At 37.5% G+C, this 72,089-nt stretch overlaps 3 protein-coding genes and 1 pseudogene across 5 annotated transcripts; 2 read left to right on the top strand and 2 right to left on the bottom strand.

Moving 5' to 3' along the window:
* Positions 5,778 to 6,446, bottom strand: LOC109946670. The gene has a single exon (XM_020555190.1). It carries the CDS (start codon positions 6,444 to 6,446, stop codon positions 5,778 to 5,780), a length of 669 nt encoding a protein of 222 aa, XP_020410779.1.
* LOC109946668 lies at positions 28,533 to 31,561 on the top strand (annotated as a pseudogene).
* Positions 33,607 to 41,642, top strand: LOC18790556. 3 transcript variants are annotated; one of them, XM_007225775.2, is made up of 13 exons: positions 33,607 to 33,863; positions 34,141 to 34,331; positions 34,427 to 34,487; positions 34,649 to 34,728; positions 35,151 to 35,263; positions 37,740 to 37,794; positions 37,871 to 37,958; positions 38,925 to 39,043; positions 39,244 to 39,369; positions 39,731 to 39,824; positions 40,598 to 40,752; positions 41,018 to 41,081; positions 41,236 to 41,642. In XM_007225775.2, exons 1-12 carry the CDS (start codon positions 33,662 to 33,664, stop codon positions 41,075 to 41,077), a joined length of 1,344 nt encoding a protein of 447 aa, XP_007225837.2. In that variant the 5' UTR covers positions 33,607 to 33,661; the 3' UTR covers positions 41,078 to 41,081; positions 41,236 to 41,642. The 3 variants fall into 3 exon arrangements, with proteins under 3 accessions (XP_007225837.2, XP_020413443.1, XP_020413514.1); XM_020557854.1 differs by having other exon boundaries at positions 41,018 to 41,642; XM_020557925.1 differs by lacking the exon at positions 35,151 to 35,263 and having other exon boundaries at positions 34,649 to 34,697; positions 41,018 to 41,642.
* On the bottom strand, positions 52,776 to 53,692 carry LOC109946667. Its single transcript, XM_020555174.1, has 3 exons — positions 53,573 to 53,692; positions 53,244 to 53,477; positions 52,776 to 53,144 (listed from the first exon to the last, which is right to left on the bottom strand). The coding sequence occupies exons 1-3, from the start codon at positions 53,690 to 53,692 to the stop codon at positions 52,776 to 52,778; spliced, it is 723 nt and encodes a 240-aa protein (XP_020410763.1).

Raw genomic sequence — 72,089 nt, 5'->3', positions numbered from 1 at the left:
CCTTCGATCTTTCTTCTCTCTCTTCCTCGATTCATGTAAAAAACACCAGAGTAAATAGACCACGCCCGGGGGGTGTTGGCCAAAGGCCCTCCGATGTCTAAGTTAGTTCGAGTGTTTGTAGGAAAATAATAGCTAAGCAAAGGGTACGGAGTTGTATGTATAGTGTGAACCGGGTGGCTGGAGCCGTGTGGAGAAAATATGGAGAGTGGAGAGAGAGAGAGAGAGAGAGAGAGAGAGAGAGCTTCGGGTATGTTTATCGGGTTTAGGAGTAGGTTCAGATGTCCTTTGAATGATGAATGAAGTCATCTATTTATAGGAGTCTCGGGGCTAGGTTTTGTAGAGAATAAACTCTTATTATAATGAGTTTATTCTTTACCCAAATTCATAGGGATCGAGTCGGACTTGATTATATCTCTTTATTGAGATAATATATGAATTAATGATATTATCTTCTCTTTATTAGGATAAAATCTGAATTAATGATATTATCCTCTCTTTATTAGGATAATATCTAAATTAATGATATTATCTTATTAAATATTAATTCAGATATTATCCCTATTGATTAATTGGCCAAATAAATTGGTTCAATTTATTAATTTAAGAGATAATCTTCTTTTCTACATGGCGTGCCTTGATTGTCGACGAAAATATTTGCTCCCATAAATGCCCCCCAGCTTCTGCATGGCGCTTGTATGGCATGTAGGAGATTAAATTATTTTTTTGGCTCTCCAACTGTGTCTGTGCTTTATTCTATGAGTTGGACTCCTTTTGCAAATCGGATTCCCAGTTGGTGTAGGCTTCTGACTGTTCTTGGAGTTGGATTCCCAGTAGGAATGAGCTTGCAATTCCTCATTCACCGGGTTGTCCAACTTGTATAAATACAAGGCTTCTCTTCACTCTTTCTCACTTCGCAAACTTAACTTCTCTACTTTCTAGCTTGAGAAAGATCTTGGAGAATTTGTACTGCTTGTTGAAGAGAGGAGTTGCCGTGCATCCAAAGTAAGTTGAGCTCGTAAATATATATATATATATATACATACATACATATATATATATATATATATTTTCGATTTTTGTCAGCAAAGGGGTGGTCCAGCATGAGTTGCAAGTTCGTTAGTCTATGGACAAAGATTTGGAATGGAGTTGGCAGGGCCAGCATGCGCCAAAGAACTAGAGCTGGGCTTGCGTGCGCTAGGCTTGAATGGAAAGCATGTAAGAGCAGAGCCCAAGGCAGAAGGATGGAGGCACTGGGCTTTGGAGCAAAGGCTTGGAGACGGGCTGGGCCTTGCCCGCGACGTGGGCCTGGGCTAGGCAAGCGGGCCTTGCGTGCTTGAGCTGGAGAACGGGCCAGGCTGAGATGTGCGCTCAGCTTGGAGGTGCTAGCTGGGCTTCGATGGAACTGGGCCAGGATGCGTGCTAGAGCATACGCTGGTCTGCGCAATGTGGGCCTTCATGCTGGGCTAGAGGATGGGGTGCACGCGTTGGGCTGTTCATACTGGGCTGTTTCTTTCTTTTTTCCAACCCTTTCTTTTTTTCTACTACTGCCCTTTTTTTTTTTTTTTTGTATTCTAACTTCTAGAATTTTCTTCTCTTCGTGCAGTTGTCCGTTGACCATGTCTTTTGAAGATGGTATCTGAGTTGAAGAGTTCCCTTGCTGAGAAGGATTCCGAGCTTAACTCTTCTGCTGTTGACTTGGCAAGTATAAAAGATCCTTACTTCCGTGTAGATTTCTCATAGCTATGACAAGCTTTTGGCTAGATTTCGCACCTATCATAAGTCTGTTGAAGAATCCAAGTCTGAAGCTGCCATGGATGCGTACAAGTTGGGCTACTTGGACTGTACAAATGGAAATGATCCCTTCTATGCCATTAGGGATAAAGACATCAAGATGCTCTATCCTGACTTGCTCCCTGTGCAAAGTGAGCAGCTTAACGCTGTGAACATGAAATGAGCTGAAGAGGCGGCAACTGGAAAGGGTGAAGCAGAGGAGGATGTAGCTGATGAGGTAATGGCAGACGTCATAGATCAGGCATGTGGAGCTGCTGAGAGCGTGGTTGATCAGGTGGACGCTGAAGAGGCTGCAGATCAGGGATCTTTTGCTCGTATTTCGGAGTAGAAGAAGACTCTTTTATTTCTTTTTAGCTTTTGTAGTTTGCTTTTTGTTTAGAATAATTGATTTTGTTTGACCATCTTTTTTTTGTTTGAACTTGGCCAGTTGGTCACTTTGCTATGGAAATTTCAGTCTTTATTTTTCAACTTCAATTTGCATATTGTCTTGTGAACTGCTTAAGTAACCGACTAGTGTCTTGCCTGTACATTTCCCTTAGGATTTTGGCAAAAGCCAGGGTCCTCCTTGAGGGACTCCTGGCGTGTTCTGCATTTTCCAGAAAACACTTAGGACCCTTCTGGTCGCTGCCCTGCATCTCCCTTAGGACACTGCTTATGGACAAATGTATGACTATCCTGCTCCCCTTAGAAAACGGATAGGAACCTGAATACCTTCTTTAGAAAATTTCAAGCGCACCTTGCGGCTCCTTTAGGACGCTGCTTTGTGGGATGCATCTCCCGAAGGATGTTTCTGGTCGTCGTCTTGCGTCTCTCCCTTAGGACTCTTTTTATGGGCAACTGTTTAACTATCCTAACCCCCCTTAGGAAACAAATAGCAACCTGGATACTTCTCGCAGGAAGCATGGTAATCTCCTTTTAAGAAATTTCTGGCACACCCTGCGTTTTCCTTAGTACGCTGCTTTGCGGGCTACGTCTCCTAAAGGACGCTTCTAGTCATCGCCCTAGGTCTTCCTTAGGATGTTTTTTATGGTCAATTGTATGACTATCCTGCCCCCTTAGGAAACGAATAGGAACCTGGATACTTTCCTTAGGAATTTCCTGGTGCACCCTGCGTCTCCCTTAAGACGCTTCTTTACGGGCTGCGTCTCCCGAAGGATGCTTTTGATTATAGCCCTGCGTCTCCCGAAGGATGTTGCTTATGGACAACTGTATTTTTTTTGTTTTTGTTTTTTGTTTTGGACACTCTGGGGTGAGAAACTGAACTTTTATTGATGTTCATGAGATTACATCACTTTATTCGAAATGGAAATAACTTAATAAAAAAATCAAAAATTGCAGCAGTTGCTTCTCTTCTTTAGAGATGTGCAGTGCTCAGTCATTTGTTGGGGAGTGAGCAGGTAGGAGGAAGCGTCATGGATAGTATCTTTGGAGGTTCCAGGCATTCCATTGTCGCGGAATCTCCTTCCCTTCCATGGTGTCAAGCGTATAGCTTCCTCTAGCCCTAGATCGGCTGATCACGTAACCGCCTTCCCAATTGGGTTTCATCTTTTTAGACCCTTGTCTTTGTGCAGTGATGAAGGTCTTTCTTAGCACAAGGTCGCCCGGTTGAAACTGTCTGATCTTGGCTCTTTTGTCATAGTAAGACTTCAACCGCTGTTGATAGGAGGCGACTCGGACAATGGGTTTCTCGTGCTCGCCTTTAGGTAAGTCAAGGTTGAGCCTCATCTGGTTGGAGTTCTGCTCAATGCTACCCACTTCAATGCCTATAGAGGGCACAGTGACGTGAGGAGGAATGATTACTTTAATTCCATAGGCAAGGGAAAATGGAATTTCGCCAATTGATCTTCGCTTGGTGCGATAAGCCCATAGTATTCCAGGGAGCTCATCAATCCATTTTCCTTTGGCTCCTTTTAATCTCTTCTTGAAAAAATCCAAAATTGTTTTGTTGGATGCCTCGGCCTGGCCGTTGCCTTGAGAATATCTCGGGGTACTTAGATGCTGCTTGATCCCATACTTTTTGAAGAATGTGGTGATCTTCTTACCGATGAATTGTGAGCCATTGTCGGTAACTAGTGATTGTGGGCAACCAAACCGGCATATAATGTTTCTCCAGATAAATCGTTCCAAATCGGCTTCTTTAGTAGAGGATAGAGCATCGGCCTCGATCTATTTAGTAAAGTAATCAGTGGCGACGATCATCATTTCTTTCTTGGCAAGTGCCATTAGCATGGGGCCTACTAAGTCGATGGCCCATTGCATGAAAGGCCATGGGCTGTTCTGCGGATGGTAGATTTCGGCAGGCAGGTTAGGAACTGCCATATGTCGTTAGGTAGGTTCGAATCAGTGGGGGAGGTGTCGTCTGCTTTTTCCTTACTTTTCATGACCAGCTTCTCTTCTTCGACTGTATGAGTAAACTCTACAACAAATTCTGCTAAATCTTGAACTTTTATAGCAGTCTTCGGCCGGTAGAGGAGGTCGTATTAACTGAGTTCAATAGCTCATTTCATGAGTCGCTGAGAAGCGTCGGGGTTGTGGAGGATCGATCTCAAAGGAAATTCCGTCATGACAATTATCTGGTGTGCTTGATAGTAAGGCCTTAGTTTTCTTGCGAAAACCACAAGCAAAAAAATGTGGTTCTTCATTTTCGAATAGCGAGTTTCTGCATTGAGGAGAGCTTTTGAAGTGTAAAATACTGAACGTTATGCCCCTAGCTCTTCTCAGATAAAAGCTGAGCTGATAGCTGAGTCGGACACCGCCATTTAGATGTACAAGTCTTCACCCAGATATCTGTTTTGAGAGTAAGAGAGGTGAAGTGAGGTAGGTTGAGAGCTGCCGCTCTACCTGTTACACTTTGTATCTCCTTTGTTGTGGCAGGTGACTTCATATTGAGTATGGCCTTGATTTGATTTGGATGTGCCTCAATTCCTCTTTGGGTGACTAAGTATCCAGGAATCGGCTAGACTAGACTCGGCAAGGTATGTTGAATGCCTCGGCAAGGTTCTTGATGTGGTCTGCTCGCTCGGGAGCTTTGACTAACATGTCGTCTACTAGACCTCCATAGTCTTGCCTATTTGCTCCTTGAAAATTTTGTTCACCAGCCTTTGGTAGGTTACTCCAGCATTCTTTAACCCAAAGGGCATGACTTTATAGCAGTATGTTCCTCTTTCGATGATGAAAGACGTCTTTGCCTTGTCGTCTTCATGTATCATGATTTCATTGTAGCCTGAGTAGGCATCCATGAAGCTTAGCAATTGATTGCCGGAAGTTGAATCGACGATCTGATCAATTCTTGGCAGTGGAAAGTTGTCTTTATGGCATGCTTTGTTGAGGTTGGTGTAGTCGACGCACACTCTCCACAGGGCTTTATCTTTTTTTGCTACTAGAACAACGTTTGCCAGCCATTCTGCATAAGAGACTTCTTCAATGAAACCAGCAGCTAGAAGCTTGTCGATCCCGACTTCAATGATGACAACCCGCTCGGGGGTGAAGTTGTCGCTCTTTTTGCGCTACAGGCTTGATAGCTGGGTTGACGTGTAGGCGATGGTAGATAATCTGGGGATCGATGCCTGGAGAAGGCTGCAAGCTCTGCCTTTTTCTCTTGGCTTAGGAGCAAGCCGATCCGTGCTTTTCTCTCTGGCTTGTCAGGATCATGGGCTACTAGCTCAACATCCTCTTCAGGCTTCCATCCTTCTTCAGGAGAGACCTACGGATGGATTCCCTCGACTTAGCCCTGATTCTTTGATTGCTATTGGGGAGTAGTTATTCCATTTTCTTTTTGGTATACTCGGTCGTCAAGAACAGGATCTTCTTTCTCCTCTGCTGGTTCTACTCCCTTTAGATATGCTTGATTCATAGGGAAGAACTGTGTTTGCTTGCTTCTCTTCAGCCCTTGAGCTGAGCATTTCCTCGCCATTGCTTGATGGCTATTGATTTGGCAGATACCGCCCCTAGGGATTGGGTAACGGATCTTCTTCGAGGTGCACTTTTCAAGCAAAGCAATTATTCGTATTATGCCCGTGTGTCCCATGGAAAGCACAATACTTTCTGGTATCCCTCTTACTCGGATCTCCTTTCAAGGGTGGCAGCCTTTTTACCCAAGGTTTGTCCTTCACTTGGGCTAAAATTTGATGTATATGGATGGAGAACTTGGTGTAGTTCTCCTTTGTCGTGGCTTCGCCTTGTGGGCGCGATGTGCGTTTGTCTTTGTCCTTGCTGCCAAGCTTGTCACTTCTTTCATATGCTCGCTTGGTCATCAGATCTTCCTGCTCAGTGGACTTCTTCGAGGCGATTCGATCATCATCCCAGAGCGCGTAGCGTTCCGCGGTAGTGAAAACCTCTGCCAGAGTCTGGCTGGAAGTCATAGTCAACTCATGGCATAAGTTGTGTTCTGCTGGAAGACCTTCCTTGATTGCAGAGGATGCGATTCGGTCATCACACCCTACGATGTTGGCCTTTTTGGCTTTGAATCTCTTGATGTAAGCTCGAAGGGATTCGTCAGGCTTCTTGCCTAGGTTGTACAAGTGGTCAAGGTTCTTTTTCATCATTTGGTAAGAAGTGTACTCTTTGGTAAAAACATAAGCAAGCTTCTTGAAGTTGCTGATTAACCCTGATAGCAGGGTATGGAACCAATCCTGAGCTGCTCCTCGCAAAGTCATTGTAAACACTTTTCACATTAACGCGTCTTCAGTTTTGTAGAGGATCATAAGGCTCTTGAAATACTTCAAATGGCTTTCTGGATCGGAATCCTCTTTGAAGCATGTGAAAGTGGGCGTTGACAATCGTTTCGGAGGAGCAGCTTGCTCGATTTTGGCGGTGAAAGGTGAGGAGTTTGCTCGATCTACCTCCATGTAGTGCATCTTCGAAATTTACGCCAATCCTAAAGTCTCGCAGTCGGTTACTTACAAGCTTCTCAAGTCTTCCACACATATGGTTGGTCGGTCACGTTGATGACCTTTAGGATTTGGGCGAGGCTGGTTAACTTCCTCATTAGTTTGCACGGGTCAACTTTCTTGGTTGCGCTGCATAAGGGGCATGTTGGAGGACTGCACTTGCGAGGGATTTTCTGTAGCTTGGTGACTAGAATTGGTTCTTCGAGAACGAGCAGCGGAGCACCTTTCTTCACGATCCTCGTTGCAATGGCCGTCAGGTTGACCTCCCTGGAAGCCTAGCCTTTTGTGAATATTTCTCTGCGAGTGGGCATCGGAGCGCCTTTCTTCACAATCCTCAATGCGATGGTTGTGAGTTTGACGTCCTTGGGAGCCTAGCCTTTCATGAACATTTCCCTGCGGACCTAAGCGAGCATGGATGTCAAGTCTTGGGCCCAGCCTATCGCGCACGTTCGTCCTTAAATTCAATCTGGATGGGAGACTTCGTCTGCTCTGAGTGTGGCTTGCAGATGCTTGGGACATGTTGGCAAGCTGATTACGTTGTTGGGCATCTCATTGTCTGCTTACTACTGCTCCACCTGCTTGGTATCCATCGAACTGCCTATTGGCGCATTCGTCCATCCTTCTCTCTTTGCCCTATTGTCCAAGGCCAAGGTTTTGAGCCAAGTTTACTTGGTTGAGGAGCTGCCTCATCAAATTGTTTTAGTCGTCCATTCTCTGAGTTAGCTGGTCAACTCTCATATTAAGGTCTACTCGACTTCGTGGATAGGGAAGAGAAAAGTGTGTAGAGCCCAATTGCACACGGGCTAGGGTTTCATTGGAGGTATACGCGGGAGCATGGAGACAATGGAAGGAATGTTTGAAGTTGCTCCAAGATTGGACCAAATTCGGTGGTGGTAATGAGCCCACCCTGATGCGAGGTTCCACCATGCTCAGTTGTGGTGCCATGAAGGTGGCTAGATCCAGCCACGGGGCCTTCAGATGGCACGACAATGGCAGAGGCCGGTGCAGTGGTCCCAGCTGCTGGTCCGGCAGGTGGCACAGTGGTTCCAGCCGAGAGGCCTTGCTGTTGTAGTGCGGCGGCTTATCAAGATGGTGTTCCCGGTCGCAGGATTGAGAGGAGGAGGAGCGATGACTGCCGCGGTGCCATAAGGGCATGCCACGGTCTCGGCCGTGGTGTTGGATTGTCTCAAAGCCACGGCATCCTGGTGGTCCGAGCGTGTCGTGGATTGAGCCATCACAGCAGCCTTGCCTCTTGTTTTCTTGCTTCTAACCATGGTTGTTTGGAAGGCTTCGGTGGATTGGAAAATAGGAGGAACGAATTCCCTGAGCACGCTTTGAGTGTAACTCGTGCTCTCAATGAAAGCACCAAATATTTGTGCAAATAATCTCATGGGAGAATATTCGCTTTTAGATCCTTCAACCTTCGATCTTTCTTCTTTCTCTTCCTCGATTCCTGTAAAAAAGACCGGAGTAAATAGACCACACCTGAGGGGTGTTGCCCAAAGACTCTCATATGCCTAAGTCAGTTCGAGTGTTTGCAGGAAAATAATAGCTAAGCAAAGGGTATGGAGTTGTATGTATGGTGTGAATCGAATGGCCGGAGCCGTGTGGAGAAAATATGGAGAGTCAAGAGAGAGAGAGAGAGAGAGAGAGAGAGAGAGAGAGAGAGAGAAAGAGAGAGAGAGCTTCTGGTATTTTTCTCAAGTTTAGGAGTAGGTTTAGATGTACCTTGAATGATGAATGACGAATGACGTCATCTATTTATAGGAGCCTCGGGGCAAGAGTTTCGTAGAGAATAAACTCTTATTATAATGAGTTTATTCTTTACCCAAATTCGTAGGGATCAAGTCGGACTTGATTATATCTCTTTATTGAGATAATATCTGAATTAATGATATTATCTTCTCTTTATTAGGATAATATTTGAATTAATGATATTATCTTATTAAATATTAATTCATATATTATCCCTATTAATTAATTGGCCAAATAAATTAGTTCAATTAATTAATTTAAGAGACAATATTCTTTTTCATGTGGAGTGCCGTGATTGGAGACGAAAATATTTGCTCCCACAGGACTCATGGGTGGGAGGTACTATTTGAATTCCTAGAGAACTAGCCCATCAAGATATGTTTTTTACCTATTGTATCCTTAAAATTTCAAATTTGTAATCCACTTTAATTTAACAACAATGACATTTTAGTAATCAAATTGGTTTCAATTCCGATTCATGGGAATTTAGTAAACAACTTAAGGAATCGGTATCATTCTTACCCCGATTCCAAATAATTTAGTAAACAGCTTCAATGGAAATATAGATTTTGACTCCTCAACTCAATTCCTTCTCACCTGATTATGAATTAATAAACATGTCATTAATTTTTCGTGTGCCTTGCCTATAGATGCACTGCAATAAATGTTGCTTATTCATCTTTCACTAATACATCGAGTATCCACATTTATATTACAATATTAGAAATTTAGAAATTTAGTAAAAAATCCCCAAAAGAAACAAGCTCCTCTCAAACACACCCAAAATATTTTCAAAATGGCGGAAAAGCCCCTTATCTTAAACATCAACGACATGCAAGTCCTAGGCCTCTCTCCTCCACAAAAGACCAAAGTAACATGTGAAGTTCCTCTCTTTTTCCAACGACAGCACAGTAATAGTGGCACCAACACAGTAACAGTGTCAGCAGCAGCAACAGTGCAGTAGCCCAAATTTTAAAAGCTTTGTTTGTTTATGCATGTGAATACATCTGAAATAGGCATGTGAATTCGTTGGATTGTATAGTGTGTGCATGTGAAGTGCATATATAAATTCAAAAGTATGTAGAGTGCTCAGAGAGATAGAGAGATAGAGAGGAGAGCTCCTCTTCTTATCCTTAGCGAAGTCGGTGAAAATGGTGTATATAGTTTGTAACTCCGAAGAGAGAATAACAATAATACCAGAGAAGAAAAAATCTCAGTACTTCCTCCTTCAGTTTTCAATTAATAAAACTCCCTTTGTTCATACACTTTCTTTTATTCTCTTATTATACTCCCTTAATCCGACCACTGTTAATACCCAATCATAATAGTTCCAACAACAAAAGCAATTAAGTATTTCTTTTTCTCTTTTATTTTTGGTTTTCTTAGTAGACTTCTTGTCCAAAACAAGGAAACACTTTTCATAATTATGTAATTATCTTGCTAAACTAACGATCAATACTTTGTTTGAGCACTTGGTCATGTTTTATATTTGCCATAACAATAATTGGATGTCTGTCAGGGAACCTCTGAGTTCAGAGGACCTTTGAGTTCTGCTCCATAGCCCTTTAAGTTGGCGTCTTTGCAGTTCCATGTTCTAGGCATGGTGTCTGGTTATTATTTTTGCCTCTAGAAACCCTGCGAAAATAATTGTATAAGAGCTTTAGTTTAGCACCTTAACATTTACTTTAGCACCCTAATAATATAATTATAACAGTAAAGTATCTTGAGGACAGAAGTCAATCAACACAACTGATAAAAACCAATGTTTTATAACCTGTTAAAATTTTGTTAGTTACCAGAATCACCAGTTAAGAATAGTAAACCCTTTGCATGTTTGGCCCTTGGTAGGCACCTATTAGAATAAAAGAAAGGTTACAAGAATTAAAGAGACAGAAAGCTAAATACCAAATAGAAATTAGGAATCTATAAGAACTGATAAAATCACCAAAAGTAAATAATTATCCAAGAAAAAAATTAGAAGTACAGAATAGCATAATAAGAAACTGGTATCATTTAGGAGTTTGTAAAGAATTTGTAGAAGCATTTCAAGAGTATTTAGGCATCTTAAAAGAAAAAGGTAGGCTTAGATAAATTTTAATTATATGATAGAGTACCTTAATAGATAATAATACATTAGTTTGTTATTTTTCATAAAAAAAACACAAACAGCTATTACATAGCAGTAATAGTCCTTTAGAAAATAGTATTATTGACCTTTTAATTAGTCAATGAGTGTAAAATTTGAACACAATAAACATAATAGAATAATTCAACAGTTATTAGAATATTTTCAGAAAAAATTCGTAAAAATAATTAGACAAAACTTAGACTATATAACATCTCAATTAGAAGATAATAATAAGAATATTCAAAGATTTCATAGTAAGAAAGAAATTAAAGATATAGATTTTATAGATAACAAGCCAAAACAAGCAGAACTCCAATCATTAGAAATTATTGGGCAATTAAAAATAGAAGTTCAAAAAATACAATTAGTGTTATATAACTAAGGGAATTTGTAAAGAGAAATGAAGAGTAGAGGAAGACAATAGAAATTGTTCAATCAACTTGTATATCTCATCCATTCATCTATGGTAGAGCCATATATTTATAGGCTTATAAGATAGGAGATTAAGTACTACATTTACAACATATGAATAAGTTACAACCATTAACTACAAATATTTAATACATAAGTTACATACAATTAAAAATGGTGGAATGCTGATAGGTATGATGGTTATCCACCAACTCATGCATTTACAACGATTAGTACAAAAAACATTAACTGAACAAGTAGAAAAGTTACATAATAAAATAGACAGACTTTTAGTTTAATGACATATTCTAAAATTAATAATAAATATATCAATGCACTAGAAGAAGTTGGTAAACTAGATAATGAGTAGTAATATCCCTATAACACAAAATAATTTAATTATCCAACTAATTTTAAATCTAGCTAAAAAAGTAGATCAATTAGAAGAACAAATAACAAAAATTAATCAAGTAGTGCACGATACTACTTCTACACTACCCAATAGTTGATAAATTAGAAAATTTAGGGAAATAATCCTCATAGAAGAAAAAGTTGAATAAATCCATTTGATAATAGCAAATGGAACTCTTTAGGAGAAAAGGAAAGAAATAGTTAGAACATAAGATATATACCCTAGTGAATAAGAAACAAAAGAATTTCTTAGAAAAACTTTTGAAAAATCTCAGAAAAAATAAATATAATTTATATCAATTAGGAATATTTGAAAATAAACATAATATTGTAAGTAGCATTAGTCAACATGAAGTAAGCTGTATAAATAAAGAAGTAACTCTTAATTTTCTTAGTAACACAACAATAGAACATCTTAAAAATTCACACTATCAACAAATTCATATAGGAACAATTATGATAGGAATAGCTGAACTCACAAGAGCACAAGTAGGAACTAAAACATTAGTATACATATATGATGATAGATGAGATAACCATCAGCAACAGCTATTGCCACAACAAAAGTAGATCTTAGCACAAACCTGGTTGTCATGGGATGTATGTCATGAATATTAGAGAATTTAATAAACATATTGAAATTAGCATAAGAACAAAAAATTATAATATGAACGGAGAATACAAACATTTAAGTATTAGTCTTAAGAAAAATTTCAAATAACTATAACTATAAATTTAATGTAGAATTTCAAAATTTAGTATAAACTTTTGGTAATAAACATGTTAATATGATAGAGGCAAAACCAGTAGATAATAACTTTTAGAATGAACAGAATGGATTTTACCCAATTTACAAGTAGCAAAAAATAAACAACTTGATAAAGCACAAATTTTTGAAAATCATATAGGTGAAGCTATTGTAAGATTTACTAATTATAAATCAATAAATGATATAGAAGACTTAGAAAGTAAATTAGATGAAGAAATACACGTGACATGTGATAATTTAGAAATAAATATGATTAAGCATAATTTTGATAATATAGTTGATAAACTCATAGATGACATAGATAATTTGAATGAAGAAAAATATATTGAAAAATATAAAACTTATGATTTAGGATTACATAGATTATCAAATAAAGAAATGAAAGTTTTAATTTTAAATATAGGATTAGAACATATTTTAGGAGAAAAGAATATCAAAATATGTTAATTGAAGTAGAATGCATGCCAGTAGAAGACCAGTATAGTTCAACTGGACTATCTGTAGCTCCTGCAAGTAGAATAGGCCAACAAAATCTTAGGCAAACAAATGAACCATATAGAGAAAATAATGAAGCAACCTTTAGGAGTGCTTTTCAACAAGAAACATTTGGACTAAGAAAAAATAAGATCCCTTAGAAAGGAATTGAACAAATTAGTTTAGCAAGAAATATACTAAAACTAGATCATATAGACCCACAAGCCTAGGAAAAAACAACAAAAAGATGGGAAAAAAAGGATGTGTACACGCAGCATTAATGTTAGATTTTAGCAATAATAAGATATATTAAATTACTTTGAGTATACTTTAGATGGAATGGTTTTTTATTACTTCCAAGCATGGAAAACTAAAAATCCAAGAGAACATCAAGCAGCAAAAGAAATGTTTAATATAGATGCATTTGTTAAATTAATTAAATATGAATTTTTAGATCATAACAGATTAGATGGTAGAAATGAACAAAAACAAATTAGAGCCATAAGAAATTTAGAACAACTACAAATTTGTGATTTACAATATATTAGTGAATATACTTCACATTTTTTCAAGTATTTAGGTAGAACAGACAGAATTGATAATCTTAATTTATTAGATACTTATATGACAAAAATTAAAGGACCAATAGGGAAAGAATTTGAAATGAATGGTAAAAACACCATAGGAAACTAGATGTATTCATAGGAGCAAGAATACAACATATATATATGATATATTATGATCAAAATGTAGTCAAATAAAAGCAAAAGGACAAATTAAAAAACAGTTTTACATGAGTTGTAAAAATATAGATTTACCTAAACAACATGGATGTCATAAAAAAATTTAAGAAGAAAAAGCCATATAAAAAGAGTTATAGAAAATATAGACCTTATAAACAACAATATAGAAATTTTAGAATTCAACATTCAAAAACTTGTAGAAGAAGAAAATATATCCCTAAACAATTTAGGAAAAGAACAAATAAACCATGAATTAGAAAATATAAAGTACCCAATAAAAGTACATGTAAATGTTATCTTTATGGTGAAGTAGGACATATTAGATCTAAGTGTCCTAAATTAGGAAAGCAACCTAGAGAAAAAAATACAATTAATTGAACAATTTCAATTAGAAGATAATGAAGAATTAGAATCAATTTATAGTCGTGACGATAATTTAAGTGATAATGAAAGTAGTATTAATGCTTTAAACTCATAATCATAATTAGATTATTCCAGTAATTTCGGTAGTGAATTAGATGAATATATGTATATGTTTGAAGAACAAAAAGAACATGAGGAATTTAAATATGTTAATTTAAAATGGCCTCAAGAATGTAACGTAAGAAAATAGTGTAGAAAATTATTACACTAAGACAACAGTTGAAATAATATATAATAATAATCAAAATAATAATAGCCCTAGTATAGAGAAACAAAAGACAAGTTCATTGCAAAGGACCCATTAGTGTAGTGGTTTAGAATATTTACTCCCTCAGACAAGGTCTTGGGTTCAAATCTTAGCATCCGTGTTATGTGTATGAGTTTAATATACTATCACCACTTTCAATAGGAAAGGTCCTCAAAAAAAAAAAAAAAACAAGTTCATTAATAACAATTAATTGTGAGTTAGAATTGTCAAAACAACAGCTATAATTGATACAAGACCTGTATATTTAACACAATGTATTAATAAAATACCAATTAGGATAGAAAAATAGCAGTTTAATTTTCCCTTAACCTTTATATCCCTAGTAGGATCATATCACTTTATCTTAGAATTAAATTTCTTAAAAAGTTTACAAAAAGGATTTTTATATACACTTCCAGACATTACATTTTTTTAAGAAAGGTATAACCACAACTGATCAAAGTAATATATTAGAATCTTACAATAGTATTAACATAAAATAAAAAAATTAAATATTATAATACGGAATAATTAGAATAAATAAATAAAGAAAAGAAAAATAATTTAGAATATAATGATATAATATTTGACCATGAGTATCCAATTATTGGAGAAATAGAGCCGTTAGAAATTCTGCAAATAGATAGACCAAAGAATTTAGAAGAATTGTTACATTGGAATAGATCCCCAATTAGAATTATAAGAGAAGATTTTCAATTACATTGGAATAAGAATAAGATATTAGCAAAATTAGATATTATCAATCTAGACTTAACAATTAAAATAATAGATATGCCCTGTAACTCGTTAGATAAGCAAGAGTTTGAACAATAAATAAAAGAACTTTTAAACTTAAAAGAAATTAGACTTTCAAAATCTAGGCATAGATCAGCAGCCTTTATAGTTAGAAAACACTCAGAACTTAAGAGAGGTAAAGCTAGAAAGTGTATAATTATAGGAGATTAAATGATAATACTTATGAAGATAGTTATAAATTACCAAATAAAGATGAATTATGAATAAAATTCAAGAAAGTAAATACTTTAGGAAATTTGATTGTAAATTAGGATTTTGGCAAATTAAATTAGCAGAAGAATCAATCCAATGGACAACATTTACTTGTCCAGAAGGACATTTCGAATGGCTTGTTATGCCATTTGGATTAAAAAATGCACCACCGATCTTTCAAAGAAAGATGGACCAAACTTTTAAGAAGTATGATAATTTTTGTAGTGTATATCAAGGATTAATATATCAGCCGTGCGGATAATATCGGGGGATATATCGTTATCGTTTTAGGTATCAGGAAAAAACCAACAAAAATAACATATACAAGCATTGAAACACATAATTTTGATGTAAAATTTTCATAGATGTTATGTACATTATCAATGAATGTATTGAACAAATAAAACTCAAAATTTACTAATAATAAGATATACATATGATGAAATATAAGTGGTATGTAATGCGCGTTAATGAAAAGTTTGAAAATAAAATGTTGATTAGAATGAATAAACTATGCATAAATCCATAGTTTATTTAAACATTGGATTACAATTTAGATAAGTGTCCAACTACATAAATAAAGAGCTCCCTCTAAGGTTCAAAAAATGAGGAAAAACCATCTAGATTCATACAATAGTCATACCAAGTCATGTAACCCGAGTAGTTGGTAAGCCATGTTTGAACATGGTGCACATATGTCTCTCTCGAGCTCCCTACTATCCTCTCATATATGAAATAGTTAGGATTAAACCAACTAGTAGGTCCATAATCTGTTTCATCATCTTGAGCTCCATAACTAGTTCCACTATAATCAGACATGACATAACTATAGCCATCATAAGATTCATTTGAGTTAGTACTAGGTCTAGTTCCTATGGTCATAGATCCAAAACTGATCGCCATGTCCTGTTCAGATGGATTGATTGGTTGGCTTCTTTTCTTTGAGTATTGCTTCCCAGTTATGCCAATGCCTGGTCTAGCTTCTCTGCATCCATGATCCTCATCTTGGGTGGCATGAGTAAAAACCACACTCGACAATAAATGGGCTATATTGTCTTCCTTATTCATTACCTCCTGATCCAGCATTACTTCCTCCATCATTATCTAACGAATTGGATAAACTTTCCTTTCTATTAGCACTGGCATTGTCTCTCAAGGGACGTCTTTGACCTTGCCGAGGTCCAAGCATATCCCTTTCAAATGATGAAGTATCTCCACTCCTAACATCTTCGGATATGACTCTATCAACATCAACTCCTTCTTGGGCAGCATGTTGTGCTATAACGGTATCAGGGTTGCCTTGTTCATCATCCAAGTGAGCTGTCATAATCCATTGTTGAATTGGATTATTATCATCATCAGATGGTTGCCCTGCAATGTCAAGAAGGTCTATGTAGTCATTTTCTGCAACCTTGTTCATTTCGGCCTCTTCATCACGTAGCTTAAGTTTCATATTAAAATAGCAAAAGACAATATTTTCCAGCCTAGTATATGCGAGACGGTTCCTTTGTTTCGTGTGAATAAGAGCAAATATACTCCAATTTCACTCACGTGCCAATGATGATGTTGTTTGTGACAATATATGCATAGTAATTTTTTGTAAGTTCGGGGCAGAATCACCATGAAGATTCCACCATTCTACTGGGGGGATCGATTTTCTTGATTTGACGGCCATCTCAGTACGAAATGTCTTTCTATAGTCTCTAAAATTTATCTCCTGGATTCACAATGTTTTGTGTTCAAGATGCATAAAACTAAATTTAATGAGGAACACATTGTTTTATGTTCACTTACCTCGGCCCCAAATGCTTGCAAACCTCATCCCCAGTTGGGTTCAACCTTTCAAATACGTGTTGGAGTCCTAAAAGTAACTCTTTATTGTGGTCAACCCCTGTTTCATATTGATATCTAGGATTCAAGTAGTGGGCTACAAATATGAAGATTAGTTAATACCCCTTGTATAAATTTAAAAATTGATGCACATTTTTACTGAAAGATTAAAACATACCAACTTGATGTAATGGACGAGATAATATGACATCCCATTTGTGATTGATGATTTTGAGAAGCCATTTTTTTCCCTTCAACTTAGAAATCTTCTCTTTCATTATGTGAAACATATCATATAAGATAGGCATGGTAGGAACTACCTCTGTGTCAACAATTAGCAGGGTGCTATACAAAGGCTCATAGATGGATTGCACTCATTCCATGGCATCCCAGAATCTATGATCAAGGACTCCACTTTCAATTCTCTTCCTCTCTTCTGATTCACTGAATCGACTATTATACCATTCCTCACTTGTAAAAAGTTGCCTCAACCCAGCTCTCTTATTTAAGATGCTATTGATGGTGATGTAGTTTGTCGCAAACCGAGTTGCACTTGGTCAGACCAATTCTCCTTGACAGAAGATCCTCATCTGAGCCAACAGCCAACCATGATTGCAAATGTAGTTGGTTAATTTCCTAGCCTTATTTATGACATTAGCCACCGACTCTTGCTTTCTAATATCTTCAAATATTAGATTAATACAATGTGCAGCACAAGGAGTCCAATAAATAGGGTACCACTCCATCATCATCTCTCCAGCCTTAACAAAGGCTGAACCATTGTCAATGACAATATGAACAACATTCGACGACCCAACTTCTTTTATTACATCCTTCAACAATTTGGCGATAATTTCAAAAAAATTGTTTTCCCATTTGAGTAGACCATGAAATTTATTATGGACAACCTCATCGAGCCAGTCCATCCATCACTCATGATGGTGCATCCATACACGCCCCAATCTTCCTTTACCTTTTCCACATAGGCTTGCATGTATGTGTATTCCATATCTAAGTACTTATGCTTTATTTCATACGACGATGGTGTGGCTAAGCCTTGACCTAATATAATCCAACTCATATTAGTAATTGGTGTGTTTAGAATATTTAAGTTCAAGAAAGGAAAGTCATAAGGAATAAAACAAAACTTGCTTGTTGGGCTGTAGCAATCATGTTCTTGAAATGAGGGGAACTTGCATTTTGAGGGGCCACATTCTCAAGTATGAAGAATTTGCTGCAGTATCTTCCAAGTACCTCTACTGAGTTTTTAATCATGCCTTTGATTGTTCTCTGTTTTGCTGTAGTGTTCTTGTGTGGCATTGGTACGAGAGGAGATCGGAGTGGGTCTTGAAGGCTTTGAGTGCGACGGTATTGCGGTTGACTACTACCACTTGCTCCCCCTGCAAATCGTTTGCTTCCCATTCCGTAAACTCCTCCTTGTCTAAACCGTTCTTCTTACTTCGACGCTCAAATGGTAGCAAGGTAATCTTCTTTCTCCGCAAGGTGCATGTCTGGAGGATATGCATATCCATCCTCATCCTCATCATCATCATCATCATAAGGATTGCTACTTGTATTGCCCATATATCCCCTCTTGCTGTAGATCTTATGTTTTCTTCAACAAATTTCTTATGTTATTTGCTAGACTCTTTATCCTTTATCCATGCAATTACCTCCTTCTTAATATATTGTGGTACTTCTTTGCACTTCTTTACACTCTTATGTGGATCAAATCCGGCCAAATGATATTTTACACGTGTAATTCCACCACTTTTAAATTTGGATTCACAAAATGTGCACATGGTGCCATGCTTATTGCCTTCTATTGGACAAGCATATTTCCATGCCACATCAAGACCACCAGGCACACTAGCTCCACTCGGTACACTACTACTTGCCATTTTTAATCTATCATAAAATATATTAAATTAACTTACAATATCAAATCTATCACAAAAATAATACAGACCATGAGAGAGAGCCACATACCTGAAATAGCAGTCAAAGAGAACTTCAAATAAGGAAAGAAGCTCACAGACTAAATAAAAATTGAAAAGCTCACAGAAAAAGAAGAGAAGTGAAGATTTGGTGCCCCAAAAACAAACAAAATACCCTTTGATGTAAAGAGGGCTTCTCTCGTGATAATAGTGGGTAGTTTTGGGGGTTGGGGGACAACGGTATATGGGCTTTGCAGACTTTATTTTATGGATTCCAGTTGGATGATTCTCTGACTTTGATGGAACTAAAGGTAGTCAGATTTTTTGGAGGTATGTTGGCAATAAATTGCATATTGCCAATTGCATGACTTTGAAAACTGAAAAAGAACAGCCAAAAAACGAAACAAATATTAAATAATAAAGAGTTCCACAAGAAGCTCAGACTTTGAGTGGAAGATAGCATTTCTAGTTAATTTACCTGAAGGGCCGAACTTAGATAAAAGCTTTCAACAGTTTAAAGGCCGAACAATGAGCCGAAAAAGATAACCCCAAAGCTCAAAATAGTCTTCCAAGTACAAAATAAAGAATCAATTCTTCTTCCAACTTCTTCTTTTCATGGCTCAAAAAACAGTCACTCACATTCTTTACATTATTAATTATTATTATACTAATATTTTGTCTATCATATAATCTACAAATTTACAAATATAGTGGCTATGATTAATACACATCAGACCAAAAGATGGGAAACAGTCACTCACATTCTTTACATTATTAATTATTATTATACTAATATTTTGTCTATCATATAATCTACAAATTTACAAACATAGTGGCTATGATTAATACACGTCAGACCAAAAGATGGGAAGCCAAGTCAATGGCAAATAAGCTTGAGATAAGACACGTATGTCCCCTCAATTGACTGTGCATAGATTCTTCATAGTAATAATTAATGGATACTCCAAAAAATCTTTTGAATTGGATATTGCCAAAAGCCTTCACACATATCTAATCACTGCCCACATACCTCCAAAAACTCTTTTGGGTTTCAATTTGCTTCAAAAATTTTGAATTTTTTTTAGTTTTGTTATGGGTATCTGGAAATATCGAGGGTATCACACTTATCGGGGATATATCGTTGATATAGGGGAAGATATGGCCTTACCCCCCCAGTATCGGTGTCAACAGTTGAAAATATCGATATATCGGTGTATTGGCCGATATTTCAATCCTTGGTGTATATGTAGATGATATACTTATTCATAGTAAAAATAAAAATGAACATAGAAAACATTTAGAAATTATTCTTAAAAAATTTATCGATAATGGTATTATCATAAGTAGGAATAAAGTAGAACTTGAAAAACAAGATATAGAATTTTTAGGCATGTATATTAAGTCAAGAACTATACAATTACAAGAGTACATAGCTAAAAAAAGTGTTAGAATTTCCAGATAAACTAGAGGATAAAAAGCAATTGCAAGCACTTTTAGGTTTATTAAATTATGCTAGAAGTTTTATCCCTGATTTAGGAAGAAAAATTGCAGCATTGCATAGTAAAACTACTAAAATATGTAAAAAAATATTTTAATAGTTCAAAGCATCAAACAAGATATAACTCAACTTAAACCTTTAGCATTACCATTAGATAATAATTACAAGATAGTTGAGACAGACGCATCATCAATAAGATGGGCAGGAATTTTATATCAAAAGAAATATAAGGAAGAACCAAAATCTGAAGAAAAAAAAGAGTTTGTAGATATGCATTAGGAAAATTTAGTGATATACAGGCTAGACTTCCAGCTACTGACTTAGAAATTTTGGGAGTCATTAACTCCTTGAAGCATTTTCACTGTTTTTACGTAATGAAATATTTACTAGTTTCTCATTATAATAAAATTGCTACTAATAAATAAGCAGCCCAAAGATGTGTCAATTTTGTTGATTCTATTATAGGAAATGGATTTAGACCAATATTTGAGTATATTAAAGGTATGGACAATACTTTATTAGATATCTTATCCCATATTATTCATTAACATGTATGCAATATTTTGGACCATCTTCCTTTGGAAGCAAAAATAATGGTACACCATCACAAGGTGGTAATCCATTAAGCATGATTGGTCAAGCAAGACCAATAGTGAATACTTATTTTTATAACGGAATTCCAGTACAAGAAGTTAGAAATTCTGCTTTAAAATATCGTACTCAAGCATCATTAGCAGATAAACAAAAAGTTCTTTTGGACAACTTTTGGAACATTAGAACTAACACTGAAAGCATGAGAAGAGGGCATGAAAAACTTATTAAAGCCCTTGAGCAAGAGTTTTTAGCATATAATTATGATTACAAAAAATGCAAAACAACAACTTTCTTTTTTGCAGGAAAAACATGAAGAACAAAAGAAGGAGTATGATACAATAGTAAGAAATTTTAGAATCACTATTTTAAGATGTCAAAATTTAAGTATGATTTTACAAGAAAAAAAGAGGCTAATGAGCCCAACTTACTTGAGCATAATAGAGAATTTTCCCTTAAGCAAAAAACTAAAAATTCATATTTTCTTCAAACTCTAGCTAGAAAAATATATAGATTTTTACCGCAAGATGTTAAGAGTCATATGATTAGATTAGAGTATGAGCAAAATACATCTCTTCAACTATATATTCAAGCTTTTCTTTTCAACTTAAAAAATAATCCACATCCTGGTATAAAAATTATTACCAAAAACTATTCTCATTATACTATTTACTTAGCTAGTATTAACATGGTTGAATATAGAACACTGCATGTAGAGCATAAACAAAAAACTATCACAGTTACTCCAGCATTTTTAGCGTAATATGGTTATTTAGGTCAACTTTATATTGAAAATAATGATCATTTAGATTCATTTTGTGACACCCCGACCCAATTTTAATCGTTTATTTAATTTATTTAATTGTGAAATTACAATTTTGCCCTCAAGATAAGGTCACATTAGTCATTTTTTGATTTGTAAGGATTTTTGGGATTTGAGTGACACCGTTGCATAGAACTTGTCGATACAAGTTCGTAAACACGTAGTGGGCTCAAATCGAAGTTTTAACAAAGAAGTTAAGGTCAACGGAGGTGCAGTGGCACAATCATAAATTTTTCAAAGTCAGATTTTAAAAACCAGGTATGTTCTCTCTCTCCCCCCACGCGACTTTCTCTCTCCCCCGACCCTCTCTCTCTTTGTGTCGCGCCAGGCAGTTTTTTCGGCTTCAATTCCGGCTTTGTCCGGCCACCGTTTCCTATGAAACAAATTGCAAAATCTTCCTCTCCTCCTCCTCAACCTGACCCACCCAATTTATCTGATCAAAAACCAGTGTAGCGCTGGCGAGAGCTCCAGAAAGCTCCAGTTTTTCTTCAAAAATTCTGTCGTCCTTTCCAACGATTCCGGCCACCATTTTTGTCAATCCAAGTATGCATCTCCACCTACTAAATGTGATCTAGCTAACGGTTTGGTTGGTTAGGATCGATTTTGAAGTTTTGAAGCTTAATCTAGAACCTAAGTTTTGACCCCTTTTTTAATGCGTTTTTCGGCCACTTCCCGACCAAATTGGGGGTGGGCCCAAGACCAAAAATTGCTTCCCTAGTTGTCCCGATTACGTAGGTATGGATATTGTTGGGTGTTTCGAGAATTTTTTGGTCGCCAGAATTTTCTCAAGACACCCATGCTCTGCCCGCACGTGGGCCATGGTGTGGTGGCCTATTTTGTCCTAAAATATTTCCCATGTCGTCCCGAGCATGACGGTATGCTTGAATTCGAATTTGGTTGTCATTTGGCGGTCGAACGGATTTACGCATATTAGGCGATATTTGGGTTCGATATGTTTGGACCATTGGATTGGCTCCATTTTCAAGTATGTTGATCTATGTACCTCTAGGATCTTGTAGGAACTCATAGATCGAGAATCGGAGTCCCAAACACTCCGAATCAATAATTCAAAGATTACATAAAACGATGACCATCTGATCGAGAGCGATCTGACTGTTCGATCGAGGCCAAAACTTGCAGAATGGGTTTGGTAGGCTTGGTTGAACTCATAGGAACATTCGGATCAAAAATATAAGGTCGTGGGCCCCGTGGGCCTGGTTGACCAAAAATGAGAAGTTTAACCAACTGTTGACCACGGGTCTTGTGAGACCGTCTCAGCCTTTGGGAAGGTACTAGAATGGCTTTAGGACCTTTCCAAAATTGTGTGTACACGTTAAGTTTCTGGGAATTATGGTTTTGGGTGTATGTTTTGATTGTGGCCTTACAGTACCAGATAGTATAACTAGAAATGTTCAACAATGATAAATACGTGGAATTTTGAATGGTGATTATGGCTTATTGTTGAAAACTTGGATTTGTTTTGATGTTGTGATATTGGGTGTAGTAATGATATTGGTGGGAAATTGATTTGTTTGGTAATGGGTATTTTGGTTAATGAGGTTATGAAAGTGGGCTATCGATTCGGTTTCGGCATTTACCATGTGACACGAGACTTTCCGTTTATGTATTGTTATTATTATTATTATCATTTTATTTTAATGATTGTTATTATAATTCACTTGTGGCTTGATAGAGGGGTTTGGTGTCAATAAGGATCTAATTAAATGTTGATTATATGTTTACACTCAAATATATGTCTATGTTTGGGTTATGGGTACATTGGAATTTTGCATCAGGATATGTACCTTTCTTGGTTACTATACCCACACGTGGCATTGGATTTTCCGGCGTGTGGGTTGTAACACCCCAACCTTATTTTTATTGTCCATTTAAAATTAATTAATTAACTTAATTATGAAATTATAATTTTGCCCTCGGGGATAGGGTTATTTTGGTCACTTTTTAATCCGGTAGGATTTTAGGGAATTGAATGACACCATGATGTAGATCGCGTCGATATGAGTTCGCAAACACGTAGTGGGCTTAAATTGGAGTTGTAACGGAGAAGTTAAGATCCACGGAAGCCTAGTGGAACAATCGTAAATATTTCAAAAAGTCAGATTTTTAAGTGACCAATCAAACCTCTCTCTTCTCTCTCACGCGTCACCCCTTTTTCTCTCTCCACCTCCCCCGATTCTTCTCCCTCTCGCTACAGAAAATAGCTGGCCATTTTGGTCAGCAAACTCCCTCATTCTGCAACCAAATCAAGTGTCACCACCACCAAAATTTCTGTCTCTCTTCTCTATTCAAAGCCTAATAACTTTTGCAGATCAAAACCATCGAGATTGAGCTCGATTTCAAGCCAAACCTGAGCTCAAAAAGGGCTGTTTCAAAACCGTGGCTGTCGACTATTTTTTCGGCCAACTGCGGCCACCATCAACCACCAATTGGGTTCCAAAACCCTCCCCTACCTTCCCTCTGTATTTTCCCCCAAAAATCCAAAGCCAAAACTTTCTAAATTTTTCGAATACAGAAAACCGTTCGTTCGAGGGCTTTAAAGGCTGAATTGATCTTCGAGCAAAGGTATTTGCTTGATCTGTTGGAATGATAATTGGTGGCGGTTTGGAGTTTTCCGATCTTTGGAAAATTACTCTAGACACTAGGAGGTGGTGGCCGAGCATTGGCGGGTTGTCAAAGTTGGATTTCTGAGCTAGAATGTTCCCCATGTCGTCTCGAGCATGACAGTATACTCGGATTTGAATTTGGCTACCTTGTGACTGTCGATCGAATTTACGCATATTAGGCGTTATCCTGGTTTGATATGTTCGGACCGTTGGATCAATTCCATTTCAAAATATGTTGATCTAGATACCTCTAAGATTTTTTCGATTCTAACCAAACATGCAAGACATGTATAATAAACCTTGTTGATCCCAAAGGAACCTTCGGATCAGAAATCGGAGGTCATGGGCTTGGTTGACCAAATTTGGGAAGTTTGACCACTCGATTGACCGAGCGTCTTCCGAGGCTAGTTCACCATTCGAAACACGTTGTTGGACCTTAGGAACATCTTGTTCATCGAACACACACTTTGAATCCCAGGAAACTAGGAACTTATTTTAAAGTTATCGTCCGAAGTATTTAAATTATGTATTCTTAAATAGGTACCCAGGCACCTCGTACTCAGCAAGTCGGACCCTATCAGGGTCACGTAGCATCGGACTTCTTGTGAGTGGACTTTGTTTTGAAATAACATTATTTTTATCAATTAAATTACCATGCATCTAATATGAATTTTTATGACTATGGATATATATGAAGTTTATTATTATTTGGAATATGGATTATTTATGTTGAGAAATTGCAATTTACTTTTTTATCAAACAAACGGGCACGAGATTAATATGAGTTAGGGTACTATGTGGATTGTTATGTGAACATGTGATTACACCATGTTAAGTACCCTCCCCTAGTTACTGTATCCACACGTGGCGTTAGATTATCCGGTGTGTGGGCACATTTGGTTATGTTGTACTTTATCACACTTGGCGTTGGATTATCCAACGTGTGATAAAGCTGTCTACGGGTAGGACTTAGTGGTTGGGTTTGGCCACACGTGGCGTTGGAATTTCTAGCATGTGTGTTGTAGAGTGTTAGTCCCTCGGTCCCTAGATGCAGGGTAGAAAGTTGAAACCCTGCAGGCTAGTCAAACAATCTCCCTGTTGGATTGTTTCCCCAATACTCGAATTGTTGTGATACTATCTTATATATAATATGTATATCATAGTATTCATATACTTATGGAATTTGGAGTATATACTTATATAGTATGAGTCATCGTAGCCTATATATAACTATATATATTCATGTGTGTGTGTGTGTCTATATATATATATATATACACACACGTGTATAAGTTGATTATTTTAAAGTCATTCTTACATATTTCGTTTTATAAGTCTATGTTCCAGGAACGGTTCGGTTGGAGTCAAAGGATTTGATTTGGATATTATTATATGATATCAGGGACGTGAGAATACTTTGATTTCACAATGATTATGTAGGAATAGTATCGATTGCATGTTTTAGCATTATTTTCCAAACTGTGGGGTTAATATGTTGTTTACAAATATAACACAACTTTGTTTTTGTCCACTCACACGTTTTCTGTTTTGCGCCCTTAGGCAGTAAATAGACTCGTACTGAGCGGCCGAGCCTAGATCCTAACTTCCGAGCTGAATCTCTTGTAGGATGACTGTTCTTCATTTTATTTTTGTCGAACTTTATGTTTCACTTGTAAACTGAGTTTTACTAGATATGCTATATTATCGCCCATGTTAGGGTTCATTGTAAGGCCGGAGGCCTATAATGTAAACTGCATGTTATTATCTTATGCATGCTGCCAGTTGAGAATTATAATTGTGTTTGAACATTTTGAAAATTTTGGAAATGCCCGTTTTTCAGTGGAGACTTTGCCGAAATTTCGACAGAAAGTCTTGGCCCTTTTTGGTAAGTGGGCCCGACATCAGTTTGATGTCAGAAATACCATAGATTTGTCACAAATTTTGAGGAATTCGGGCGGGTCCTATCATGGGCTCCCTTGGATTTGGGTACTTTATCACACATGACGTTGGATTTTTCGGCATGTGATAAAGAAGTCCACGCATGTAAGACATGGTTTGGTTTAGCCACATGTGGCATTAGATTTTCCGGCGTGCGTGCTCACTTGGATACTAGTTACTTTACCACACGTGGCGTTGGATTTTTCCGGCATGTGGTAAAGGATCCAACCACTTTGGTTACTGGGAGAGGGAAAATGGATTATTATACTATGTCGGGAGAAAGATTAACGTTTAAAAGAATTATGTTTAGCATATGTGATTTGTCATAGGGAAAGGGTTGTTGAGTTATGAGTCTTAAGAACGGAGTGAGTAAAGAAAAATGGGTTTGTGTTCATGGGCTGAGATATTGTGATTATACTTAAAGGGAAAAGATGATTCTAGAATTAACTTGTTCGTATTATTGAAAATAATTGTATATTTTTTGGTTCGTGATTATTGATGTAAGAACTACGTGTGGCTTGATCCCTCATCAAAGGGTACGTAGGTAGCTTGGGGTTTCACCTAGGTGCAGCCATGAATTAAACTATTACTTCCATTGAGTTGGTTTTGAATATGTCGGTGGGTTGGAAGCCAGTCGAGAGGAGATTAAATGCCTGTTTATATTTCAATTTTACTGAATGGTTGTGGTTAAAAGGTGTTTGTGGTTATGACGGGTCTGAAACCCGCTTGGATCGATGAATGATTTTGGCTTGTTCTGTAAACTGGGTACTTTTACTTTGTGTGTGCTGCTGGTTGGAATTTTATTATTATGTGTTTAAACATGTTGAAATTTTGGGAAAAGTCCGTTTTTCAGGGGAGACTCTGCCGAAATTTCGGCAAAGAGTCTCGACCCTCTCTTCCTGTGTTTTTATAAAAGAGGATATTGTTAGTAAGTAGGCCCGTCATCGAATAGATGTCGAAAAAACCACATGGTTTGTCATGGATTCTGAGCAATTCGGGGTAGGTCTTGTCACATTTTTCTCAAAATTAAAAGAAGTTATAAGTTTTTATATCCCTCTCTGAAAAATCGTAAAATTAGATTTCATTAGCATACCCCCAGGACATTCAGAAACAGGGATCCCTACCAAGCAGAACATTCAAAAATATAGAGGAGCAATTATAGTTGAGCAATAATTATTCAATGATGATTTTCTGAACCTCCTTGACCAATCCAATTTTATCAAGATTTATTCAGAGTCTACATCTAGGAGACTAGATGACACATATGAATTCAGGATACGCACAATAGGAGCAAAAGTCTTTGATGAAACCTATAGCTACATAGTAGCACAAATTAAAGCAGAAGACAATGACAACTCATACTGGAATAGCTTAGGAGAAGAAGAGCTACACAATATAGACAACATGATGGAAGCATGAAAAAACCATAGCAGCAATAAACACAAGAAGACCATGTGAAGCCAAGCATCATCAACCTCATTTTCACGTGAGGAGATCATCCCAGCAACATAGTAGCAAATGCAACATCAGTGCAAAAACTATCAAAGCAAGTTTTTAGCTCCTTTGGCATCATTTGAAAAGCAGAAAAAAGATTCATTAGACAATTCAAAAATAAATAAGGGCATTATTGTCCAAATACTTTAATTTTGTCATTCCTTATAAATACTTCACCCATTTTTTATTTATTTATAAGTTCCCTTTATAATTTTCTCAATTGAAAAAACAAAGTTAAGAGTTTTTTTTTTTTTGAATTCCGAAATCTTTTTATATTTGCCTTAATCCGCGAGAGTACATACAATCCATGTCATTGACAAGAGCATATGATTGAGAGGGCTCTTCAATTGGTTATTGGCTCTACCCCTAGCCCCTTCATATTCTGCATGTTCAAGGCCCAACCCGTTGGATTGATCATGCTAGACCTCTTAGCCTACATGTCCAGATTCGTTGTACAGTAGTAGGTAGACTATGGTTGGTGGCAATAGTTGGTAGATGCCGGTAGGTGACATTGTATCTTAGCCACCTACCATGATGGTAGGTGGGATAGGGAATGTATATTAGGAGGATATCACATTGTGAATCTTCAGCTCACAACTTGTAAAGCATTTGAGTAGCAATACAAGCATATATTCTCCCAAACTTTCTTAAGCGTTCTTATTGTGTTCTTGCTCTTGTGATTGTTATTTGCTTGGTTCAATCTTGTGTTGTAGGAAGGAGGCTGACTTAGCTTGTTCGAGAGGCGATGATGGAGAAGCGACTTTCTAAGATGGAGATTGCCGTGGTCGAGTTCGATCAGCGACTCGAGGAGGACGTCCTTACGAAGACGGGCTTCGAAGCTGTGGTGGAAGAGCTTCAAGGCCAATTCCAGGGAGCCCTCAACTCCGCGCTAGATGACATCAAGCTAGATGTTCAAGCCAAGCTGGATCACTTCTTAGCGGAGCTTACTTCGCTTCGTGATGAGGTGAAGGATGTGAAGGGAGATCGGGCTTTGTGCAAGGAAGCTGTCTTGAACAAGACCCAGACTCCGAAAGAACTCAAGGTGTTAGATTCTTTCAATCCCAAATCCTATAATGGGAAGAGGGAGGCGAAGGAGCTGAACACTTTCTTGTGGAATATTGAAAGGTATTTCAAGTATCTAAAGCTCGAGAATGATAAGCCCAAGATCAATACGGCAACGTTGTTTCTCGCCGACAATGCTCTCATGTGGTGGCGTCGTCGATCCATGGAGATCGAAAAAGGTACGTTTACACTTGAGACTTGGGATGATTTTAAGAAGGTTATTATGTTGCATTTCTATCCAAAGAATGCCAAGTATGAGGCAAAGGAGAAGCTGAGATGGCTAAAGCAAACTGGGAGCGTGAAGGACTATGTCGCCACGTTCACCAACCTGTTGTTCGAGGTGCCTAGCATGACAGATGAAGACAATCTCATGTACTTCATGAGTGGCCTACAGAATTGGGCCAAGCTGGAGTTACAAAGGAGACACGTCCAAACCTTGTCAAAGGCAATTGCTGCAGCTGAGTCTCTTGTTGAGTTCAAGAGGAGTGATCAAGGCCACTCCAAGTTCAAAGGAAAGAAAGGTGGTAGTGGATCCGGTAGGGGAGACAACAAGCGAAAAAAGGGCAGCAAGTCAGGAGACAAGTCTGACGGTCACAAGTCATCTTGGAAGAAGAATGACAAAGGTGACAAGGGGAAGGACAAGTCGAAGCTAGTTTCCTACTTGTGCGATGTAGCTCTGAATGCTATGAACCAAGAGAAGGAAGAGGAGGCCGAGAGGGAAGCAGGAATGGGGGCCATTCACCGCTTCAATGCCTTGCAGGCCAAAGGAGCTCAACCACAGGTTCAAGTTAAAGGAGTGATGTTCGTCAACGCCATGGTGAATGGCAAGACAACCCGTTGCTTGGTGGATATAGGTGCTTCGCACAACTTTATGTTCGTGCAGGAAGCAAAGAGACTTGGGTGTCGAGTCTCGAAGGAAACATGCAATATGAAGACGGTGAATTCAACCGCCAAGCCCATTGATGGAGTAGCTCGTGGTGTGGAGCTATACATTGCCACTTGGAAAGGAGTAGCTGACTTCTCCGTGATCTCGATGGATGACTACGATGTCGTGCTAGGAATGGAGTTCATGGACAAGGTAAAGGCATTTCCCATTCCATTTTACAATACTATGTGCATTGCACAAGGTGGAACAATGTCATGCATGGTGCTAGTAGTGAGGCAACAAAGCGAGACAAAGCTTTTATCAGCTATGCAATTTTCCAAGTCTTGGAAGAAGGACGAACCGACGTTCCTTACAACTATGAAGATAGATGTAGTTGAGAAGGAAGTCCAACCAGTCCCGAAAGCTGTGGAGGTAATCCTTAAGGAGTTTGCAGATGTCATGCCCAAGGAGCTGCCTGAAACCTTACCACCTAGGAGAGAGGTGGATCATACTATTGAGTTGGAACCGGGTGCCAAACCCCCTGCCAAAGCGCCATGCCGGATGGCACCTCCTGAGTTGGAGGAATTGAGGAAGCAGTTGAAGCAGTTGTTGGACGCTGGGTACATCCAACCATCCAAGGCCCCTTATGGTGCCCCAGTTCTTTTCCAGAAGAAGAAGGAGGGAACACTGAGGTTGTGCATCGACTACAGGGCGCTAAACAAGGTGACCAAAAAAAACAACTATCCAATCCCTTTGATTGCAGATTTGTTTGATCAGTTGGGAAGAGCAAAGTACTTCACCAAGTTGGACTTGCACTCGGGATACTATAAAGTAAGGATCGCACCGGGAGATGAACCAAAGACCTCATGTGAGACGAGATATGGGTCTTACGAGTTCCTTGTCATGCCGTTCGGCTTGACTAACACCCCTGCAACATTTTGCACTCTTATGAACAAGGTATTCTATTCTTTCTTAGACAAGCTTGTTATGGTTTACATCGATGATATTGTTGTGTACAACAATTCTCTAGAGGAACACCTCGAGCATTTGCAGAAGCTCTTCCAGGTTCTAAGGGACAACCAGCTCTATGTGAAGAGGGAGAAGTGCTCATTTGTCCAAGAAGAGGTAGAGTTCCTTGGTCACAGGATACAGGGAGGACAATTGCTCATGGAGGAGGGCAAGGTGCGAGCCATTAAGAGTGGGAACCACCAATCAAGGTACCTGAGTTGCGGTCTTTCCTTGGATTGGTGAACTACTATCGCAGGTTCATCAAGGGATATTCAGCCATAGCCACCCCCTTGACGGATTTGCTTAAGAAGAACAAGACATGGGAGTGGACACCCCGATGTCAGCATGCCTTCGATGAGTTGAAGATGGCTCTTATGGAGGAACCAGTGCTGAGACTTCCGGATCTTAGCAAACCTTTTGAGGTACACACTGATGCATCAGATTTTGCTATTGGTGGTGTACTCATGCAGGATGGACCCCCATTGGCTTTCGAGAGTTGAAAGCTCAATGACACGGAGCAGAGGCATACCGTTCAAGAAAAGGAGATGACAGCCGTAGTGCACTGCTTGCGGACTTGGAGGCACTACTTACTTGGTTCTCAGTTCGTGGTCAAGACTGACAATGTTGCCACAAGCTACTTTCAGTTCCAACAGAAATTGTCACCTAAGCAGGCTAGGTGGCAAGACTTCTTGGCGGAGTTCGACTACAAACTGGAGTACAAGCAAGGGAAGACAAATGTCATTGCCGATGCCTTAAGCAGGAAGGTCGTACTAGCAGCTGTCACACAATCCCAGAGTTCCCTCATGCAGAGGATACGAGAGGGCTTGTTGCATGATCCCTAAGCCAAAAGTCTGTTGGAGCTTGTCAAAGATGGGAAGACAAGAAGATTTTGGCTCGATGATAGGGTTCTCTATGCAACAGGGAAGAGGATCTATGTTCCAAGGTGGGACAATCTGAGGCGAGAGCTACTGAAGGAGTGTCATGACTCGAAGTGGGAGGGACATCCGGGAACTCATCGAACATTAGCCTTGATGAGTGAAGCTTACTATTGGCCACAGATGCGGGAAGATGTAGACTCGTTTGTGCGGACTTACCTTATATGCCAACAAGACAAGACATTACAGAAGCAGCCGGGTGGGTTGCTAGAGCCACTTCTTGTTCCAACCAGACCATGGGAAAGTTTGTCCATGGACTTCATTGTAAGTCTACCCAAGTTGGAAAGGTGTGGCTCAATTTTGGTGGTGGTCGACAGGTTCACCAAATATGCTACCTTCATCCCCGCACCGGCAGATTGCAATGCGGAGGAAGCTGCACGCTTGTTTCTAAAGCATGTGGTGAAGTATTGGGGGATCCCCAAGAGTATTATCAGTGACCGTGACACTCACTTCACTGGTAAACTTTGGATGGAGCTCTTCAGGCTACTTGGCTTACAGTTGAACTTCTCTACCAGCTTTCACCCACAGACAGACGGTCAGACAAAGCTGGTGAATGCACTATTGGAGCTATACCTGAGGCACTATGTGAGTGCCAACCAGCGGGATTGGGCAAAGTTGTTGGATGTTGCTCAGTTCTCGTTCAACTTGCAGCGGTCGGAGTCTACAAGGTCAAGTCCTTTTGAGTTGGCAACATGACAACAACCTATAACACCGAACACAGTGGTCTCATGCTACACGGGGAGTAGCCCTGCTGCATACAAGACGGCCAAGGAGTGGCAGGTGACTAATGAGCTGGCTCGGGCTCAATTGGAGAAGGCAACTCGGAAGATGAAGAAATGGGCAGACAAGCATTGGTGGGACGTTGTGTTCCAACCAGGTGATCTGGTCTTTGTGAAGCTCAATCCTTCTCAACATAAGTCCACTAGAAGATTGCACAAGGCGTTGTTGAGGAGATATGAGGGTCCATTTCCTATCATCTGATCAGTGGGAAGAGCTACTTACCGTGTGGAACTACCACCTAGATTGAAGATTCATTCGGTGTTCCATGTGAGCAATCTCAAGCCCTACCATACCGACCCCGAGGAGCCAAGTCGTGGAGAGTCTCAACGAGCTCCACCTTTGATGGTGACTTCATTTGACAGGGAGGTTGAGTGCGTCATAGCCAAACGAGAGGTGCGACGCAAGGGTGTACCGAGGTACTTTGAGTACTTTGTCAAATGGAAGGGCCTGCCAGAGTCTGAAGGCAATTGGGAGAAAGAAGAGTCCTTGTGGAAGTACAAGGACATCATCGAAGCATTCGAACGAGACGGATCTACCGCGGCAACGAGGACGTTACCGGATTAGGTGGGGGAGAATGTCACAGCCCGCATGTTCAAGGCCCAACCCGTTGGATTAATCATGCTAGACCTCTTAGCCCATATGTCCAGATTCGTTGTGCAGTAGTAGGTAGACTACGGTTGGTGGCAGTAGTTGGTAGATGCTGGTTGGTGACATTATATCTTAGTCACCTACCATGATGGTACGTGGGATAGGGAATGTATATAAGGAGGATGTCACATTGTGAATCCTCACCTCACAACTTGTAAAGCATTTGAGTAGCAATACAAACATATATTCTCCCAAACTTTCTTAAGTGTTCTTATTGTGTTCTTGCTTTTGCGATTGTTCTTTGCTTGGTTCGATCTTGTGTTATAGGAAGGAGGCTGACTTAGCTTGTTCGAGAGGCGATCAAGTCTAAGGCCGCACGTAAAGAAGACTCCGAAAAAGTCATCCCGTGACACTGTGCTTAACAAAGAGGTACTAGCATTTTTTTTACAATATTTGTTCACGGGTTTTGAGAATTGGAAAGTGAAATTTATGAAAGGAAACAAAAAAAAAAAGACATCTTTTGGCGCCAATAGGCTATTAATTTAACATATTCCAGCTCCAGGCTCGTTATAACTTAGGGCAGTTGAAAATTGTAAAAAGCGTCAGCCCATTTTCTTTGGGATAAAAGCAGAACAAGAAATGGAGGCATCGAATATCGCCGTGTCAATGCCAAGGGTTAACCTGAAAGACACTATTGAAGAGCTGTTGAAGTTCACTCTCCAATCTTGCACAAACGGAACCCTAGAAATCGATCTAGGGCTGCCCAAGGAATTGTGCTCCCGCCTCCTCAAACCCGAGCCAAACGACCTGTCCTCCCCCTCCCACTCCGATTCTTCTACTGGTACAATAATTAATTCATCCTTCATTTTCCATTTTCTTTGCAGTAAAATTCTTGGATACTGTGCCCAAATTTTTATAGCTTTTCATTGTAAGTTCTGATTTTGAATTTCCGGTGGGTTTATGCATGTAATATGTATGTAATGTATGTATGTGCGTGAGGCCAGAAATGTATATATGCATTGTATGATTGAGATTTACACGCTTTAGGTGACTTGTCATCTGAATTTGATTCATGGACTCTTTGGATTGTATTGTATTCAAATATACCCATTATGCAGGTATTTTTGAAGGGATTCCACCGTACCCTTTATACAAGCGTCTCGCATTGGCTTTGCATGAATCCATGGCTTCTGGTACCCTTTTCGGTACATGCAACAATTTAACCATTATTCATCAAGAAAGTCTCTTGAAGGAGAAAGAAAATGAATGGCAGAAGCTGATCTTGGAGAAGGGATCTGAATTAGTAAATGTAAACTACAATTAGCGGTGTCATTTTTGGTACATTTAATCTTGATGTTTTCTTAGGTTCATTATTTAATGAAAAAATTTGTTGCCTTTCACCAGGTATTGAAGACTGTTAAAATTGAGCTTCATGTTCAGGAGCCTTTCTTTTCGCAGCTTAAAGGTAATAATGAGTTTCTATTCTTAAATTCCATGTTTGCTGCAGGCACGTAACTAGATTTTTATTTTTTTTAATAAATAGGATGGTTGAAAATCTTTTGATCTAATTTTCTATACTCTACGAAGTGAAGCTTATTCTATCAATTTATTTGGCATTGTCCGTAGATGGCCTCAAAACAATTGAAGGAAGGTGTGCTTTGGGTAATTGCAGTAGGTACGACGATTCGAGTATCATGCATATACCAGTATGTATGTAGGCTTCTTGGTATATTTTTAACAGCGGTTTCTGTTTAAAGTAGTATATAATTTCTTATTCTCAATTTAATGTAGCCATTGAGTTTAATTTTTTAAACAAAGGCCTACATAGGTTATGTTGTCTAATATTGATACCAAGAGTCTCATTTAACTACCTAAATGCATTGCTATGTTTATTGTTCATGCATTCTGTACATAGCATTCCATTTTATTTATTTCCATTAAATAAAAACGATGAGAGTCATCAAAACTGGAGTCCTGAAACTGAACTGAATTTTCTCACGCCATCAATTTATTGGAGGAAAGCCCTACGACAATATCTTAATAAGTGTGAGAATCATGTAGCATCACAAGGACAATGCATGTACAAGATAAACATATCAATAAATTCTAGTCCTTCCTCTTCATACAGGTGAGGCTTTATGAATGGGGGTTCCTGTTAAGTAAAAAGAAAAAAGGGTTGGGGGACTTGGATCATAGTGCAGTCTTGAGTCAGTATCTAACGAAGGAAGAGTTTTTTAGAAGGTACCTCTCCTTGGGCTTGAGCTTTCTTCAACTGGTTGGATTGCTACTCATGGAAGGGTGAATATTTAGTGAGGTTCTTCAACTGAAGAGGCCACATTGTTGTTTGTCCTCTCACTGGTGCCCTATATGTAAGGGGATGCTGAGACCATTGATCATCTGTTCATTCATTGTTTGGTGGCTTTTTGGCTGGAGTATAATTGTTTTCTGTGGTCTGGGTTGAGTTGGTTGCTGCCTTATAATGTAAATCTTTATTTTTAGAGTTTTCGTGCTTTTGAAGGTGGAACCTATTAAAAGTTTTGTGGACAGTGCCCTAGCCATTTTCTGGTGATATGGATGGTAAGGAAAGGAACAGTTTAATCTTTGAGAGCAAAGTTGTGGACGTTATGGGATAAGGCTAGATTTTGGGCCTCTATGAACTTTGGTCCCTTCTGTCTTTCGTGATTGTCTACTCTTTCTCTTACATGTGGATTGAGAAGCTGGTCTATCATAGTTCTCCTGATTGTTGTTTGGGCATCTTTTGTTTCTATTTTATGCATGGCTGGATTCTGTATTTCATATACTGTTTTCGGTCTCTTGTTTATTGCAGGATGAGGGTTGTATATTTTGTGAACTGCTGGTCCCTTGATTGTACTTCCCATTCTTATTAATATAATCATTGTGCTTCTTCTCGGGGGAAAAAAGAAGAAGAATGAGCAGTGATGCCCACTATGAACTTTTATGTTTCTTTCGCCCTTTATAGTACACTTTTTTAAAGGCTTATTTACTGTTTCACCCTCTGCAACGGACACTCGGTCCCATTTTACCCCTTTTAACTGAAATTTTCCCACTTAACCCCCAAAATCTCTAAAAATTGTTGAAATTTTCTCCCTTTACCACGTCCGTCCATTTCAGTTCACAAAACCATTAAGGGTGCTGACGTGGTATAGGCATTCTAGTAATTTTAGCTATCTATCTTATCTCTTCTCTCTGCTTCTCTCTCTCATCTCACTCCCTCTGCCTCTCTCTTCTCTCCCCTCCCCCACCCAACCCCCATCGCACCCCACCCCTACCCCTCTTCTCTCTTCTCTCTGCCTCTTTGTCTCTCTCACTCTCTCTGCTTCTCTCCTCTCCCATCCCCTGCCTAGACCCAACTCCACCCTAGACCCAACCCCCATCGCACCCCACCCCTCCCCCTCTTCTCTCTTCTATATGTCTCTCTCTCTCTCTCTCTCTCTCTCTCTCTCACACACACACACACACACACACACACACTATCTCTGCCAAGAGAGAATATGGGGAGTGGCTGTTGAGGAGATTTTAAAAAAAATTTGAATGGTGGTGGTGGTTTGGGTGTGTTGAGTAATTCCATGAAGGGTTAGGTCTGGGGTGGGGGTTGGGTTTGGTGAGGGGAGGAGAGAGAAGAGAGGCAGAGAGGAGAAAGAGGCAGAGAGAAGAGAGAAGAGAGGAGAGAGAGGAGGGGGAGGGGTGCGATGGAGGTTGGGTCCAGGAGGGGGGAGAAGAGAGAGGCAGAGGGATAGAGGGAGAGAGAAGAGAGAAGATAATAAGGAGCTAAAATTACCAGAATGTCCATGCTACGTCATCACATTTAACGGTTTTGTGGATGAAAATGGACAAAAGTGGTAAAGTGAGAAAATTTCAGCAATTTTTAGAGATTCAGGGGGTTAAATGAGAAAATTTCAGTTTGAGGGGGTAAAGTGAGACCGAGTGTCCGTTCCAGGGGATGAAACAGTAAATAAGCCTTTTTTTATAAAAAATTATTGTTTTTCTATACAAAATATCCCATGCTTGCAGCACATTATGCTTCCATGGTTACTGTGATATAGGATATGGGTGAATTGTAGATTTAGGTAGTTTAGCGGAAGCAAAAACAATGAAAACAGAAAATTAAACGAAGGATGGATCTGGAATCACTTCAGGGCCACACCCGACCTTAGCTTCACACCAGAACTCTCCAATCTCTGGAATAATAAACTTTTCTCATAACTCAAATCTAATCTCTAATGAATTACATGGGGGGTATTTATAGCAAACTAAAACCTAGAGACAATAGGATAAAAATCCCTTACTAAAACAGAAATCCTATCCGAAATAAAATAGGAAACTTAGAAGTCTGGAAAAACTAGAAGTCCTACTGAAATCTGGAAAACTTAGGGAACCTAAGAAACTAACACAAAAAAAAAAAAAAAGGAAACTAATCAATGATGTCCGCATCATACTGTTTAGGAGGTTCAAGATTGGAAAGACTATGCTAAAAAAGAAGAATAGAGATAATGCTTCTTGTTAACTGGCACTGGCTTTAATGTGGGCATGAGATTTTGTTCAAGAATTGCATTATTGATTCCCATTCATTTTTTGTTTTACTTCCATCACATCAATGTTCCAATTGTAACCATTAATTATTCATCCACTAGGTTTTTTTTTTTCCGGGTATGTTAAATGAACATATCTTTCATGTGTTTTTATTTTCTGGTTGCAGAATTGACTCAGGATCTTTGATTCTCTTCAATAAATGTCTACTATTTGAAGTTCAGGTGCCAATGCTTTTGTGTTATTAGTTTCTGTTTTTGTATATCCATGTGGCTGCAGTTTGACTTAATGCATTTACAGGATATTCGCAGTTATTCTTCGTTCTCTGAAATGATGGAGGCAGAGGGTCTTTCTAAAGTCCTTCCTGGAGTTGAAACCATTGAACAAGGTAGCTGCTTTTTAATTTTTAGGTACCATGCCAGTTTGTAACATGATTTATCAGCTCATACGGTACCAAGTTTAAGGGTTTGACGTATAGTTAAAAATATTTCTCTAGTTGTATGGTTATCTTGATTATAAGATTTCGAACTGGATATAAGGGCTTTTGGGAAACAAAATCTGGCATTTTGTTAATATATTCAAAAGACAAACTTTAAAGTACTATGGATAATATAATCATTTGATCATATAAAAACAGGAGTGCAAGAACACTGGTTGGTTCCTGATAATGAGAACACTGTCTGCACACATTACCCAAGTGGTGGTAATTGTGGTCAGCACTACGATCAGGCTATATAGTGATCTGATGTAGTAGTAGGTTATCAACTGTCAAATGAGCATATTAGTAATACCTAAAAATGCGGAAGATTTTTCATAATGGGCAAACTGGGTTTGGTGCAAACTTTATCATATCCCTGGCACTCATATTCACAACTTTGAGTTGTGACAGAAATATTTAAGCTTATTTTCTGTGTTTGAAGAAGAGTCATAAGTTTTTTGTTCGTTGGATTTTTCCAACTATACATTGACTGAAGGAAGGACCTTTCTATTCAGCATATAACCTTACCCATATTTCAACCTATCTTGCTACTCTAGAATTTTCTCAGCATCTTACACTCATCATTGTCAACTATAGTTGTTGGATCTTCAATCTATTTAGTGCCTTTTATCTCCTAAGTTACTCGTATAAGGGGGTTGAGCAGAATATTGAGATCACAATCAGTCATGAATGCTAGGAAAATATGTTTTCAATCACCCTAATATGTATTTTCAGTGCTTTAAACCATTTTAATTTGGTCTTATGGAAGAACCACACTAACACCCTAAATGTCTTAATTATTTTTTTCCTGTCATCAACAAGTGATTTATGGCTTTTGTAAAAATTTCTCAATACTAATGGGTGTGCAGCTTGCAGGTGTGCAAATTTACAGAAAGTTTTACACAGAAGAAAAGGAAAGGTCAAATGGTGTCCTTGCGATTTGTGTTTCAAAGTTTCCTCTCCAGCCTTACATTTCATTAGCTAGATTGCTATTTGTAAGTGTATTTCTTTCTGCATTCTTAGACACATTCCCATCAGTGTGTGGATGTGTAGTTTACTTTTAGTCTGATCACTTGTGAACCTAGTGCTCTAATGTCCTCTTATTGAAGCATTTTGTATGTAAACAGCTGCCTTGAGTTGATAGAAGTTCACAATGGTTGTGTGAAAGTTTTGACAGTTATATTCTTTTATTCAGGGATTGAGTCTGGGGGGTCTTCAAGGCCTTCTTGGTCTGGCACATACCACAGGATCTACTCCAGATGCTCTACCCCCGCCAACATCTACTCTTCTGTCATCATTTGTGCTGCCATATAAATTGAATGTACGACAATGATTGCTTGGGAAAATTGCATTGTTAGATGCTCTTTTCTTGGTTGTAGAGTAGGCATTTAGAAACCTCCTAAACATCTAAAATGATTAAATCAGAAACAGAAAAGATTTCTGGTTGTTGATTATGAAGCCACTTATTTGTGATAATGTGAAAGACTAATCTAGTAACTGGTGTGAAAACAGCACATAGCTTTTTAATTGGTGGATTTCTGGGTATAAAATAAATAAATAAAAAAGATAAACAATATACTGAAAGTTTGTAGTTCTGTTTTCTGCTTGTTTATTCCTAGAGGCTTCAGAGACTGATTTATATATTGCGTGCTTTTTATTTACTTCATTCTTTCTGGCTACAGGTTGAAGGTAGTACATTGACTCATGGAGCTAGGGCCTTGGCAAAACATGCACATCGGAGTAGCAGTAAATATTGGGGTACCTTAGATGGAAGTGGTGAGAAACTGTTAAGGCCTTGATTTAAATCTAGAGTCTGGAGATTATTATTAGTATCTTGTTTGTTATTGATTCTTTCACACATTTAATTGTGGTTTCATACAACCTGTCTTTCTTTTAAAGGCCTAGAAATTTGGGATTTTTTTAGATTATGTTAGTTTCTTTTGCTTATATAAATTTTCTTGACTATCACACTTCCGTCACCTGGTGTTGGACACTGCAACTCCCATTCAAAACTATGAAGAAAAGAAATTCATAATTTAAAGTATAGAAATTTGCTTAAGCACTAGAGGAATGAGAACAATTATGAAAATAATAATGATATTTATGTTTCTTGACAAAACCTCTGAACATCAATGTTCTGCTATCATGGTGTTATTTAAAATTTGTAAGTAGTAATACAGGTTTGTAGGTTGATTGTACAGAAGATTCACACATCTTTCTTAGATATTCGCATAAATTAGAGGCTAGAGGATAAGAACACTAAACATTTTAACCTTATTGGTCAAGGTCCTAATATATTTTAGATGTTTTTTGGTGTTGGTAATGAATTGCATACATATTCTATGGTCGAATGTGACAAGCTTTGTGCACTGCTACAAATACTGTGCTTAAATTGCAAATATTTAAGTCAAGATCAAACTAGAAATATTTTTGGGTATAAGTGTTTACAACTAAGTTTGATTCATATGATTATGTGTTGATACAAATACTGTGATTTTATGTTTTTTATTAAGATCAGTTGTGTATCCTTTTTCTTTTGCTCTTTTTAGATTCCAATAAAAACAGGCTCGCATTGGATGTCATCACTCGATTAATGACACATTGTTGCTGGTTAAATGTGCATAGTGTTCAACCACACGATGTTGTCTTTGAAATAAGGGTTGCTGAAGGATATGGTGCACGGTGGTCGGAAGATGGTAGCAAGGTATCTGTGATCATCCCTAACTATGCTTTTATCCATGCTCAACTCAATCTAAAGTTTCACCATGGGCCTAAATCATGTCTAACTAATACTGTTGGGGCTTTTGGCAACCTGAACCACAGTTGTACCATTTAGTTAAACATGTTAAATTAATTATTGAAAGAAGATTAATCGTCAAGTTTCCTCAATATAAAGCTTAAGCATATAGATTGAAATGCCCTTTTTCTAAAAAGCAATAAAGTGATTGTGTCTCCTTGTGGAATTTCAGTTTATCGGATTTTTAGAGCCATACATGGAAGATGGTCATCCAAAGGGATGGAAGCACTAAACAGGTTCATCAGATGTTGCCTTTAGCTTCTTTGGTTCAGATAGGCATTGCCTTCTCAAGGACCCCTCTCGCTTGCTTTTCTTGATGAGGCTTTGAAAGATTGTTCCTCTTTGTTTTCCACACTACATTTGCACTCCTGATCGCTTCCATTTATACAGACAAGGAGATCTTGACTGAGCTATTCCAGATGCACTCGAAATACATTCTGGCAATTTGTCAATGGATAAGCCACGGAGAACTCTCCTGTAAGTCACTGCACCAGCTATAAGACTCCTGCACATAGTATCACAACTGATTATCACCTTTCCAATTTCTTTCAACGATCAGCGGCTGTGTTTATGTCTCCATGCCATATTAGCCCCGTTGGTTATTCATATACAGAATACTAAGTACTCCTTTTGGACATATTAGATTTAAGCTGTCCCTTGTAACTTCTAAGACTTACAAATATTGTTTGTTTTATTGATTTATTTTGAGGAAAAATGCATATTTTGTAGCCATAGCATTATCTAATAGCTGAAACTAAAAGGCAATCTCAATGTACTCGATGATTTTTCTGTTTTTCTTTCTTCTTCTTTTTCCCCTCTTTTATCATGAGTAGGCCTTTCGTAAAGAAAGCTTATGCAAGTTAATGATGAGGTTACGCATCTTGATTTTGGAGGAACTCAAGCAATTGGACGGAAATTTAGATGTGCTTAAATTGCAAAAAGCATCAAACTATGGCAAAATGGCAAAAATGAAATGTACATGGACGAAAGCGAAACATCGCAAGCAAACTACGTGGATCAAAATTTGAACATTATTTTATGTATCACATAATATTTTTATTGCCACTGAGAACATATTGTAGGGGAACAATTTCGTTGGTCCCCAAAAATGACATCTTTACCCCTGAAATTCAAGAGAAGCAGATTGATCGTGAGTCTTTTGAGCATAATGGTGTGGTGTGAGTCAAATAGTCTCCCATGCTAAAACCAGTTCTGAAATCAAGAATTAGGTTTTTCATATCAATAGAACGGTACCTCCTTTTGATGGTTAAAGTTGGGTTTTATATGGCTCGTTAGTGGTTGACTTATCATCGTATGAGGCTGCATTTGGCATTAATTAGGGGCGTTTCTTGCCCGTTATGTCACACGTCCAGTCAATTAGTATTCCCAAAATGTGTGGGCATGATCTTCGAGATTGTTGCTGCTGTAACTAGGGAGGTCTTGGGGGATCAATTCTGATCCATTTTGGAGGCGTGCTGCCCAAGGATTAGTCATGTTTGGACTCACTTCATGGAGCCAAAGGGGAACTGATCTCAGGCCCACATGTCTTCTTAACCCATGTTTGGGTTCATTGGCCAGACGAGGCCCAAGAAGTTTGGTTGGCCCTATTGGGTTTACCCCATGGCTCTTGCGGTCCCCAGCGAAGCCTACACGCTCTTATAAATTTTTGGTAGAGGAATCGACCTCTGCCAGTTAGGAGTTCATTATGTCATCCTTCTCCGTAGGGGTGGGCATCTCATCGGAATCATCTGCGTATCGACGGTTTGGTTTGGTTTGGTTAAATAATTATTTTTTAATTTTAATTATTCCGATCTGATCCGTACCGAAATGTTTGGTTTGGTTAACGGAAACCCGTACCGATCCGATATTTATACTTATTTTATTATTTAAATACAAAACAAGAAACCAAAGGTAAATACAATCAGCATTTTGTATCACTCTTTTATCACCATTTTATCACTGCTTTATCACTATTTTATCACTTCTTTATCACCATTGTATCACTTACCTAGGTACTGTAGCACTTTTTGGTTAGAGATGAATTTATAAACTTCCTATGTTTTCTAGTTTCGACATTTGTCCTATTTTTTACCTGTAACTTTCCAACTGTTGATCCAAATTTTATGTTCTTTATATGGTTGGATTCAGCATGAAAAACTAAAGAACCCCACATGAAACAAATGTCAAAATCATTTACATAAAGGTAGATAATTCAATAAAAAGAACCCTCAAAGGTTTAAACAACAAAAGTGGCTCCTAGTACATCTTGAGTACATATTGAATGATATATAGTGACTAAGTTATTTGATTTCATACTTGGATGAATTAGACTATTGGATTTTTATATTTTACAAGGATAATTTGGTGTATTTGTTCAAGAACTTATGTTATGTGAAAGTATTATAAATTGTATTTTTATTAGTATGTTTTTATTACGGTACTATCGGTGTACTGACCAATATGAACTGAATATTTGGTTAACCGATCTGAAGTCTACTGAAGTCTTTGGTTTGGTAAACGGAAGAGAAAATGGTCTATCGAAATCTTTGATTTGGTTAATGGAAGAGCCTTCTACCGTTCCAAACTGATCCGTGTCCAGGCCTACTTCTCCATATTAATGAGGATGGGATGGTGCCGCTGATCTTCGCGCCCCTTTTGCTAGGGATAATTAGGTCTAAGTGGCAACATTTCGTGCACGTTGTTTGTTGGCTATGCAAGGCATTGCAAGCTATGTTTGAATTGAAATTAGTCCCACATTGGAAAACTAAAATTCATTGGAGCTCTTTATAAGGCATACTCTTGGAAGTAGGTTAATTTGAGTTGGGCTATGTAAGTGGCCCAAGTAAGTGGCAAGTGGGAGTGGCCCAAAATGAGTTGTTCTTTGTTTGAGAAACACATAAAAATTTGTAGAGACATTCATATCATCATTCCTATATAGCCTGAGGACATTGTAATTCTACAAGCCTCTATTTACAAGAACAGTCAAGTCATTATATATTGTTTATTGAATTTCATTTATATATTTACTTTTATGTATTTTTGTTATGTTTATTTAATTATTAAATTAATTAATAGTAGAATTGATTGTTGTTCCACCAATATAGTTTGTGCTTATTAGTAGCGTAATTATTTGCTCCCACACTTGTAATTTGTGCTTATTATTTAATGTTTGGTATTTTGACAACTATGAAGACAATATAAACTTTTTATTAATAGAGAGGGGATTAATTTTTTTTTTTGGTTAACTGCCACTATTTTCACCCCCTGTCTTATTTCTTTACTCACTTTATCTTCTTGTGATACCCCGTTCCTAAATTAATATTCAATTCTTAAATTATTCAAGTAAAAGACAATTTCACCCAGAGATTATTTTAATGGGTTTAAAATTGACTTTTTGTTCGGGAAATAATTTGGGGATTTGAGTAGCACCATTATGTAGAGCGCATCAATACGAGTTCGTAGACACATAGTGGGCTTAAATCAAAATTTTAATAAACAAATTACGATCAACGGAAGTGCAGTGGCACAACTATAAATATTTCAAAAGTCAGATTTTAAAAACCAATCAGATTCTCTCTCTCTCTCTCTCTCTCTCTCTCTCTCTCTCTCTCTCTCTCTCTCTCTCTCTCTCTCTCTTTTTCTTGTGAAAACCCCTAATCGGCCATTGTTTTGAACGACAGCTCCCTCCTCCGGCCACCGTTGGCCACGAGACCAGTCCCAAACGAATCGGCCCGACTCCCTCATCGCATCCCATCCCTTGTTTGCCGCAACTGCCACCTCTGTCGCTGGCGGCAGCTCGAAAACCGTCCGATTTTCTTCGAATTTTCTGTCATTGTTTTAAATGATTCCAGCCACCAAATTTGTCAATCCAGGTATGCTTTCTCATCCTTTCAAAGTGATCTAGCTTATGGTTGGGTTGGTTATGATTGATTTTGAAGTTTTGAAGCTTGATTTACCGTCTAAGTTTTGACCGATTTTCAGCTGGAATTTCCGGCAAGCTCCGACCACTTTTTGGACATGGCCCAAGAATAAAAGTTGCTCCCCTAGTTGTCCTGATCATGTAGGTATAGGTATGGCAGGGTGTTTTGAGAATTTTTCGGTGGCCGGAATTTTCTCAGGACACCAACGCGCTGTAGCTGGGTGTGCAGTGTGTGGGCCAAGGTTGGGGGCCTATTTGGTCCTAAAATGATCCCCATGTCATCCCGAGCACAACTGTATGCTCTGAGTCGAATTTGGTTATCGTTTGACAATCGAACGAATTTTTACATATTAGGCGATATCTAGGTTCGATATGTTCAGACCTTTGGATCTACTCCATTTTCAAATATGTTGATAGGAACCTCCAGGATCGTGTAGGAACTCATGGTTCGAGAATCGGAGTCCTGAATACTTTGAATCAATGATTCAAAGATTATATAAAACGGTGACCATCCGATCGTGCGATTAAGAATTATTCGACCGCTCAATTTGGACCAAACTTGAAGGATGTGTTTAGTAAATTTTGTTGAACCCATAATTACTTTGGATTATTAATCGGAGGTCGTGGACCCCAAGGGAGACCGAGTAGACCAATATAAGAATTTAATCGTATATTTAATCTTAGGTCTTTTTGGACCATTCCAACTATGAGAACTGTTGAAAATGGGCCTAGGAACTTTCTTAGGTTACACACACGCACTTTAAGGCTGGGGGTCAGGGTTTTGATTAAATATTTGTGGTTGATCTATTTTATTAATTAAATATTTTTCATCGTTTAAATAGGTACCCGAGCTCCACCAAACCCGCAGGAAGGAACCTCGAAGGGTCAGGCGAGCTCGGACGCAAAGTGAGTGGACGTTTGTTTTATAAATGAATTTTATGCAGCAAAAGTTTTATTAATTGATCATGAATGAATTATTTATGGTTTTTGCTGTCCAAGCATACAGTTTGAATTCAAATGCTTTTATAAAATTTTGTTTATGATTAAATGTGAATGGCTTGGAAAGTATAAAAGGAAATGGTAATAGGATTTAAGGATTGAGTGAGAAATAGTATTATAATTTTCCAGGAATGGTTTTTAAACCACCATAGTGTCACGGGATGAGCGAGCAGCGCGGCGCGGCGGAAGCGAAACACACATTTCGCCACTCAAAGCACACCCGTGCGGCCCAGGATCCCTTTGGATCCCGGTCAGCCTTCTCCCTTTCATGATACTCATGGCTTTCACAACTCCGCGAGAGGTTTACCTTCAAGTGTCGTCTCCCACTAGACAACGAGTCACACTTTCGTGTGACAATACAATCACTCCGCATCCGACAACGAACCCTCGACGCCCATACATCAAGCGTTGCATAAAATACGTCAACTGCATCGACCCCGTCGCATGCTTTCCTCATGTGTCGCTCATGTCTATGTCAAGACATAGCGATCCAACACACCATCGGTTTACCCACACTTCTGTCGGTCATTCCTTTAGCGTCCACGATAGCCCACATCCTCAAGCTATACATGCAAGCTGTTATACTTGCATGTCGCCCAAGCCTTGGCAACATATGTATTCCAAATGTCTCACATAACCATCTATGTATTGCATGGGGTGGCAACCCATGCGTACCGGCATCCGAATATCTTCCTTCAATATTAGACAAGGCCGAACCCAAGCCAAGTCCATTGAGTATTGTCATATGTCTCGCTAGCCGATGGCATAGCGAATGCCATATGTTGACCTCACTCTTTCCAACAATGCGCAATACGAACGGCCCTGCGTGTTCGTACTGTCCTCGGGAATTTCTTTCCCTCGGAGGCACAGATTATCCTTCAACAATCTTATGCCCGCCCTTATGACTATCTCCAATGTCATAAGGATGCTCGCTTAGTGCCACAAGGGTGTAAGCACCAGGGGTGGTGGAGAGCATGACCCATGTCACCCCCTATATAGCATTTTATGCATTTAGCCTTCTGCCAGGAGGGAACATCACCTATGCACGAGGAGTCATAATTGGGCATATCTCCTTCATACGAACTCCGAATGGCGAACTGTCAGTTGCGTTTCCTGCGTCTCAACATCACGAACATTTCGGTATTCTTGGTTCCCTTAGGTTCCTCCCGTAACCTTTGGAAATACCCAAAATACCCTTCACAATTGCAACTTGGCCAACACCAACCATTCTAGCTCTTAAGCTATCGCCCGTCCACACTTGGACTACCTCATAAGCGCATAGATGTCCCAACGGAGTCACGGTAGCACTTGTCTAAATGCGACCCGTGACAATAGGTACCCAAAATTTTGCCTTCGAATAAACTGTTGCCTTTGGATATAATGATGTCCATAGACATCGTAGTTTGCCTTCGATTGAGTCAGCGCGCGTTTGACAGTTGCCCCACGAGTCCTAGGGATACTTGGACGATGAGGAGCTAGGAATTCGGCTCAAGTTGACTAAGTGTCTCCTAAGTTCTACGAGGAATGCGGCTCGAGTTAACTTTGTGTTTCTGAGTTCTGCGAGGAGGTGTCACTTATGTGACACTTGGAATTGACAGTATAATGTGGAAAATAAATATAAAAATCATGGAATTGAAGGATATATGAAGGGTACACCTAGGTGGAAAGGAATTATTTATTTTCAATGCTTTCTAATGGTTTTGATGAATTGATTGAATGTATGAACAGTTATATGAATATAAATATGCATGCTTGATTTTTGTACGAATATAGACCATGGATTAAATGAATTTTCAAATGGTTTTAACAGTGGGGTTAGTATGTTGATATTATATTTTGTAAAACTTTCTTTTGTCCACTCACGTTTTTAATGTTTTGCGCTCCCAAGCAGTAATCGAGTACCGGAGCATCACCATTGGGCATTCATCATCCACCACTCATCCACTTCCATTATGTAGGATATCCTACTCTAACTGTACTATTTTTGTAAATTAAATTAATTAGTAGGCTCTGATATTGCCCTAGGATTTCTGTAAGGCCTGAGGCCACATAGATTTGTTGTTGGATTGTCTATTTGCTCTAACGTCGTGCATGCTAAATACTTGTGGATATAAGAATTATATGTTGTACAGGTGTAAATTATTCGGAAACGAGCAATTTTCAGGGGAGACTTGGTCAAACCTTAAAAGAATTATTTGAGTTTTAGTTAAGGGAAATTTGGTCAAGTGTGCTCGGCACTTGATAGGTATTGGATTTTTACAGGGTTCGACGCGGATTCCAAAGTGAAATTTGAGTCGGGTCTTGTCACTTCTCACCTACCATTTTCGCTGGAATTGTTCTCTTCAACATCCATTCTCTTGTTGTTCTATTCTTTAGAAACAATTTGATTGAATGAAAATAAGAAAGAAGAAAATTGTTTGAGAATTGAGTTATGAGCACTGATGACTCATAAGAGCAATTGATAAATTTTTTTTTCATTTTTGTCAAACGGTACAATAGGTGGGTTACATGAGTTGATGTTTTTTTTTCCTAAGTCCTTAGAAGTCATTTTACAAGGGGGTTTGTCTTTAAAATTTTGAAGATAAGGTGGGTGGGTAAATAGAACAAGGTGTGGAAATAGCAGCACTTTTTAAAAAAAATTTAAAAAATATTGGGAACATGTACCAATTTATTTATTTATTTTATTTTATAGAAAAGATAATATTTCATTAAACGCATAAGTGTTGTTAAACTAGGGAATTTGTAAGGATAAATAAGAGGAAGAAAGAGGCAGTATAATTTGCTCAAATCAACTTGTATTCCATTCATATTTGGACCCACTATAAGGGTAGAGAGGCCTAAATCATTTACCACCCATAATTGGTAGGTTACAAATATATAATGATGGGTATTATGATAGGTTAATAGTGGTTATTATTGTGGGCATCCATAACCTATAAACCCATAATGTATGGATTTTTAACACTCCTCCTTGGATGTCCACCATACAATGACATCATGTTGGACGTGCTAAATGTTGCCTCATTAAAAACCTTGTCAGGAAAAACCACGTGGGATAAAAACTTGATTGAAGGAAAAAAGAGTACATTGCACATACAACCGATGTAGTAAAACTAAGGAGTTTCCTCGATTGATATCTCCCCCTGATCTTCAACAGTCTGATTGATTGTAAAGTCATGGCATCCCTAAACCATATACCAACTTCTGAAATATAGACTTTGGAAGAGCTTTGGTGAAGAGGTCTGCCATATTATCTTGGGAATGAATTTGTTTGACTTCAATATCTTGATTCTTCTAAAGCTCATGTGGGTAGAAGAACTTTGGTGGTATATGTTTGGTTATGTCACCCTTGATAAACCCTTCTTTAATTTGAGCTATACAAGCAGCATTGTCTTCATACATGATTGTTGGAGCTTTTGTTATTGAAGAAAGATCACATGTTTTCCGAATATGATGAACTAGGGATCTTAACCCAACACATTCTCTACTGGCCTCATGGAGCGCAAGAATTTCTGCATGATTAGAAGAGGGAGTAACCAAAGTTTGTTTTGTAGATCTCCATGAGATCACTGTATTTCCACAAGTAAACACATAACCAGTTTGGGAGCGACCCTTATGTGGATAAGAGAGATACCTAGACTCCGTGTATCCATCAAGATTTGGACCGTTGGAAGGTTCGTTCGAATAAAACAGGCCCATATAAATTGTTCCGCGAAGGTAGCGCAAGATATGCTTTATACCATTCTAGTGTCTATGTGTTGAAGCTAAGCTATACCTGGCTAATAAATTTACTGGAAATGCAATATCTGGCCTAGTACATTGGGCTAAATATAATAATGCACCTATCACACTAAGATATGGTACTTCTGGACCAAGTATCATTTCATCATCCTCTTTAGGACGAAATGGATCTTTATTTGTGTCTAATGGATGAACTACCATTGGAGTGCTCAACGAGTGGGCATTATCCATATAAAATCGCTTCAAAAAAATTTCAGTGTAAGCTTATTGATGGACAAGAATACTATTGGGATGATGCTCGATCTACAAACCCAGACAATACTTAGTTTTTCCAAGGTCTTTCATATCAAATTCACACTTTAAATATTCAACAGTTTTAATGATCTCTTCAGGAGTTCCAATTAAGTTCATGTTGTCGACATACACTGCTACGATTGCAAATCCAGAATTTGATTTCTTTATAAAAACACAAGGGCATATGGGATCATTGATGTAGCCTTCCTTAATCAAATATTCACTAAGACAGTTATACCACATTCGTCCGGATTGTTTCCACCCATATAGTGAATGTCTCAACTTAATGGAGTACATGTTCCGTGATTTAGTGTTTGATTCTACCAACTTGAGTCCTTCTGGGACTTTCATATAAATATTGGCATCTAACTCCCCATACGAGTATACAGTAACAACGTCCATAAGATGCATGTCAAGTTTTTCTGAAGCTGCAAGACTTATTAAATAACGAAGCGTAATTGCATCCATAAACAGGAGAATATATTTCTTCATAATCAATCCCAGGCCTTTGAGAAAAGCCTTGCGCAAGGAGTTGTGCCTTATATCTTGCAACCTCATTTTTCTCATTACGCTTTTTTGTGAACACCCATTTATATCCCACAGGTTTTACACCTTGTGGTGTTTGAACCACAGGTTCGGATACACCACGTTTTCCCAAGGAATTTAACTCAACTTGAATTGCGTCTCTCCACTTTGGCCAATCAGGCCTCTCTTTGCGTTCATCAAAAGATCGTGGTTCAATATCTTCATGACCTTTTATAATTTCAGAAGCTATTGTGAAAGAAAAAATATCATCAATAACCATTTCACTATGGTCCCACAATTCATCATTGCATGCGAAATTTACAGAAATTTCTGTATTACATATCTTTTTCTCTTCAGTGGCTTGTGTCTTTTCAATGACACTTTCATTCTCTGGATGAATTGTAGGTTCAAGGTGAATATCTTTCCCAATAATATATTCATGAGCATTTTCATTGGGATTGGAATATGCTTTCGATTTTCACTTTCTAGGAGTTGAGTCCTTCGAACCAATGGGTCTACGTTGCTTCAGGCGCGCAGTAGATGATTCATTTGTTGCAACATTGGTTAATCCGATTGGGATATCAATCCTTGCCGGTGTATTTGCTGCAGTTATATGTGATTTTGTCACTTTTCCTGTATCAGTGAATGCATTTGACATTTGATTAGCAATTTGCTGAAGGTGGACAATCTTTTGTACTTCATTTTCACTTTGAGTTGTACGAGGGTCAAGATGAGACATAATGGATATGTTCCAACCCAATTCACGTCGTTCTTCAGGAACGGTCTTTTCTCCCCCTAACGGCGGGAAGAATGTCTCCTCATAGTGATAGTCCGGAAAGCATGCTGTAAAAGTATCTCCTGTCATAGGTTCAAGATAGCGAATGATAATTGGTGAATCAAAACCAAAGTAAATTCCCAATCGACATTGAGGACCCATTTTAGTGCGTTGTGGGGGTGCAATTGGCACATAAACTGCACAACCAAAAACCCTTAAATGTGATATATTGGGTTGTTTTCCAAGGGCAAGTTGTAAAGGGGAGAATTGGTGGTGGGCAACGGGCCTCAAACGAACTAAAGTTGCTCCATGTAAAATTACATGTCCCCAAGAAAAAATTGGCAACTTCGTCTTTAATACCAAAGTGCGAGCAATGAATTGGAGACGCTTAATAAAAGCTTCTGCTAATCTATTTTGAGTATGGACGTGGGAAACTGGGTGCTCAACATCAATCCCAAGTGACATGCAATAGGCATCAAAAGTTTGGGAGGTAAACTCACCAGCGTTATCAAGTTGAATTGATTTTATTGGATAATCAGGGAATTGTGCTCATAATTTAATTATTTGAGCAAGGAGCCTAGCAAAAGCAACATTACGAGTTGACAATAGAAAAATGTGTGACCATCTTGTAGATGCATCGATTAAAACCATGAAATAATGAAATGGTCTACAAGATGGGTGAATTGGCCCACAAATATCCCCTTGAATTCTCTGTAAGAAAGATAGACATTCAAAGCCAAGTTTTGACGGAGATGGTCTGATGATCAATTTCCCTAGGGAACAAGCTTTGCAAGACTGGTCAATGGACAAAATACTATGGTAAGGCTTTAAAGGATGTCCATGTGAATTTGAAATAATCCTATGCATTATTATGGATCCAGGATGCCCAAGACGATCATGCCAAAGCATGAAAGTCGTTGGGTTAATGAACTTTCCAGTTCATGATAGCATGGACTTCAACTGCTTTGATGGTTGTATAATACAACCTAGAAGAGAAAGCTGGAAGTGTTTCCAATATACGCCTCTGGCTATTGATATTAGTGGTAATGCAAAGATACTCCATATTGTGTCCTTTCTAGTTTCAATATGGTACCCGTTCATTCGAATGTCTTTAAAGCTGAGTAAATTTCTTCTCGATCTCAAAGAGTACAAAGCATTATCAATGGAGAATTGAGTCCCATTGGGTAACAAAATTTGAGCTCTTCTAGAGCCGTCAATTAGGTTTGCAGGACTTAGTATGGTAGTTACCTTTGCTTTTTATAAATGTAAATTATCAAAATATTTTTTATCTCGAAGAATTGTGTGCATAGTTGCACTATCCGCAAGACAAATATCTTCGTCATTTCTCCTAAAACGAGAGCATCCATGATTGTTTTCCATGCCTTCAAATTTATAAGATATATATAATGCAAATATAGTCTTTTATTCAATGAAAAAGATCCAAACTAATATGTAAAAAGGAAAAAGAAAAAGAAACATGAAATAAACTTAGCTTAAACAACATAAAGTGAAGAAAAAAAAACAATAAAATTAATTGGGGAGCATCCCACCACCAATCATAGGATCAAAAGATTTGCCATCAGTATCAACAAAGAAGTCTGAAACATCAAGGTGAGTTGCATCCACTGGTTCTAACTCTATTGGATCAGCATCCATCCAATATGTCTCAACCTTTTTTCATTTGTCCTTGATTGAGGCTTGGTAAAGATCAACCAAATATTTTGATGTGATGCATACACGTGCCCAATGCCCATTTGTACCACACCTATGGCATGCTTCCTCAATCACCCTGTTAGCTAAAGGTTGGGAGCCATTTGCCTTGTCTTGTTTGTTCCACTTCTGGTGGTTATGGGATGCTTTGGTATTTCTTGGACCCAAGCGGTGGCTATTACTATTTTGGTCTTGACCATTACAGGTACCCCTACCACGACCACGTCCTCGACGACGGTCGCCATGTGATGAGGTAGCATATGCCTCATGAGATGGTGCCAAGGCAGCATTCACTTCATGGAGTGGTGCAGATCCAGTTGGACGGGACTGATGGTTCTGCAACATAAGGTCACTATTCTGTTAAGCTAGAAGTAGACAAGATATGAAGTCTGAATACTTGTGGAAACCTCGTTGTCGATATTGTTGTTGCAAAACCACATTGGAGGCACGAAATGTGGTGAAAGTTTTCTCCAATAGGTTTGCATCAGTTATATTCTCTTCACAAAGTTGTAACTTGGAGCTAATTCTGAATATAGCATAATTATAGTCAGCCACTGATTTGAAATCTTGTAGACGCAAGTGCATCCAGTCATGACGAGCCTTAGGAAGAATAACCATCCTCTGATGGTCATATCTTTCCTTGAGATTTCCCCAAATGGCCAATAGATCCTTGACCATAAGGTATTCACACTTCAATCCTTCATGGATGTGGCATCTGAGAAAAATCATGGCTTTCGCTCGATCCATAGAGGATGCCTCATTGCCTTAATGGTTTCCCTTAGGTTCATAGCCTCAAGATGAACCTCAGCATCATTGATCCATGAAAGGTAGTTCTTTCCAGAGATGTCAAGTGCAACGAATTCGAGCTTTGCCAAGTTTGACATTTTCTATATAAAAGAAAATGGAAAATGTTAGAGCGATCACCAAAACTTCTGGTTTGGGATGTTTAGACAATTAGAATTGAGGAACTTCATGCCTTCAATTATTTTGAATCACAGATTGTGTTTAAATAAAATAAATTAAAAAATTCAAAGTAGAAAAGAAAGATAAATAAATAAATAAAAATTGCATACTACTCGTGTTTTAATTAGCTACACTACTACAAAAAGCGAAAAAGACGACCAGAAAACAACGACGGTCTAAGTGAAAACCGTCGTGGTTTTTAAAAAGACGACGGTTCTAAAAACACCGTCGTGTAATACCACCTTAGACAACTAAAAATGGAGATTCAAATGGCTGTTCAAAAACAACGACGTACCTAATTAAACAACCGACGTCTATTTGAAACAGATTTCCGCAGTGTAAAATCAAAGCAAACAAAGAACGGCAGAAGTTATGAATAGACCGACGTAGAAAGTAAAGACGACGATTTCAATAAAAGCCGCCGTTTTTACTCATAAAATAACACGATGAGGTTTTCGTATAAGACGCCGTATAATTACAAACAAATCCACGGCTTTAAAATACAAAATAATCTTAACAGATGACACAGATTTGCAATCAGAGAGACAATTTTTTGGAAGTTGATCAACGTCGTTGCAAATTTGCAATCAGAGAGACAATTTTCAACGACGGTTATATTATACCTAACGACGTTTAAAAACAAATCAACGTCGCTCAACAAATATATTACGTCGTCTTAGTCTTACTTAGGACGACGAAAAACGACGACAGTAGTACAAAAACAGTCGTTGTTTTTATATTCTTATTTTATTTAAATCTGTCGTGTTAGTTAAAAACGACGGCATAACAAAAAACCGTCGTTTTGTTTCAAACTGAATTAATTTAAAATTTCTTCAGGAAAGCAAAATCTATTTATAATTTCCTCGGGTTAGTAATATTGCGTCGTGTTAGTTTACAAATTCTAGAACATTAATTTCCCTCATTTTAAATTTCCTCGGGAAAGAAAAATCTATTTATCACGCTTTGTAATTGAAAACTAAAACTGAAAGGATTCTGGAAAAAAAACTCTATTTATAATTTAAAAATAAAATCCACGTCGGTTGTATTACACTTAACGACGTTTAACAAAATAATCTACGTCGGTAATTATAAATCTACCGCCATCTTACCTTAATATAGACGACGAGAAAAGCATTGACAATGTCTTCATCATATCTCCCAGCAACTACTGATTCGATTGCTCATGCTTTAGAGGCCATCTGAAGCCATTTCTATTCTTTATCGCATTCTTGAAACCCATCTTCTTCTTCTGAAGCTCTACGGATAAAGGAAGAGGCTATCACAAATCTGACGGATCTTCTTAGTCAAAAAAATCAAGCAGAGGATCAGGCACATCTGATCTTCAGATTTCCCTGAGAAGCGAACTTTCCTTCGACAGCGAGTGGAGGCCAGGCTTGCATCTCTTTTGATGGAAAGCAAGGAGTATTCAGAAGCACTAAGTGTCCTATCAGGCTTGATCAAGGAAGTGAGAAGGCTAGTTGACAAGCTTCTTCTTGTGGACATATATTTGATGCGAGTAAGCTCAATTTCTCTTTGAGAAAGACATCCAAATTATTGTCTTTGAGACATGAGAGACTGAGAGAGGAAGAACTTGGAACCTTAAATGTAAACCGAAAATGAATGAAAGCGACAAATTTATAGAATAAATTTTTAAAACCAACGGCGGTCCTTACAAAAAAACCGCCGTTTAAATTGTAAAATCAACGTCGGTATGATCGACGTATATTACAGAAATCCACGTCGGTAAATTAATAAAAACGACGTGTTAAATAATCTACCATGATGCGAGTTATTACTTATGTACTTTAATTTTTGAGTTTACTACGACGGTACCTACAACACTACTGTCGTATTTATTTACCACGTCCGAAGTTAAATGTACCGTCGTATTTTGTAATTTATATGTCGTAGTTATATGTAACCGCCGTATTATTTTTTTGAAATGGTTTTATATGTAAGCAACTTTTCGTCTACTTGACTTACACATTCGTTGTTTTTATATTCTTATTTTATTTAAATCTGTCATCCAAAAAAGAAACTTTACATATTGCAGAATATTAATTTCCTTCGTTTTAAATTTCCTCCGGAAAAAAAACTCTATTTATAACGCACTGTAATTGAAAAATAAACTGAAAGGTCACGGGAAAAAAAATTCTATTCATAATTTAAAAATTAAAATCCACGTCGGTTATATTAAACCTAACAACGTTAAATGAAATGATTCCACGTCGAACGAAAAATATTGCGTCGTGTTAGTTAAAAACGACGTAGTTAAATGTAACCGCCGTATTATTTTTTTGAAATGGTTTTATATGTAAGCAACTTTTCGACTTACACATGCACTGTTTCCAAACCCGATTAAAAATTTCAATCTCCCAGAGAAACCTTTTCGTCTTTTTTCCTTGTCAGAGCATTGTCAGAGTTTCTCATCGTCTTCCTCTCGTCTTCTTCGTCGTCTCTGAACTTAAACATCGATCATCTTCCTCTTGCTTTCATTGCACGCAAAAGGTAAGCTTTCATTTTCACTATTTTGATTACTGTTTTGCATGCTCATACGTTTTTTGTTTGAAAAATCTTTTTACCTTTTTTCTGGCCAAAATCATTTTACTTCTTTCCAAGTTTGATAAAATATACAGACAAAGAGGGAAAGTTTCCAACTTTGAAGACAACTACCTCAACTAAATAAGACGACGGTAGACCACGACGGTTCGTCAGTTGTTCTAGCGTCGTCTGAAAATTGACAAAGTTGTTTTTAAAATAATAGTCTTTTTTTATATGCTTGTTTAATTGCAGGTTTGATTTCTCTGAACAATGGTTTTTGTTTTTCCCTTATTTGATAAAATATAAAGAAAAAGAAACTAGGGTTGGTATCTAATATAGACGACAAAATATCTTATTGCTTTACGTCGTGTGAATGTTAATACCACGAAGGTGTATTACTATTGACGTCGTATGAACATAAATACCACAACGTTATATAAATAATAGTTTTACCATGACGGTGTATTACTATTGACGTCGTGTGAACATATATACCACGACGTTATATAAATAATGGTTTTAAACATTTATTACGTCTGAGATTATTTCATTGCGTCGTCTAAAATCATATCATACGTCGTATTTTTTTAATACCGTCGTTTGTGTACTTAATGTTTTCCTGAAATATTTTCACTTGCAGTTTTGTCTGTTAAAATGGTTTCTCAACAACAAACTAAGGATTCTGGCTCCAAGAAGCTTGGAATGGTAGCTCCTCAAGACAAGTCTTCGAAGGAGATGAAGTCTTCGAAGAAGATGAAGTTTGCTTCATCATCTGCTGAGACAGAACCAACCAGCCAGACAACAATCTCTGATGATTCAAAGACTGGTCGAGGTATGAGCACAATGCCTCGTGTTGTGAAGAGAAAGCTTCAGAAACTGGGGCCAATTGTTGAGTACAATAAAAGGGGGAAAGGTGTTGGCCAAGCACATATTGAGATGCAGTCGTATATTGGTGTGTTGGCACGCTCCAGGATCCCACTTGTGGACAAGAAATGGTCCCAAATCCCCAAGGATATAAAGGAGCAGATTTGGGAAGCAGTTGACATGGCTTTTGTCGTAGGCCAAGGGGGCAAGACCTCTGTTTTAGCTTCTGCTTCCAAGAAATGGAAGGATTTCAAGTCTACACTAACGAGGCATTATATCCTTCCATACACCAATGACAGGGAGAAATTAAGCCAACCCCCTGAAACATATAAATTCATAGAGAAAGCACAATGGGATGCCTTTGTAGCTTCAAGGCTATCCAAAGATTTTGAGTCTGTGCATTCTCAACATGCACAGATTAGGGAGAAACTCGAGTACAATCATCGATTGTCTCGAAAAGGATATGCTGGATTGGAGGATCAATTGGAGGAAACCATGCCTGGGGTAGAAATTGATCGATCTACCTTATGGAAGAGAGCTAGACAGGACAAACATGGTAACATCCCTGATCCAAAGGTGGCAGAGAAAGCAAAATTAATTGTAAGCCTACTATCACTCTGTTTTAAATTTTTATTAAACTGTGAATTATTCTTATTACGTCGTATGTTATATTTTTCGTCGTGTGAATGATATTACCACGTCGAAAAGTTTTTAAAAACGTCGTTAAAGGTCTAAATAGGAATCACTACTATGTTTTCTGTAATTATAGCATAAGACGTCGGTGGTTCATTTTCGCGTCGTGTGAATGATATTACCACGTCGAAACTTTTTTAAAAACGTCGTTAACGGTCTAAATAGGAATCACTACTCTGTTTTCTTTAATTATAGCATAAGACGTCGGTTGTTTATTCATTTCGTCGTTTTAAATAAATAACCACGTCGGTATAACTACCGTCGTGATAAGTTATAATAACGTCGGTTTATACGTTATTGCGTCGTGTGAAATTATATAATACGTCGTTTGTACATAAATAACCGTCGTGTGTTTTTTTGTTTATCTTTGTTTTAGGATGAATTGCAGAAACAAGTCTCGGAAGGCAAAGTCAGAGTAGATGGCAGCAATGATGTGCTGACCATGGCTTTGGGCCCCGAGCATCCAGGCAGAGTGAGGGGAGTTGGTGCTGTGTTTCCCCAAGGCAATATTTCAATTTGCCCAAACCACAGAGGGTGAGCTTTGACGACCGTTTGAAGGACAGTTTAAGAGTTCTCCTTCAAGAAGAGACTAAAAAGATGGAGGCTAAGGCAAGGGAAGAGGCCTTAAGGATGGAGGCTAGGACAAAACAATTGGTAGAGGCTGAGAGGGAGCATTTCCTGAGTCAGCTTTCCCAATTAATTCCCAATTTTGATCCAAGCATGCTTAAACCAAGAATTAGCCAAAGCCCCAAAAATCCAATGTCTGACAAAGCTAGCTGCTCTGGAGGTGATGTGAGATCCCTACATTTGGAGGATGATACTGCCAAAATGGGGAAACATCAGCCAGATGAAGAGAAGGAAGAAGAAAAAAGAGATGAAGAGAAGGAAGAAGAAAAGGAGAAAGAAGATGAAGAAAAGCATGACGACAAGGTATGTTCACATAACTTTGCCTTTTTTATTTGTTTTTCAAAATTTCAGACGTCGATATTTTTATTTAATCCGTCGTTTGTTTACAACTTAGACGGCGGAATTTTTTTAAGACGTAATAAAATATTTAAACGACGGTTTTTGCACCGTCGTTTAAATGGTTTCAGACGACGCTTTATTCATAAAACCGTCGTCTTTATTGAATTACCACGACAGTTTTTTCACCGTCGTTTAAATACTTTTAAGACGACGTTTTATTCCTTAAACCGTCGTCTTTATTGAATTACCACGTCATTTTTTTTATTTCTTTAAACAGGTTATTGAAGTTGGTGATTATTCAAATATGGAGGCGCCATCTTCTTTAAAAACCCTTTGTCGTTTTGTGGAAACGACACTCTTGCCTGAGGATAAGACACTCCAATTTACAATTGATAAGGAGGTGTTTGGTGGTGAGCGCGATACCTTCCTCCTTCCTGAAGATATTACACAATTTGCAGGCATGGAAGAAATTGGAGCTACTGTATTGGCTGTATATATGAGGTTTGTACTTCTAAAATAATACCTCGTTGGTTTATATATTGAGTCGTCTTAACTAACTAACCACGTCGTCTTAACTAACTACCGTCGTGATAAATATATTATAACGTCCTCATCTATTTCAGTACGTCGTGTGAAATATTATAATACGTCGTTTTTTTATACATAACCGTCGTGTTTTTTTGTGCTGACTTGTTTATATTATTTTATGTATTTAGGTACTTACACGATGTTTTGAAACAAGCCAATATGTGCAGCATGGTTGGCTTTATCGACCCTGCTACAGTTAGTGCCAACTCTGGCACAATAACTGAAAGATCACGACTGGTAGCAGCTCGACTTCAGAAGACAGACGGTGAACAGATTTTCATGATGCCTTACAATCCAGGGTTAGTCTCCTTAGGATTTTGTTTTTATGATTTTCAATAAATGACAGCTTATAAACTAACCACGTCGGTGTTTTATTTTATTTAGTCATTTGAAACTTCTAACCACGTCGGTATTTATTTATCGTCGTGATAAATATATAATGTCGTCGTTATCTACTTTATTTTGTCGTGTGAAATACTATAATACGTCGTTTTTGTAAATAACCGTCGTTTTTATATTAATTTTGTGCAGCCGTCATTGGATCTTGCTGATTGTAAGAGCAAAGAAGGAGACCGTCTATTTTCTGGATCCTCTGCCAGGTCATCGTGTGGTCGACGAAGAGGCGAAAAACATCGTGAACAGTGCTTTAAAAATATATAATACCCACATAGCCCGAGCAGGACGTAAAAATGTAATTTGGAAAACTCTCTCAGGCACACCAAAGCAACCCAGCAATGTCGAATGCGGGTATTATGTGATGCGCTTCATGAGGGACATCATCATGGATCCTTCCTTGGGGTTTGAGTATAAGGTAAGAAGAAATTACCTTCATACATTTCACGTCGTTTTTTGTATTATCATCGACGGTCATGTAAAATTAACGTCGTTGAATGGATATACTACGTCGGTTATGAAAAATATCGTCGTCTGTGATTGAATTTCTTTTTATTTATAAACCCTAATAGTCATTGTTTATGCAGTATGCCAAGGGAAACCAGGAAGCTTCATACCCCCAAGAAGCCATTGATGAAGTCCGGAATGAATGGGCAGAGTTTGTTTTCCAAATTATTAAACAGGGCAATTATTGAACACTTGATATTTATGTATAATGTACAAATTTTCTCTATAATATGTAATGTAAAAATTTGTTGAGGTTTTCTTAAATTAAAAAAAAAACAAACATACAAATTGCTTAACCGACGTGTAATACTTTTCCAACGACCTAATAAAGTCAAAAACAGTCGTATTTTGTTGTTTCGTGTTTTAAACAAATACGACGTAAAAATATAGTTAGACGACGTTCTTTGAACAATTGAGTCGTTTATGGTTTACAACATCTTCAATTTCTTAAGGGTTCAGGGTATCATCGACGACGTTTATGTAACGACAGCGGTTAAGTCGTGGAATATATATTTTACGTCGTATAGTTAAATAGCCGCCATGGTTTCTCATTTTAACGACGTCATTTTAACGACTTAGTAGTCTATTACAATTTACAACGTCTACAATTTATTAACACCGACGTGGTTTGTTGTTGTGGTAAGAATATTTTATTATTTTTATATCAAAATATTCAAAATAAATTTAAAATAAATCAGAAAATTGAAAAGTCAACTCCTATGAAGTCATTGATATATTTTCTTCCACATAAACCTTGAAAAAATTCATTTTGAATAACAAAAATTTAAAATGACCATCCAAAACAAAATTGTTTTGATGAGTCATAAAATCACTTCTAGTTTTATGGTTTAGGGTTTAGAGTCTAGGGTTTAGAGATTAGGGTTGTTATTTATTGGGGTTTATTTTTAAAGTATAATTTTTGGGTAGTCTAGGGTATATGTTAGGCTTTAAAACCATAAAATCTTTTATAAACTTAATTTTTTAAATTGTATAATTTAGTTTTATGGGTTTAGGGTATTAATTTAGTTTTTAACGACGGTGGTTGCGTCGTGGAATACATATTTTACGTCGTACAGTAAAACATACGACATGGTTTACGCTTTAAACGACGTGATTTTAATATGTAAGTCGGTTTATATAATTTACAACGTCTTTAATTTCTTAACACCGACGTGGTTTTTCAGTCGTCGTTATATAAAAAATTCAAAATAAATTTAAAATTAATCAGAAAAATGAAGCTTCAAAATGAACGGCCTTACGTTCTTAATCCGAAAAATGAAGTTTCCGTCGTGGAATATTAAATTTACGTCGGTACTTGTAGAACTTTCGCCTTGGTTTTTCTTTCGACGTTTTAAAACACGCGAGCTCTAAAAATTTTCGCGCGACCTAAATTTTTTTAGATTTGGCTCTTATTCTTATACTTCGAACCCTGAAACCTAAAATTTTCAGATTTCGCGCGACATAACATTTCGCTCTCTCACTTCTGCTCTAATTAAAAGTTGCACTCTCCAGGCTCCGTCGAATCTGTGAGCTCGTCCAACCTGTAAGTACAAACCCTATCTTCCCCTTGTAAATTCATTGAATGATATTAGGTTGTTTTGTTAAAGGGTTTTATGTGTATGCTTTGCGATCTGTTAATAATGTGCTTATAGGTATGGGTTCATGGATTTTCTGTTTAATGGGTTCATGGATTACATTATCTGTTATGTTGAATTGGGAATGGATTTAATTTTGTCGTATCTTTTAATCACCCTATGTTATGTTGAATTGGGAATGGATTTATTGTTTTCATGCTTGGTTTCATGTATATGTTGGTTTCTTGCTTGGTTTCATATATATGTTGTGTTCTTAATGGGTTTTGTGTTCTTGAAAATAAACTGAGACACGACGAATTTTAAGGCATACGACGACGATTACACGACGGTTTTTTTAAACTACCGTCGTTGTATTACTTATACACGATGGTTTTTTCATAAACCGTCGTTTGTATTACTTATAATAGACGACGTCTGTTGAAAATCCGTCGTCTATATATGCCAAATACGTCTGTTTTTGTTTAAAACCCGTCGTCTCTGTTGTGTATTACTTGCGATTAGATCATTGTATAATCTGCTATAGTGATGGTCATTGCCTGTATTTTCACTTTATTATAGATAATAGGTTATAGTGTCGGAGATGGATAAGTCATGGATGCACTCGGATAGAAGATCGAAGGCATATGAATTTGGGGTGGAAGCATTTTTGAACTTTGCTGTAGAAAATCTGCTAACTACAACACATATCCGTTGTCCATGTGTTAAATGTGTTAATTTGAAGTTGTTTGGGGTTGGAATTATAAGGGATCACTTATACTTTAATGGAATTGACCAAAGCTATAAGAATTGGACATTTCACGGAGAACCTTGGGAAGCAACTACTAATGCTAGTAGAAATGTTGAAGAAGATGATGGCCATAGTAGGTACAGTTTTGTGTCTGAAGAAATTGATATGGATGATAATGATTTTGGTGATTTTGGTTCGGATCCGTATGAGTTTGCCAATGTGATTGGGGATGGAGATCAACCAGTGTACCCTGGTTGTAGAAAGTACACGAAGTTATCGGCATTAGTGAAGTTGTATAATTTGAAGGCAAAACATGGGATGAGTGATGTCTGTTTTACAGAATTATTGATACTTCAAGGCGATTTGCTTCCAGAAGGAAATACAATACCAACCTCCATGTATGAGGCTAAAAAGACTTTGTGTGCATTGGGGCTGAGTTATGAGAAAATGCACGCATGCCCCAATGATTGCATCTTGTATAGGAAGGAGTATGAGGATTCAACTAATTGTCCTACTTGTGGTATCTCAAGGTGGAAGGAAGGCAAAGATTCAATCTTGAAAGAGGGTGTGCCAGCGAAGGTGGTGTGGTATTTTCCCCCAATTCCAAGGTTTAAAAGGATGTTTCAATCACATGAGACAGCTAAGAGTTTGACTTGGTGGCATGCTGCTAGAAAATCAATTGACGGTCAGATGTCTCATCCGGCGGATTCCCCGTCTTGGAAACTTCTTGATGATAAATGGCCTGAGTTTGGTAATGAGCCGAGAAACTTGAGATTGGCTCTTTCATCTGATGGATTCAATCCCCACAGTTCTCTAAGTAGCAGATATAGTTGTTGGCCGGTTATCTTAGTTACATATAATCTCCCTCCATGGCTGTGCATGAAACGAAAGTTCATGATGTTAACCTTATTGATTTCCGGTCCTAAACAACCCGGAAATGATATAGACGTCTACTTGGAGCCTTTGATTGATGATTTAAAATCCTTGTGGGTTGGGATTAGAGGAGTGTATGATGCACATAATGGAGAATACTTTACACTCAGAGCTGCATTAATGTGGACAATTAATGATTTCCCCGCCTATGGAAACTTATCTGGTTGTGTTGTTAAAGGATATAAAGCTTGTCCAATATGCGGCGATGATACACCTAGTCACAGGTTGAAAAATGGCCACAAAATTTGTTACATTGGGCATAGAAAATGGTTACCAATCAATCATCCATATAGGAGGCAACGTGCAGCTTTTAATGGGAAACCTGAATATGGCATACCTCCCGAGCCATTAACCGGAGAAGAAGTGCTGCATATGGTTGAAAATGGTGACAGAGTTTGTTGGAAGAAGAAATCAATATTCTTTGATCTCGAGTATTGGAAATACCTTCCTGTGAGGCATGCCCTAGATGTTATGCACATTGAGAAGAATGTTTGCGATAGTATCATTGGTACATTGCTGGAGATCCCTGGAAAAAATAAAGATGGGATTGCTGCTCGATTAGATTTATTGAACATGGGGGTCAAAACTGATTTGCAACCCGAGTATGGAGAAAGACGTACTCGTTTGCCTCCTGGGCCTTGGAATTTGTCAAGAGCAGAGAAGAGAGAGGTTTGCAATTCTTTCTATGGTATGAAGGTCCCTGAAGGTTATTCTTCAAATATTAAAAATCTTGTATCTTTACAAGATTTAAGACTTCTTGGCCTTAAATCACATGATTGTCATACCTTAATGCAACAATTGCTCCCTGTGGCAATTCGTTCTGTTTTGGAGAAGCCTGCAAGGTATGCAATAACTTGTTTGTGCTTCTTCTTCAATGCTATATGTGCAAAGACTGTTGATGTTTCCAAGCTAGATAAGTTGGAAGAAGATGTAGTAGTTACTCTGTGTTTGCTTGAGAAGTACTTTCCCCCTTCATTCTTTGATATCATGGTTCATCTAGTAGTACATCTTGTCAGAGAAGTTCGTCTATGTGGGCCAGTATATTTTAGGTGGATGTATCCGTTTGAAAGATATATGAAAGTGCTGAAGGGGTATGTTCAGAATCGTACTCGTCCCGAAGGTTGCATTGCTGAGCGGTATATAGCTGAAGAATCGGTAGAGTTTTGTACTCAGCATTTATCTGATGTTAGTACAGTTGGAGTGCCTTCAAGCCAAAAGATGGGAGTTTCAAAGCCATTATCAGGTTGCACAGTGAGCGTAGTTGATCAGGACCTGTTGAATCAAGCACATCTATATGTCTTGGAGAATACGGAGGAAGTCCTACCTTATATCGAGTACGTATGAGTTTTATTCTTTAAGTTTCCATTTTAAATTATTTCTTATGTTTATCTTATATATTTGGGACCGTAATGCTTGAATTTTTCGTGTCATGTAGGCAACATATGATCCACATCAAGACTGCTTATCCAAAATTTAGAAAGAGAACAAAGTGGCTGCAGGATAAGCACAATAGCACTTTCATTCAATGGCTACGCTTCAAGGTATATGTTGTTGAATAACGTATTTCTCTTTTAATTTTCTTCTTATTTATATGTTAGGATGAATTAAGATATGATTAATTTGCAGGTTCAAAGTGAACTTGAGGAAGACAATCATGGCGTATCAGAAAATTTAAGGTGGCTCGCAGCTGGTCCAAACATGTCAGTGCCATTATATAGGAGCTATCTTATTAAAGGTATTAAATTCAATATCAAGGCACAAGATGATGTGCAGACAACTCAAAATAGTGGAGTTTATTTACTTGCACATACCATGCAAGTTGCTAGTGCCAAGGATAAAAACCCAATTCTCTCAAATATGGGTTTCTATGGTGTCATTCAAGAAATTTGGGACCTTGACTACCAAAAGTTTACAATCCCAGTCTTTAGGTGTGATTGGATAGATAGTTCTGGTCTTGTAGTCGACGAACTTGGATTTACCCTTGTAGATTTTAGTAAAATTGGACATAGGAATGACCAATTTGTTTTGGCTTCTCAAGTCAAACAAATATTTTTTGTTGACGACCCGATGCATCGTGGTTGGTCGGTAGTGTTATCAATGCCTAATAGAGAATATAATGATGTTATTGGTGATGAAGTCTTAGGTGATGTGATAATTGAGTGTGAGCCATTTACTAGAGGGATGCCAAATGTTGACACATTTGATGAACTGGTGGGTGAGTTAGGTGCTCAAAATATTCGAGGTGGGTGTGAAGATATATGGATTGAATGATGCTTATGTAATTGGCAGTGTATGACATTCATTTTATAATATATTGTAATGTGATTTCTTCACTTTCATTATACAGGTTTTGGCCACAAAACAATCAGTGCAAAAAATACTGGATCCAGATTACATCATTATATTCTGCATAAAAAACAACGTTTGTTCAAATAAAACACGACGTTATGGTGAACCATTTATTCAGCATATTTACCGACGTCTTAAAGCAACGTAACAATGAAGAACCACGACGCTATTGTGAAGCAATTATCCAGGATATCACGTCGGGGAAGGATTAAGAACCGCCATGTAATTCAAAATAACACGACTCCAATCCCATAATAACGACGTCTAAAAAACGAGATATATAATCTGAACGTTAAAAAATACGACGTCATCATACATTTTCCACGTCGCAAGTTCTTTTATAAACGAAGAGGAACGAAATGAATTCCGACGGAAATTCATTATAACCGCCGTCTAATAACAATTAAACGACGTTATTTGTAATACGGCTCTCATCATAATCTACGCCGTCTATATGTTCTGTAATACGGCTCTCATTTATTTGGAACCGACGTTGTTTAGAAGTTCAACGTCGTCTATATTATTAAGCGCGTCGTGAGTAATGAATACATATAAATACAACGTCGACTATATAAATGTATACGTCGTAAATAATGACACTGACAACTATTTCCACGTCATCTTTTTTAGAAAAATCGAAGTGGAAAATTTATTTCACGACGGTTTTTTGTAAATAAGAGACGTAGTAGATTTCAATAACGTCGTCTTCTCATGTATTTAAAGACGTCATATTTTTTCTTGTCGGGTAAATTATATTTAACGGCGTAGTATTTTAGTTGTCGTCGTTGTATGTATATCTTGCGGCCTTGTTCTTTTAATATGTGTCATATTTTTCCTTTTTAACGACGGTGATTTTTTTGAGTTGGTCGTCTATTCTCATCCTCGACTATTTTCTAGAACTTTAGCAGACTAAACACGTCTGTTTTTATTTTTTTCCGACGTTGTTTTATTTAACAACGTCTAATATTTATCGTCGTTGTTTGTTTCTGAAAATAGGACGTATAAATTTTGTAAAACGACTCTCATATATTTGTAACCGACGTTGTTTAGTTTTTCAACGTCTACTCTATTAACATATAGGTCGTAAATAATGACACTGACAACTATTTCCACGTCATATTTTATCGAAAAATCGAAGTGGAAAATTAATTTTACGACGGTTGTTTTTATATATGCGACGTAGTAGGTATCAATAACGTCGTCTTCTAATGTATTTAAAGACGTCATATTTTTTATTGTCGTGAAAATTATATTTAACGTCGTCGTATTTGTATTTTCGTCGTTGTATGTCTATCTTGCGGCCTTGTTCTGTTAATATGTGTCATATTTTTCCTTTTTAACGACGGTTTTTTTAGAGAGTTGGTCGTCTATTATCATCCTCGATTGCTTTTTTTAGATCTTTTTGCAGTACAAAGACGTCGTTTTGTATTTGTTGATGACGTTGTATATTTTAACAACGACGGTTATTTAGCGTCGTGGTTTATGAGGGAAAAGATGACGGTGGATTCCACGACCATTGAAAAATCCAATACACGACGGTGATTTACCGTCGTCTTTTTGCTTTTTTGTAGTTGTGCTACAACATGCATGCAGACAAGTTTTCAATTAATAATTCATTGGAGGACCCATAAGCATACAGACTTTAAATTTGGTGATACTCTCGGCAATTTAAATCATGTCAAAAACATGATTTCAAAAAAAAAAATCAGCTCTTATCAAGTTTTGTAGATAAAAGAAAAAATATATATGGATGAACGTAAGCTATAGAGAAGAACATTACCAAGAGCTTTTGTGCTGATAACGTGTTGTAAAAGTAGGGAATTTATAAGGAGAAATAGGAGGAAGAAAGAGGCAGTATAATTTGCTCAAATCAACTTGTATTCCATTCATATTTGGACCCACTATTTATAAGGGTAGAGAGGCCTAAATCATTTACCACCCATAATTGGTAGGTTACAAGTATATAATGATGGGTATTATGATAGGTTAATAGTGGCTATTATTGTGGGCATCCATAACATATAAACCCATAACATATGGATTTATAACATTAAGAAACAATACATGAGAAGAAACTAGCTGATTAAAGGCAACCACGTTAAAACCTTCTTAGAGAAAAGAATACCCACTGTAAGAAAGAGTACCATCCATGCTAATGACTAAACATATAAATCAAACAGCTTATGTGAAATAGACAGAACATAGAACCCACCACAAACCTTGAAAATAAATCCCAACACTCAGCTAATACTGTCAAAGAAAGCCTCCTATGATCTAGAGAAAGCATCATAGTCCTTTGTACAGGGTCAAAAATACTATGGAGATAAAAAAATATCCAACCAAACACCAACCACAAAGCCCTTGAAGCACATCCCATCACTACACAAGGAACTATCAAAGAAGGTCTGTTATGATCTAGAGAAAGCATCATAGTCCTTTGCACAGAGTCAAAAAGCGTAAAGATACATAGTTAATAACCAATAGTCCCAGCCACCGAAAATTATGACAGATCACGCCACAAAACAGAAACCTAAATGGCTAAGTTAAAGTAGAAACATAGATGCCCCCTTAGAGGAAGCCCCTAGGAATGCGGACCTCATCCTCACCAAACATCGACTCCCCATGAGAACCAACAACCAAAACCACTTGGAGAGATCAAGAACCCAAGGCCCTGGGAGCAAAGGCCTTCAATCAAACGTTTAGCACACCAATGAGAAAAAGGCAGGCACAGGCAAAGGTGCACATGAGAGGTGGCGTGGACTGACGTTGCAGCTAGAGGAAGAAAAACCTAACCCTTAAATTGACTCTCCTCGCTCAACGTGAGAGAGCAACCCCAAGCAAATCAACAAAATATATTTTATAACAGTATTTTTAACATGCATGTTTGTTTGTTTCACTTGGAAAAAATAAGGCATAGGGTAGTTGGTTTACCAAGTCTCTACATTTAGCATTTACATATTTATATGCATTTAATAGAATCTTAACTATTTTATTAATCTAATGGAGATTAAGCATTACACCTCAGCGTAGTTATATGTTATTAAAAACTCACTCGTTACACCGAATCACTTACTCTTCTTCCCTACAGTCTTTATTTCCCATTCACTCTTATAATTATATCATTCTTATTACTACCAAACTGTAAATTTGATCCCTTCATCCATATATATTATGAACCATGTATTTTTTTGGTTGAACCACAATTAGACTAATTGTATATCGACCAACAAACTGTACAACCATGAAAATATTTTTCAGATTCTCAAGAAGGGGGAAAGACACGTGCTTCTCTCCTTGACTTGCAGGACCATGAAAAAAAATACAAGGAAAAGCTCAAAGCTTGCTATTAAAAGATTGAAAATTATTGAACCGCAATAAATTTTTAGGCTTGCCTTTTTTGACTCCTGCTCTCTGAAAAAAAAAACCTTTTTTAGCTCATGCATTATCAATATCATTATTACCATTTACCAAAACAAATATTCATTATTTATTGCCGTTTTAGTGCCACTTTGTTCTTTGATACAGTGCAGATTTTGAGTTTGAATATAATACAACTATTCTAAGGTGGAATAATTAATATTAATTAGATTAATTGAATGGTTAAGATTCTTTTAGATGTGTATAAATGTGTGAATGCTAAATATAGAGGCTCAAAATCCAAGTAGTTGAATTATGCGACATGTCCTTGGGATAATAAAACGGCTTCCCCCCTACTTATTATGCTTAAGAACATGTACTATTAGATTAAAAGCTAGTTATGAAAAAAATATTAATAAGGGTTAATGACCTAAATGGTCCCCCAATTATTGCTCAATTATCATTTTGGTCTACCAACTAAAATTTTCAATTCAAACGTCCTTAAACTTTTTATTTTGTACCAAGATGGTCCATCCGTCAAAGTCTGTATATTATTCCGTGAAATCGAGGGACAAAACCGTATTTTTAGGTGAGTATCATCCTCTAAAAGGGTTATTGATCCCAATAGTCCCCCAACTATTGCTCCAGTATCATTTTGGTCCACCAACTAAAATTTTCATTTGAACCGTCCTTCAACTTTTTTTTTTTTTTTTTTTTGTATCAAGATGGTTTTACTGTTAATGTCTGTCAATTTTATTGTTAAATTGAGGAGTAAAAATGTCTCTATGAATTAAAATAGTAATATATAATTAAAAATTAAAGGAAACTATTATAAAACTTAGAAAATTTTAAAAATTGAATCTCACTAGCCACATGGCTTTTTTTTTTTTGTGAGATTGACCTAACAATTAATAATAAAAAATTCTCTATTGTTTAAATTAATTAAAATCACATATATATATATATAAATAACAAATTTTTTAAAAGAGCAAACAATAATTAAAAATTAAAAAAAACTATTATAGGAACTTGTACCTAATTTTAAAATTGAAAAAATTGAATCTTACCACCAACATGGCTTTTTTTTAATGACATGGACTTAAAAAGTAATATTTTTTTCTCTATTGTTTAAATTAATTAAAAATTTTAAAATAAGATAAATACAAAAAGAAATAACAATAGAATTGACGGACTTTGACAGTAGGACCATCTTGATACCAAAAAAAAAAAGTGGAAGGACGGTTCAAATGAAAATTTTAGTTGGCGGACCAAAATGATACTGGAGCAATAGTTGAGGGACTATTTTAGTCATACCCTTCGATAGAGCTTCTCAAAAAGTCTCATATACCCTTCAAAACTCAGTCACGTGGCTATCGCGTGATCAGAAGTGACGGAATCTGTCACGGATGGACCATGTTGGTACAAAATAAAAAGTTTAAGGACGTTTGAATTGAAAATTTTATTTGATGGACCAAAATGATAATGGAGCAATAGTTGGGACCATTTAGGTCATAACCCTATTAATAATTATGTTTTTCAAAAAGTGCTAAACAGACAATTTTTTTTTCCCTATTTTTTAAGACAAGGGATTATAAGGATTCAACTTTACTACCACTACTACAAAAATACTTTGCACGACGAAATAAGTTTGTTGTGCAAAGTACAATTTTGTCACTCAAAACTCATGAAGACATGGTTTGCGGAATGAACCTTAACGTCGCGCAAATCTACTTTGAGCGACGAAAAATATTGGTCAAGCAAAGTTTTGCACGACGAAAAATATTGGTCGCGCAAAGGCAAAAAAAATCTCGCGTCCCATTTTTGGTACCCGCCCAAAATTTTAAAGTTTTGCGCGGCGAATAATAACGTTGCGCAACGAAATATTTTTTGTGTTTTAAAATTTTTTAATTAAAATAAACTAATTTAATAGTTTGCTCGACGAAATATTTTGTTGTGCAAGGTTTTTGACTTTTTGTTTTAATATTAATTTTTTAAAATTTTGACTTTTAAAATTTAATTTAATTGTATAATTTTTTAAATTACTTTAATTTAAATTGACATATTCAAAATAAAATTACATATGAACAATAGTGATCAAATTATTCAATAAATAAATAAATATATAATATTCAAAATGTACACATAAATTAACAAAGTACAATAATAAAATCCTAATATAAGCCTATTGTGGTGGTAGTGGCGGAGGATATATTTCGATAGTGTCCTAATCGTCAACTTTAGCCGTCAAAGTCTCGACGGTACCCTACAAAAAAGATAAATATGGTCAAATAACCAAAAAAACAAAAAACAAAAAAAGGCATAATCTCCCCTAAAATTGTAATACCACAAATCCAACCCAAACTCCAATCCTCAACCTATACTCAACCCCAAACCCCACACAAACTCAAAACTAACTCCAAAAACACATATTAATGAAAAAAATTTAAAATTTGGAGAGAATATACCTTTTGGAAAGATTGAGAGTGAGTGAGAATGATAGGGAGAAGTGAGTGTGAGAGAATTAGAGAAGATAGTGAGAGAGAGAGATGAGAGAGTGAGTGAGAGTAAGAGATAGTGAAAAGAGATATGAGAGAGTGAGTGAGAGTAAGAGATAGTGAAGAGAGAGATGAGAGATTAAGCGAGAGGAGTGAGTGTGAGAGAAAGGGTGGTATTTGGGGACAGGGAAAGAGAGAGGAGAGGTAAGAGTAGAGAAAGACATTGAGAAAATGGTGGAGGAGTTATTTTAGTTTTAAAAAACGTATCACTTTGCGTGATGAAAAATATTGGTTGCGCAAAGTCCAAATT

This window comes from Prunus persica, chromosome G1 (genome assembly GCF_000346465.2).
Source record: "Prunus persica cultivar Lovell chromosome G1, Prunus_persica_NCBIv2, whole genome shotgun sequence".
Lineage (NCBI taxonomy): Eukaryota > Viridiplantae > Streptophyta > Magnoliopsida > Rosales > Rosaceae > Prunus > Prunus persica.
Note: the sequence above shows the minus strand (reverse complement) of the source record. Positions and strands in the feature narration are given on the sequence as shown.

What these genes read in the sequence shown, in the direction of transcription:
- LOC109946667 (XM_020555174.1), bottom strand. Translation starts at nt 53,692, where the DNA reads ATGTCAAACTTGGCAAAGCTCGAATTCGTTGCACTTGACATCTCTGGA. An exon ending in ACCTAAGGGAAACCATTAAG is followed by an intron (nt 53,478 to 53,572) that starts GCAATGAGGCAT and finishes CTTATGGTCAAG; the next exon opens with GATCTATTGGCCATTTGGGG. An exon ending in CATTTCGTGCCTCCAATGTG is followed by an intron (nt 53,145 to 53,243) that starts GTTTTGCAACAA and finishes CTTATGTTGCAG; the next exon opens with AACCATCAGTCCCGTCCAAC.
- LOC109946670 (XM_020555190.1), bottom strand. Translation starts at nt 6,446, where the DNA reads ATGACTTTGCGAGGAGCAGCTCAGGATTGGTTCCATACCCTGCTATCA.
- LOC18790556 (XM_007225775.2), top strand. Translation starts at nt 33,662, where the DNA reads ATGGAGGCATCGAATATCGCCGTGTCAATGCCAAGGGTTAACCTGAAA. An exon ending in TTTCTTTTCGCAGCTTAAAG is followed by an intron (nt 34,488 to 34,648) that starts GTAATAATGAGT and finishes CATTGTCCGTAG; the next exon opens with ATGGCCTCAAAACAATTGAA. An exon ending in CGAGTATCATGCATATACCA is followed by an intron (nt 34,729 to 35,150) that starts GTATGTATGTAG and finishes CTCTTCATACAG; the next exon opens with GTGAGGCTTTATGAATGGGG.